This window comes from Ailuropoda melanoleuca, chromosome 2, assembly GCF_002007445.2.
Source record: "Ailuropoda melanoleuca isolate Jingjing chromosome 2, ASM200744v2, whole genome shotgun sequence".
In the NCBI taxonomy this organism is placed as follows: Eukaryota; Metazoa; Chordata; class Mammalia; order Carnivora; family Ursidae; genus Ailuropoda; species Ailuropoda melanoleuca.
The window spans coordinates 91,489,053-91,551,820 of record NC_048219.1 but is presented as its reverse complement, the minus strand read 5'-3'; the positions used below and the strand labels follow the sequence as shown (position 1 = coordinate 91,551,820).

At 41.6% G+C, this 62,768-nt stretch overlaps 1 non-coding gene across 1 annotated transcript; it reads right to left on the bottom strand.

Annotated features, from left to right (window-relative positions):
- Positions 1 to 19,713: 19,713 nt before the first annotated feature.
- LOC117801197 lies at positions 19,714 to 19,818 on the bottom strand. The gene has a single exon (XR_004623729.1). It is a non-coding gene; the product is annotated as a U6 spliceosomal RNA (small nuclear RNA).
- Positions 19,819 to 62,768: the final 42,950 nt, after the last annotated feature.

The following is a 62,768-nucleotide window of genomic DNA, read 5'->3' as shown; positions in this document are numbered from 1 at the left end:
TTTATTTATTTATTTGACAGAGATAGAGACAGCCAGCGAGAGAGGGAACACAAGCAGGGGGAGTGGGAGAGGAAGAAGCAGGCTCATAGCAGAGGAGCCAGATGTGGGGCTCGATCCCATAACGCCGGGATCACGCCCTGAGCCGAAGGCAGACGCTTAACCGCTGTGCCACCCAGGCGCCCCTATCAGATATGTCTTTTGAAAATGTTTTCTCCTAGTCTATGGACTGACTTTTCCTTTTTTAAAACGGTGTTTTTCAAAAACAGATTTTAATTTTGAGGAAACCTAACTGATCAATTTTTTTGTTTGTGGGCTGAAATTTTTAAGTCTTGTTTAAAACATTTTTACCGAATCCAAGGACCCAAATATTTTTCTCCTGTGTTTTCTCTTTATGAGTTTTAGTTTTTGGTTTTATACTTTGTTTTATGTTTCATTTCAGTTGTTTTTTGTGTGCATATGGTGCAAGAGTCATAATGCATTTTAAAAATGAGGGTATCCGGTTGTTCCAGTGTCACTTGTTGGAAAGACTGTCCTTTACTTGCATGCTGGTTGCAGATCAATTGATGATGTATGTGCAGGTCTATTTCTGAACTCCCAATCCTCTTGTATTGCTCTCTGCTGTCCATCCTTATGACAAGACCACGTGGTGTTGATTAGTGTAGCTTTATAGTAAGTATTTAGGTCAGGTGTGAGATTCCTCCAAATTTCTTCTCTTTTTTCCCCAAAACTGTCGTGGTTATTCTAAGATCTGCTTTTCAATAAAAAATTTTAGAATGAGTTGCTAATTTTAGAGGTTCTTAATAAGTTTGCCCTAAATATGGATCAATCTGCGAGAACTGCTATCTTAAACAATGTTGAGGCTTACAATCCGCACGTCGCACTTCTCTGTAGTTTTAGTCTTATTAAATTTCTCTTATCAATTTGGGATTTTTTTTGCATACATTTTTCACATATTTTGTTAGATTTATCCCTAAGTATGTGATGTTTATAATGCTGCAATAAATGATTTTTTAAAAAATATACATTTTTAAATTTCCAATTGTTTCCTACTAGTTTGTAGAAGTGCAGTTGAATTTTCCCTCAACTTCTATTGCTTTCCTCTCTCAAGGCAGACTCTCCCTGGCTCTTTGCGGTGGTGGATAGGAAGCACAGTTCTTACACTATGGGAGAGGGGGGTGGGGATTAGAATACCCTTCTGGTATTGCTGTGTGTTAGCTATCTTTTTTTCTTTCAAAATTCTCTTTTAAAGGCTTTGATGATGCCTTGCTTACAGTGGCTAGATGTGAAGAAAAGGCAGGCCCCCCCCCCGTGTCACCCCTATCCTTGTTCAGCTCCTTCCCACCCTGGATGGGGTCATAGTGTCAACTTCTAGACTCAGTTCCACTGATGCACAGTGCCAGAGGGAGGGACAAACAGCTGCAGTGATAGCATCAGCTCACCACGAACTCAAGCCTGAACCCGGAGAGCTTTCTGAAGACACTGAGGAGGAGTACATTGAGTTGTTGACCGAACTGATTTATTTTACTTGGTTTGGGACTAAAGGAAATTCTATTTTGAGACTTATTTTTAGGTGAGTTTATTATGGAGACAAAGGTATTCTGAGATTTGCAATAACATGCAGCATCTGCAGGAATAAATAATAGACAAAACACTTACATAAATGGTGACCCTGAAAAGAAGGCTTTTTGATGGCAAAGCCTCTTCATCAAAAGCAAAATCCCTTTCTTGTGCCTGTGTTCCACCTTTGGTTTTGCACCGCTGTCTATGGTGAGCCTCAGACAGGAAGAGCTCATCTACAGACTGTTTCTGCTGCTTGGTATACATGTCTGCTGTCATTCTTCCAAGGTGAAAGACCATCTTCTGATCCTTCTCAGCTTGACTCAGAAATTTCTCCTCTGCATCTTGGTGGGTCCAGTGGGCAGAATGAAGTGGCTCTCCTCTCTGTTCCTGGATTTCCCTGTGATCAGTACTCTGTCAGAAGAGGCTCACATATCTGTCTCTCTCCTTGGAAGAAGCACTGGCCTCCATCATCTCAGGGTTTCTGCTGCTTCCATAGTGATGGGCATGAGTCATGTTCACTAGATATAAAGAGGACATTAAAAGGCCAAGCATATTGGATACTTGGTTGAACTGGATTTCCAGACTCTGAACACCTTCCTGTGACAAGTATTCTTTTGGACCTTCCAAACACTGGACGGATAAGCACTAGTGTGACAGCTTTGGAGTTTTCAGGGACAGCTAGATCAGTAGAGGTCAGAAGAAGATGGGGTTGCAGAGAACTCATGCAAATGGAGCATAAGATGCAGCACAAGTGTGGCCAGGAGGACCTGTCCTCTTTCTGGTGCCCCTTACAGGTTCCCAGGCTCTGTCACTGCTAGTCTATCTGATCTTCCACCAGCCCTGACATATTATAGGCAGCCCCAGTCAAAGTAAAGAAATTGGAATTCACATCACACAGCTACAAATTAGTTCAGTGGGAGTGAAACCCAGGTCTCTAGGCCTATTGTTCAGTGTTCTTTCTAGCAGCAAGCAGGGGCTAGAGATGGGGCAATGTGGCAGAGTGAACAGTCTCCTTGGTTAACAAATATAGATGCAGCCCAACTCAGTCACCTAGCCGAGTGACTGTGGGTGAGTGATCTCACCTCCCTACATCTCAGTTCTCTCCATCTGGATCAGGGGTATAATAATGTCCACCTAATAAGCTCAAATGGGTGTCACTTGGGGGTTTCATGTAGGACATAGTGGGAGATCAATAACATCTGTACTATTTTGTTTCCTCTGGCTGCCATGTTTAAGAAGAGACATTGCCCATGGGTTTAGTGCTACCGAGGGATGCCTGGAATTGTAGCAGGTGGGAAGGCCAGACTCTACTGTGTGCAGCTGCAGAGAGGAGGTGAGGGGGGACACATGCAGATGCACCTGCATCCTTGCAAAGCTCAGAGCCAATTTCAGGAGGCTGGCTTGTGTTCAGGAGCACCCAGAGGGCTGTAGAGTTGGCTTTTGGTAGTGGATATGTTGTGCATGGATGTGTTCAAGTAGAGGTTTCATGAGCACTCACTGGGAATGCTGGGGAGGGAGTTTTTGGGTTTGTGAGTTGACTAAACCCAATAGCCCCTAAAAGCCTTCCCAGACCAAGTATTTTTATTTATTTCTGTGGTAGGCTGAAAAATGGCCCCTGCAGATGTCCACAATGTAATCTCTTGAGCTGTGAATGGGTTATGTTAATGGCAAGGGGGAATTAAGGCTGCTTATCAGTGATCTTTAAGTTAGGGAGATTCCTGGATTATCCGGGTGGGCCCAAGGAGTCACTGGGTTCTTGCAGCAGGAGAGCGAGACAGAAAGAATGAGAGTCAGACAGATGCAATGTGAGGAAGAGTCCACCCACCTTTGTTGTGGACCAGAGACTGTGGGTAGGCTCGAGAAGTGGAAGGGGCAAGGACACAGACTCTATGCTACAGCCTCCAGAAAGGAACACAATCTTGGCAACAACCTGACTTCAGCCAAATAAGGCTCATTTCAGGTTTCTGGTCTCCACAACTATAAGGTGATAAATTCATGTTGTTTTAAGCCACCAAGTTTATGGTAATTTTTTACAGATGCAATAGGAGACAAATACAATTTCATTTCCTCTTTAGTGAGAATTTTGGTTATAATAGGAAAATAGCAACTCCTTCAAAATCTACAGCTGTGATAGGCATTTCCAGATGGTTGGGCAAGTACAAATCAGTAATTGTAATCTGACAAGAAACAAGGGCCATGGCTCGGGCAGGAAGGTCTGCGGAAGGCAGCCGTATCATGGTAGGTCTAAGGCAATTCAAAGTGCTCTATTGCTCAGCTTTGCAAATGGTTTAGCAAATAATACAATAACAAAAGCCATGTATTGGTTCTTGTGTATAGGATGATGGATAGTTCATGAGCCAGCACTGGCAGCTCATAACAAGGTCCCTGGAATGGGGCATTTCAGACAACTGCTTGAATGCCAGATCTGCCATGTCCTTGTGGGGCACCTTGAGCAAGTCACAAAACCTCAGGGCCTGGTAATGTTAACCACTCCCTCCTGTGGTCTGTGCAGACATATACATGGTATATTGTGTCTGGAGTAATTTATCAGGGCCTGGGTCATACAGCAAGAGCAGTAATTGTGTGGTCTCTAATGTAATCTTCCCAGAGGACTTGTGGGGTAACTGTTACAATCACAGCTTTAACATCAGGGGTCAGGGACCCAGGACCTGAGGGCCAGGTCATGCTGGCACTGAATCTGGTCAATGGGTACACCTTCAGTTATCTGTCCATTTCCCCATGCCCCTGTGCACTGTTTCTCAAAAATATCTGGTGGGATGTAAAGCAATTGGTGGAGAGTTTGGGGTCTGAGTCTCTGTGACCCAGAGACCTTAGTGCTGAGATGTCTGATACCATGGCCATGCTCTCCTGCCCTGTGCAACTGCTAAAGGAAAAGGGAAACCCATAACACTTACTGAGGACATTATGGCAGTCTTTATTAAAGGTGGGGGCCAGATGATGGGTGTAGGGACCACTACCATAGAGTGTTGCGGTGGGGACAGAGATTGGACTCAGTCCTGAATACAGTCTGGGCAAGTGGGAATGTATAGCCAAGGAGCAGAGTGTGGGGCAGCGGATGTAAAATTACTAAGAAGCAGCATCGGGGTGGGGGTGCGGTGGGATGGGGTGGGGGTTCTGGCTAAACTAACCTAACAGGACTCTCACTGAAGGCAGGCCAGGGTGATTCGATCTCACCTGGGGACTGTGGGGGATGAGGAAGCTGATTAGGTGTCGAGGGTGGTCAGATACTGAGGGTGGGGATTCTGGTTAAGCTGAACTAGTAGGATTCTTGCTAAAACTGGACAATGCAGAGAGGAACGTGGAAGTAGGCCTAGCTGAAAAGGTCAGAGGGGTCTGCTCAGAGTTTGGCCTAGGACAGAGTCTGTGTCACAGGCAAAGCTATTCCCCGTGCCAGCTGGGTGGGCAGGTCACCTGTAATGCTGGCCAGGGATTGACAGACACCCTGTGCAGCCTGGAACAAGAGGCTGGGCCTGGAAAAGAGCTTCCCTGACCTGGGTCCATGTCGGAGCCAGGAGGACCCCAGACCTGTACTCCCCACTGAACAACGGACAACCTGGCCAGAATGTCTCAGCTGTATTCAGTGCCAATGATGTTTCTTTCACTGTCCTGGTGAGTAAATGCAGTTGTGTCATCACACAAAGTCTGCTACTCCCCAGGATCTAAATGCCCAACGGTGACAGGAAGCCCAAGACTCATCCACACCTTGCCATGTGTCCAGCTATGTGGAAAGCGCTGGTGCCTGTGTAAAATGGTGACATTTTCCCAAGACATTCTGGGGACAGAGAAAATCTCTCTTCTGTCTCTCTGTCTCCCTCTGTCTCTCTGCTTTATGGAGTTTACTAAGGTTTGTAAAGGCTAACATTGAGTCACCGCTGAACTTGAAAAGTCCTTGGTAAATGGCATGGGGCACAGGTTCAGGAGAAATGGGGCCTCTCCCTGCTTGAGCTGTCACATCAGAAGGCAGCCCTGGGCCAGGTAACTACTCTTCTGTGTCCTTCTCCTCTGCTCACGGGGCCTGCAGGGCCTGCCCCATCTCATGCACAGAACCCCTATGAGTCATGTGTCACCTTGGGAAAATGCCAAGGAGTCAGAAAGGGGAAGGGGGAGAAACTAGGAAGGGAATTATGTGATTTTTTAGGGTCAGAGTCAGAGCTCATGAAAAGTCTTCTATTTACATAAGGCCTCTGAATGCCTGGTGCTTTCTATAGGCTACCATGTTCAATTCTTACCACTTTTCCTGTGACCTAGAGCACATTACTCCATTCCTAGGTGAGACTTAGAGAGTGGCAGAGGCTTGCCCTAGAACACACAGCAAGTGAATGGCAAAGCTGGGAATTCAAGCCCAGGCTGATCTCAGTCTCAGACTCATGCTCATGACCTCTCTGCCCCACGCCATCTAGGTGGGCTTTACTTGAAGTGGGAGTTCTCTCCAAGCATCTTTGAAAAGCCTGTGCCAGTTCGAGGCGTGAACTGCAGAATCTGTGTAGTGGGAAGGAGACTCTCAGCTCCTCCCACAATTTTTAAGCTTCCCTTAGCGGCAGATGCTGCACTTGGTGCTGGGGACACAGACTTGTAGGCCCTGATCCCTGTCTAAGGAGCTGCCAGCATGCTGGGGTGAAGGGACACAGTCAGGAAATTGCTGCAAGAAGGGATGGCATTGGACATTGAGAGTATCGGGTAGGGGTGCTGTTCCCACAGAGGGCCTAACAGGACAAGACTTGAGTAGGAGGGGGCCATAGCAGGGAAGTAGTGAGGAGGGTAAAGGCCCCAGAGAGAAGCAGAATGCCCTGGGAGGGAAACACAGGCTGTCAAGGATCACCTGGGTCCCACATTCTAGGCTGGAAAGCTGAGTCTTGAGGCTGCAGGTGGAGGCAGGACCAGAGGGCTTTGGATGCTCGGGCTTTCTAGAGTGGGCAGAGAATCAGAATCTCCTGGGGACTTTCAAAATGACAAGTGTATAGGTTGCCTCCTAGATCACCTGGGTGGGAATCTCTGGAGCAACCATGAAGTGCCTGGGAAGGCCTTGAGTAGTGGTGGACACATCTGCATTAAGTGAGAGATGACACGGGGAGATTGGCTTTAGAGGGGTCTTCTGGCAAGTGGGAGCCTAACCTAGGGAGTCATGTGGTTAAAGACAGGAAGAGAAATAAGGGCCCGGCCCCCCAGTCTACCTGGGTGTAGACAAAGCCAGAACTGGGGATGCTGCCCTAAGAATTGGTGATGGGATGTTCGGAGGAAACATGTACAAGCATGGACCCAGATTTGGAGACCAATATCACCTCTGCTATTTCTTCACTCATGAATTAATTTACATTACCTTCTAAATCTCAGTGTCCTCAATTGTAAAATGGGGATACAAATGTCTCTTTGATGGGACTTTGTGAAGACTGAATGAGGAAAATGTGTTTAAAGGGTGCAGCATGGTGCCTGGCATTCAGGAGCTGTTCAGCAGATGGTGGCTTATGTTAGTATATTGATTAAACTTAGGACTTTATCAGATTTCATCATGGAGGTGTTGGTCCATGCACGGGAGGTTTTTCTCACTGGAATGCAGATGATAAATACAGGATGCATACACCACCGCTCTCCCTCTCACCTGCCAGATGTTGTTAACCATTAAATGCCCTATCTCCTGCTGAGGCCAGGCCTGGACAGAAACCTCCCTGAAGCATCCTGGAAAGCCACGGTCAGTCAATCAGACCTGAGATCTGCAACCAGGAACATTTGCCAACCTAGTACTAGACCTTTGGTAGACCTGTGTACTCGATACTTGTCTCTGGTTCCTGGACCCATCCATCTCCATCCTTTTATGCTCTCCTCTGTGCCATGGGGTTGGGGGCTGGAAGCCTGTAAGCTACATTTCTCAGATGACTTCTTGGCTGCCTTCTAGTTCAGTCCTGCTGATGGGAGGCCCTGGCAGGAGACAGGAGGGCAGAGGAAGAGAGAAACCATCTTTTTTCCCCCTTTATCTACCACTGCCTCTGGTAGCTGTGATAAGTTCCTTGTTTACCCCTGCCCTTGTGGCTGACCTGCTGACTGACTCCAGCGGCAGGAGGAGTGTTCAGTGCTCCAGCAGCCTCGGCTGCACGTCCCTTATGGGCTCTGGCTTACACACTGTCCACATGAGTGAGGGGGCCTCATTCACTGTGAAGTAGTGGGGATGGTGGTTCCAACAGCACCAGCAGGGGCAGCAAGTGCCCTGAGCCTGGGAGGCTTGGTAATCATCATCACAGTGCTGGCGACACTGTTTCTTTTTTTCCTTCTCTAGTTCTAGGGGTGTAAACAACTCCCCATGGTTACTAGCATCTGGGTAACCTCAGCTTCTCCCACCTAATTCTCCCTCCCTCCCGCCACACTGTCGTGACTGGTGTTCCATATTACATTCCTGCTCTGTGCATCGGACTGGACACTGAGTGGTATAACCCGTATAAACCACAGGCTTACAAGTCAGGCAGTATTGCGGGTAGTTTGGACTCTGCTCCTCACTGGAGGTAACACCCAGAAGCTAAATGCTCAAAGGAGCTAGAGGTCATTTTTGTCTGCCATAACTGACCGAGTTCCAGGCCTGCAGACATCTCTGCTCCATATGCTAATTCAGTGACCCAGGTTCCTTCCATTTTTTTCTCCCCATCTCCTCAGGCATTGTTCTCATTTGCATAATGAAGACTGGGTTAAACCCTTCCAGGCTCAGGTTAGTAGGAAGAGGGACTGGATTGTGGAGGCAAGCACCCAGTTATAAAGGCTCTGATCTATATGTGACCCTACTCCTCTCAGATTGGGCCCTCCCTGGCTGTAAGGGAGGCTGATGTGTGGTATCACTGTGCAGCCGTGTGGCAGGATGCAGCTCTGTTACTGAAGAGGAAAGGGAGAATGAATTTTGGTGGATCCATAGCCACCTCTGCAATATAAGCTTTGTGATGTGCACAACTCGCTTATGATATTTTCCTTGTAGGGTCATGACCATGAGTAAATGAGAATATGCGTAAGGTTCTTACTACAGTGCCTGGTCCCGAGGAACCCTCATCCAAGGTCATATGCTCAATGCCTACAGCGGCTCTGGGCCCGCTGTGGCAGGTGAACGTCAGCTCCAGGGGGGAAGACTGAGATGTGCTGCATCTGGTGTCACAGATAGTCACAGGATCAGTGTTCACTGTGAGCCAAGAGGCGGTGTGTCCTTTTGTCTATTTATGCACGAGCCTTTGTTCGCAGCTCTTTGGGTTTATAGCTATAGTCTGCTTTCAAACTGCAGTTCAGGACAGGAAATTACATCCTATGATGGAGCAGGTGGTGGGTGAGGGTGGAGGCGTTCCCCATCCATTACTGTGGATGGACCAGGGCTTAAAAGATGGGATCTGTCATTCCTTTTAAAGGGCTCCTGTTCCCAGGCAGGCTGGAAATTGGGGGAACCTGGGCTCTGGAGCACTTACAGTAAGTTGCCACTTCCCAGGATGGCTTAGGAGTGGTTGCCATGACAGTAGATTTGTGCTACTTTCTTGCTTTCAAAGGAAGCTGGGCTGCTCAAGAAAATGAGGGCGCCTTCTTCTTGGAAGGTTGGGGGCCTTTGTTCCCTGCTTCCCCTCCCCCTCCAAGAATGCATAGGGCCTCATTATGTTGCTTCTGCCTTTCAGGGTATAATCTGGATAACAAAAGAGAGGCACAAGATGGATGGGAGCCATTTCATTTCTTGGCACCATGGCCTGAGCATGAACTTGCTTCTCAGACTCTGATTAATTTGCTCAAGTGCAGGCTCACAAAGTCAAGTTTGATTCTACTCCTGTGGGTCAAATGGCTCTCTTTGGTCTCATTTTTGCAACCAACTAACTAACTGGCTAACTTTTTCCCTGTCCCCCCCCCTTTGTCCCTTCTTTCCTCCCCTACCCCTTCTGTTCCCCCGAACTTCTTTCCTCTCTCCCTCCTTCTTTCCCTCCCTCCCTCCTTCCTTCCCCCCTCTCTCCTTCCCTTCCTTCTTCCTCCCTCCCTTCCTCCCTCTCTCCCTCCCTCCTTCCCTTCCTTCTATAAATGTCCACTGAACACTTTCATGCTGAGCCCTACTATGGCTGAGGTTACTGAGGTATGTAAATAAGACCATAGGGCTCAATCTGAAACTGTTCACCACCTGCATGTGACACAGACATGAAAAGATGCGCTTAGGATAAGAATCTCTAAGTGCTATGAGGGAGGCAGGTATTTGCCTGGCTACTGTGGAAACCCAAAGTAAGAAGGGTCAAGGACTCCCTGAGGCAAGCTCAGAATGAGCTGAGTCTGTCTCCAGTGGACTGAGAGGGAGAGTCTTTGGGGAAGCACGGAGTGCCCAAGATCTGGGGAGTGGGGGCTTTAGGAGGTCAGGTTGGGAGGGTATAGAGTAAGGCTGGGTAGTCTGGCAGGCTCTGATTGCCACAGGCCTGACAGTTCAGCATAAGGCATCTGGGTGCTATCTTCTGGTGCTTGGGAGCCACTGAAGGAGTTTGAGCAGAGGAGAGCTGTGATTAGATATAGTGGCCATTTGGAAGAGAGACTTAGAAGGCCCAGACTGGGAACCCAGGGGTGAGCTGGATGGGCCAAAGGTCCAGGGAGGATATGACAAGGAGGGCAGGGGTGGCTGGGCACCAGGTGGGATGGAGTGTGTCCCCTTTCTCCCTCTGCTCCTGTATCCAAGAAACACCAAGCTTCTGTTCTGTGTAAGGCCTGCACTGGACCCTTTACTCTAAAAGCATACCATTTAATCCTTTCAATACCTGAGAGGAGGTGAAGATGCCTGTCCTCATTTTAAAGGTGAAGAAACTGAGCCTTGCAGAGACAGAAAAATGATCACACAACCCCTGAATGGCAGAATAACAATGAAAATTTAGGTAAGCTTTTTCCCCCTCAAAGTCCATGGGATGCATGGAAACTGGAATTTTCCATGGTACAGCATCCCATTCTCAGTAAGTGTTTGCTGGAGAGCTGGAATGAGCAAATGAATGCCTCCTCTCCTGCTGAAGCCAAGGCCACTGAACCACAGAGGCCACTGGCTGCTCAGCCCCAGTCTCTGAGCTGGGCGTACCTGGGGACACTTCATTTCAGCAGTGCCTTTGGGAAGTCGTGGGATTCATCAAATGTGGAAACAGCTGGAACATTTGTTTCTATTCCCAAGGGTTAAAATGCCTGTGGCTCCAGAAGTCTCTTAAAGAATAAAGTTAACACAGGATTGCATACCTTGTGAGGGGCTAGATGTGGGTAACATGGAACAGGTGGGTCTTCTGTCTCTGTCTGCTTTTCTACTCATTGTATGGTGTTGATATGGGTAACATTATGCTGAATCTTACCACAGTAAACCCTATTTTACAGATGAAGAAACTGAGGTAAAGAGAGATGATGTGTAGCCAGCATCACCAGCTATTAAATGATGGTGCTGGGATTCAGTCTGCTCATAATGGGTCAATCGAACCTCCCCATGCTTAGTGCTGGTGCTGACCCTGATATCACTGTGGGATCCACTGAATTGTTTCCTCAGAGCCTCTGTAGTTGGAGGTCAACTCTAGCACCTAGTTCCACTGCAGGTGGATAACTTTTATAGGTTTTTCTCTGTCATGTTTGGAGCCCCTCTCCACACCTCAGAGGCCATCTCCATGAGCACAAGGCTCAGGCTTACTTCCTCCTCTTTGTCTCCTATAGGGCCTGGTCAATTCCCAACCTTGTACATCACTTGGGGCTGGAGATGTCCAGCATAACAGTGGACAGCTATTCTCTCGTCACTCAACTGAGTGGGCAAGATGGACTCTGAGACCCCAAAACCTGCCTTAACCTGTATTTTTAAGGCTCCATGCTCTGAACAGCCATCCAGGGGTGAGCTCTTGCACCCCACCTCCAAACATAACTACATATTCTCTTTCAGGGGGTAGGATTTGCTTTTTCTGATTTCCAGAGCAGCTCAAACAAGAGCAAAGGCAGCCCTCGAATTTAAAACCCACAGACAAGTTAAGAAAGATGTTTTACGGAAAACTTAAGCACTGTTTTTGATAAATAGATCTAGCATGATAGGACTGCTATTCTTGTCAAAAAAGAATTGGTACCTGTCTCAATGTCTGGGGCTGCAGTCCCCTCCCTCAGTATTCCTTGGAGGGACCTATGCATTTTTAAGAATCTGACTTTAGCAATTTCCTGGTGGACATGGTCTACTGAAACCAACCTACATTTCAGAACACACTTGGTGATTTGAAAAATCCTAACTTTTATCACTTTCATTGAGAGTAATTTAATGAAATGCTTATATGCTTGAATCAAATTTCTCTTTATTCTACTTCTATAGACACATCTTTGGAGATTTTCTTTGGCCAGAGACAAGTTCTGGTTCTGTTGAGAGTAGCCCTTGTCTGTCCTATACCCACCATGATATTGAAGGGGACAGTGCAGAGAAAGAAGTTGCAAATCAAGGCAGAACTGCTTCTCTTCTGAGACCCCACCTCCATTCTTAACTCCTCAAAACCCCTGTTTTCCATTTCTGTAATTTTGTCATTTCAAGAATGCTAAACATTTCTCTGGGATAAATGTCCACATGTGCAATTGCTGGTTTGCTTGGTAGTTGTATGTTCGTTTTTAAATAAATTGTCAAACTGTTTTCTAGAGTTGCCATCCCATTTATATTCCTACCATAATATATGTTTTGATTGACTTTCTATGCATTCTCATGAGCTTTTGGTGTTGTTACTATTTTTTAATTTTGGCATTTTGATAGCTGTGTGGTTATAGCTCATTGTGGTTTTGTTTTGCATTTGCCCAATGGTTGGTGACACTGAGCATCTTCTCATGTGGTTCCTTGTCATCTCTATATCCTCTTCAGTAAAATGGCTGCTCAGATCCTTGCCCATATTCTAAAAGGATTGTTTCATTTTTTACTGTTGTGTTTTGGAGAATTCTTTACATATTCTAGATACTAGTCTCTGTCAGGTACGTTGGTTGCAAATATTTTCCACTGGTCTATAACTTGTCTTTTTATTCCCTTAACAAGATCTTTTGCAGAGCAAAATTTTTTTTTTAAAAAAGAATTTAATTATTTATTTGAGACAGAGAGAGTCAGAGAAAGGGAGAGAGAGAGCATGAACTGGGGGGGGGTGCAGAGGAAGAGGGAGAAGCAGACTCCCCACTGAGCAGAGTGCCAACATGGGGCCTGATCCCAGGACCCTGAGATCATGACCTAAGCCTAAGGCAGGTGCTCAACCAATTGAGCCACCCAGGCACCCCTGTTGTTGTTGTTGTTGTTGTTGTTGTTTTTAGAGAGAGAAAGAGATGAGCGGGAGTGAGGGTAGGGCAGAGGGAGAGGGAGAGAGAGAATCTTAAGCAGACTCCATACCCAATGTGGAGCCTGATGTGGGGCTTGATCTCACGACCCTGAGATCATCACCTGAGCTGAAATCAAAAGTTGGATGCTTAACCCACTGAGCCACTCAGGAGAGCAAAAGTTTTTCATTTTTATTTTAATTTTCTTCTTTTTTGGCTCATGCTTTTGGTACCAAGTCTAACTACTTTTGCCTAGCCCTACATCCCTAAGATTTTCTTTTTTTGGGGGGAGGGGTATGTTTTATAATTTTATGTTTTACATGCTAAAGTCCCTGCTGTAGTTTGTGTTAATTATTGCTCAAGGTGTGAGTCTTAGGTCAAGTTTTTTTGTTTTGTTTTATTTTGGCTTATGTCTAATTGTTTACTGAAAAAGCTTCCTTGATCACATTGCTTTTGCTCCTTTGTAAAAAAATTCAGTTGGACACATTTATGTCTGTCTGTTTCTGGATTCTCTATTCTGTTCTGTTGTTATGGGTCTGTTCCCCCACCAGTGTCATGCAGTCTTGATTACTGAGGTTATATAATAAGTTTTGAAATTAGATAGACTGAAAACTCCCAACTTTATTCTCTTTCTTTTTTCAAAAATGTTTAACTCTCTTGTTCCTTTCTATTTTAATATACATTTATCCATAAAAAATCTGTAAAAACCATACTGGGATTTTGATAGGAATTTACCAAATATGTATAACAGTGTAGGGAGTGTTGACATCTTTACTTACATTAAGATTTCTAGTATATGAAAATGTCATATCTCTCCATTTATTTAGATCTTTGATTTCATCAGTATTTTTTATTTTTTAGAATACAACATCTGTACACGTTTTGTTAGATTTACACCTAAGCATTTCGTTTTTGAGTCATTTAACATTGTATTTTAAAATTTTGTTTTTCAAGTGTTCATTGTTAGACTATAGAAGTATGGCTGATTTTTATATGTTGATGTTCATTCCTGTGACCTTACTAAGCTCATTTATTAGTTCTAAGATTTTATTTTTGCAGATTCCTCAGGAATTTCTGCAGAGATCATAATGTCACCTGCACATAGTGACAGTTTTAGTCCTTCCTTTTTGTTCTGTGTTCCTTTTCTTTCTTACCATATTGCAGTGGACAGGACTTCCAGCACTATGTTGAGTAAAGAGTGGTGACAGGTTGTATTTGCTTTGTTTCCAGTCTTAGGAAGAAAGCCTCATTCTTCACAATCAAGTACAATCATAGTTGTAGGTTTTTTTGGTAGGTGCTCTTTATCATGTTGAGGAAGTTATCTTCTATTCCTAGATGTCCAAGAATTACTGTAATGAATTGAGGTTAAATTTTTTTGAATGAGTTTTCTGCACCAATTAAAATGCTAATGTGATTTTTCTTCTTTACTCTGTTAATATGATGGATGATGTTGATTGATTTTCAATATTTGAACTACCCTTGCGTTCCTGGAATATATTCTACTTGTATATGCTATATTTCATACATTGTTGTATTCTATTTGCTAATATTTTGTTAATTATTTTTGTCCATATTCAGTCTTTAGTTTTTCTTTATTGTACTGTTTTTTTTATTTTTACTTTTAGTATTGAGGTAACACTAACCTTATAAAATTAATTGGGAAGTGTTCCTTCCTCTTCTGTTTTCAGAAAATATTGTATAGAATTAATGTTCTTTAAATATTTGGTAGAATTCTCCAATGAAATTATATTGGCCTAAAGATTTTTTAGGGATAGACCTTAACTATGAATTAAATTTCTTTAGTAGTTATAGGCCTTTCAAATTATCTATTTCATACTTCATGAGTTATGGTAGTTTATACTTTTTGAAGAATTGACCCATTTCATCAAATTGTCAAATTTATATAGAGAGAGTTGTTTGTAATCTCATTATCTTTTAATGTCTGCCAGATCTTTAGTGACATTTCCTGTCATTTCTTATATGGGTAATTTGTGTCTTTTCTTTTTTTTCTTGCTACAGGTTTGTCAATTTTAGTGAACTTTTCATAAATTTTTGTGGTATTTTGTTATGGTAGCCCAAGCAGACTCACTTCTTTAGCTCTATCCCACAAATTTTGATACGTTGTATTTTTATTTTCTTCAGCTCAATGTGTTTTTAAATTTTTTTTAAGTTAGATTTAAAAAATTTTTTTTTATTATATTATGTTAGTCACTATACAGTACATCCCTGGTTTCTGATGTAAAGTTCGATGATTCATTAGTTGTGTATAACACCCAGTGCACCATGCAATACATGCTCTCCTTACTGCCCATCACCAGTCTTTAAAATTTCTGTTGAGATTTCTATTTTACCCATAACTTCTTTAGGTGTTGCTTAGTTTCCAAGTGTTTGGGGACTTTTCTGTTATCTTTATGTTCTTTTATTTCTGTTCTTTTGATACTATTATAGTCAGAGAACGCATAATATAGGATTTTAATCTTTGAGGTTTGTTTTATGACTCAAGATATGGTTTAGCTTGAAAAGAATGGGTGCTTGAAAAGAATGTGTATTCTGTTTTTGCTGGTTGAAGGTTTTGGTAAATTTTGATTAGATCGTTTTGGTTGATGGTTTTGTCATGTTCTATTCCTTGCTGGTTTTGTCTCTTGCTCTATCCATTGTTGAGAGATGGGTGTTAAAAATCCCAACTTCAAAAATAAAGATTTGACTATTTTTTTAAAATTCTATCAATTTTGCCCCACATTTTTGTAGCTCTGTTGCTTGATGAGGATGCATTTAGGATTCCTATGCCTTCTTGGTGGATTGAAACTTTTATCATTATGTTATGTCACTGTCTGTCTTTGCTGATTTTCTTTGCTCTGAAGTTTACTTTATCTGGCTAACATAGTCACTCATGCTTTCTTTTGATTAATATCTGTGTGGTATATCTTTTTATATCCTTTTAATATCAACCTCCCTGTACCATTATTATTGGAGTGAATTACTGTTTGGCAGCATAAAGTTGGGTTATTTTTTTATCCCCTCTGAATTTAGAATATATACATTTAATGTAATTATTGACCAGTTAGGGTTTACGTCTGTTGTCTTAATTTTTGTTTTCTGTTTGTTCTGTTTTTCATGTCTGTGTTCTTTTTATTTTTTTCCTTGTGGGTTACTTAGTTTTTACAATTTTAATTTATCTATAGTGTTTTTATTGTTTATTATTGAAGTACAGTTGACATGCAATTGTTATAATAGTTACGCTAATTCTATACATTACTCGATGCTCACCACAATGAGTGTACTCACCATCTGTCACCATAACACACTACTACAATATCGTTGACTATATTCCCTATGCTGTACTTTCATCTCCATGACTTATTTATTTTAAAACTGGAAGTTTGTACCTCTTAATCTCCTTCACTTATTTCACCCATCCCCCCACCCAGCTTTCCTTTGGCAACCACCAGTTTGTTCTCAGTATTTGAATCTGTTTGTTTATTTGTTTTGTTTTTTTCAGATTCCACTTATAGTGAAATCATATGGTATTTGTCTTTGTCTGACTTATTTCACTTAGCATAATGCCCTCTAGGTCCATTCATGTTGTCACAAATGGCATGATCATTCATTTCTACGGCTGAGTAGTATTCCTCTGTGTGTGTGTGTGTGTGTGTGTGTGTGTGTGTGTGTGTGTGTGTATTACTTCTTTTTTTATCCATTCACCTACTGATGGACACTTGGGTTGGTTTCATATCTTGGCTATTGTAAATTATGCTGCAGTAAACATAGGGCTGCATATATCTTTTGAATTAATGTTTTCATTTTCTTTGGCTAAATGCCCAGGAGTAGAAGTACTGGATCATATGATAGTTGTTTTATTAATTTTTTGAGGGAGCCTCATACTGTTTTGCATAGCAGGTGCAATTAACTTGTATTCCCACCAACAGTGCATGAGAGTTCCCTTTTTCTTCACATATATAGTATTTTTAAGTATATATTTTGGATAGATATTTTTGTGGTATCTCTATGTATTAAATTATATATACGTAACAAATCAGAAGCTACAGTTGTCCACACTTTACCAGATTGAGTGAAGTATAGAAACCTTCTCCCTTTAAGTTCTTTTACCTTCCCAAATTTGTATTATAATTGCTTTACATATTTCCTCCACACACATTTAGGACCACATACAACAGTGTTATAATTTTGGCTCAACTTTCAAACATAATTTATTTTATTTTATTTTTTTAAAGATTTTATTTATTTATTTGACAGAGATAGAGACAGCCAGCGAGAGAGGGAACACAAGCAGGGGGAGTGGGAGAGGAAGAAGCAGGATCATAGCAGAGGAGCCTGACGTGGGGCTTGATCCCATAACGCCGGGATCACACCCTGAGCCGAAGGCAGACGCTTAACTGCTGTGCCACCCAGGCGCCCCTCAAACATAATTTAGAACATTCAGAAGGAGAAGGAAAATGTATTTACCCATGTTTTGATTTTTTTAAAAAGATTTTATTTATTTATTTGAGAGAGAGAGAGCACACGGAGAGTGGGGAATGGAGGGGCAGAGGGAGAGGGAGAAACAGACTCCCCACTGAGCAGGGAGCCTGATGTGGGGCTCCATCCCAGGACTTTGAGATCATGACCTGAGCCAAAGGCAGATGTTTAACTGACTGAACCACCCAGGTGCCCCTAAGGGGATTTGTGTTTTTTTTTTTTAATTATTTATTCTTTTCTTTGATTCTTTGCTTCTTCCCACTCTAATCTTGTGGGAACCCTTCTTTCAGCATTTTCATTCTGTTCAGAAAACTCCTTTTAGCCGTTTCTTTCAGGTGGGCTATTGGTAACAAATTTTCTTAGTTTTCCTTTGTCTGAGAATGTCTTGACTTCCCTTTAATTCTGAAGGATATTTTCTCTGCATGTATAATTTTGGGTTTTTTATTTCAGCACTTGAAAAATAATGTGCTACTTCCTCCCTAGTTTGTAATGACAAATATGCCGTCATTTGAATTGTTTTCTCTTATAGGTAAGGTATAATTGCTCCCTTGCTGCTTTCAATATTTTTTGTTTGTCTTTACTCTTCAGAAATTTGACTATATTGCATTTTAAAATAAATTTCTTTGGGTTTATCCTGTTTGGAATTCTCTAAGCTTTTTGAATCTTGTTTTTTGCCAAATTTGGGGAAATTCCAGTCATTATTTATTCAAATGCTTTTTCATTCTCATTCTCTTTCTTTTTTTCTTTTAGGCTCCAATGATATGAGTATTCAATCATTTGTTATAATCTTGTATATCTCTGGGGCTCTGTTCATTTTTTTCAGTCTATTTTTTCTCTATTGTTCTAACTGCATAATTACTATTATTTTACCTTCAAGTTTACTGATTCTTTTCTCTGTTCCCTCCATTCTGCTGTGAGCCCAGCCATCAATTGATTTTATTATTTGGGATATTATATTTTTTTCCAATAATTTCTTTTTGGTTCTTCTTTGTATCTTTTATATCTCTGCTGAGACTTTTCCTGTTTTTCATTTGTTTCAAGCATGTTTATAATTATTTATTGAAGCATTGTTATGATGACTGCTTTAAAATTTTTATAAGGTAATTTGAACACCTCTGTCATCTCAGTTTTGCTTCTATTGCTGTCTCTTTTCATTCAAGTTGACATTTACTGGTTCTTGTTATGACAAGTGATTTCCAACTGAAACCTGGAAGTTTTTGGTTTGGTACTTTGGTCACTAGACCTTTGTTGATACTACTGTGGCTGGGAGGGTAGGAATGACTCATTACTATTCCCTATTTGGCCTCCACTGAGGCCAGGGGTTTTGGTCTCCTTACCATTGGGCAGTGGTAAAAGTCATGACTCTCCACTAGGCTGCCTCTGATTCCACCCTTGGACAGGGGCAAGGGTACCTCCTTTCTGTCAGTGGAGAGTGGAAGTCCAGACTCCCACATGGTCTCTGCAGTGTGCCCTGCATTGCTCAGGGTAATGAAAGTCAGACTCAGCCTTCTCTGACAGCTCTCTGATGGGTGTTAGGTTAAAGTCCAGGCTCTCCACTGGCCTTTGCTAGTGTGAGTGTAGTAGGACCACAGTTTTTCTGTGCTGTTTGGCTAGGGTTGTGTGGTTTTTGTCTAAAAATTCTCTGTCTTGCTAGACAGCCCCTTTGCTGGTATTTTATTAATTTCAAACTCCCCAAAAAAGTAGGCATTTATTGGGAGTGTGAAAAATCTGTGCTTGTTTGTGGCTTTTTTAGTTATCTTCTACAAGTCTGGGATATATGAGGCAAAAATAGAACCCAAGAGATACAGCACTGTTTTCCCATGGGTCCTTCAGTCAGTAGCTCACCTTGTATTTTCTCCTCACTGTTCAGTCTTCTGATGTCTGTTTTATATACAATGTCCAGGAGCTTTAGTTGTACTTAGCAGGTAAACACCTGGAGAATAGAGAAACATTATTTGTTTCATCTTCCCAGAAGTGGAGCACCTGAAGCTTGTGTGTATGGTCTTCAAGCTAATGATGGTTTTTACATTTTATAAAAATTCAGAACAAAATATAACAGATAACAATAACAACAAAAAACAAAGAATATGTGTCAGAGACCATATGCGGTTCACAGAGCATAAAATATTTACTGTTTGATTCATCACAGAAAAATTTTATTGACCCTTTTTAGACATAAGTTAACTTTTAGAGCAGAATTAGTATTATGGCATTTCACTTGTCATTGGCAGTGCTTTCATTTCTTTACACAGATCCAGGCTTTTGTATCATGTTTCTTCTATCTGAAGAACTTCCTTCTACATTTCTTTTAGAGCAGGTACACTGGAAATCGATTTTTTCATTTTGCTTGATGAACATATTTTCATTTCTCCTTAATTTTATTTTATTTATTTATTTTTTTAAAATATGGAACATGTCACAGATTTGCTTGCCATCCTCATGCAGGGGCTATGCTAATCTTCTCTGTGTCTTTCCAATTTTAGTGTATGTACTGCTGAAACAGACACTTTTCTTTTTTTTAATGATTTTTTTATTATATTATGTTAGTCACCATACAGTACATCCCCGGTTTCTGATGTAAAGTTCGATGATTCATTACTTGCATATAACACCCAGTGCACGATGCAATACGTGCCCTCCTTACTACCCATCACTGGCAAACAGACACTCTTCTTAACTTTAAAAAGGTGTTTTATTGAACATGTAATTGATCGTTTTGTTCCATTCATCCCTTTAAATATGTCACTGTATTGTCTTCAGGCTTGTCTAATTTCTGATGAAAGTCTTCTGTAATTCTCATATTTGTTTCTTTCTATGTAGTGTCTTCCCCTTCCCTGTGGCTGCCTTCAAGATTTTATCTTTATCTTTGGTTTTCAAGAGTTTAAATATAATATGTTTATATATTTTTTAAGGAGTGGGTGTATTTATTCTATTTGGTACTCTTTGAGGGTTTGGGTCTGTGTTTTGGTGTCTGTCATTAATTTTTGGCCATTATCTGTTCAAATATGTTTTTCTGCCCTGTTCCTCTTCTTTCCTCCTGGGATTTCACATGAATGTATATTAGACTATTTTATATTATACAACAGCTTTTGGGTGCTCTGTTTTCTTTTTCCCCCACTAATTTTTCTTTTTGTGTTTTAGTTTACAGAACTTATATTGAACTATCTTTCAGCTTAGTGATTATTTCCTCAACTGTATTGATTCTATTTTTGAGGCCATTAAAGCATTTTCTTTTAAAAAATTATTATTATTGGGGCGCCTGGGTGGCTCAGTCATTAAGCGTCTGCCTTCAGCTCAGGGCGTGATCCTGGAGTCCTGGGATAGAGCCCCGCATCAGGCTCCTCTGCTAGGAGCCTGCTTCTTCCTCTCCCACTCCCCCTGCCTGTGTTCCCTCTCTCACTGGCTGTCTCTCTCTCTGTCAAATGAATAAATAAAATCTTTAAAAATATTATTATTATTATTAAAGATTTTATTTATTTATTTGTCAGAAAGATAGCACAAGCAGGGGGAGTGGCAGACAGAGGGAGAAGCGGGCTCCCATACCCTGAGATATTGACCTGCTTAACTGACTGAACCACCCAGGCATCCCCATTAAAGCATTTTCAACTCTTTTATTATACTTTTCATTTTTAGCATTCCCATTGACTTCTTCCTCATGTTTTTTTATGTCTCTGCTGAAGTTCCCCATCTGATCATGCGTGCAGAATACTTTTTCCACTTTTTAAAACATGTTAATTAAAGTTATTTTAAATTTCCTGTCTGATAGTTTCAACATTTGTGTTATATTGAAATCTGTTCTTGTTGATCATATTTTTTTTTCTTTTCTTCCCACCTCCCTTGCTTATATGTATGTTTTATGCTTTTTATTTTTAAGATGACATCTTCTATAGGACAGTGAAAGCTAATGTAACTAGTGTTATTGCCTGGGAATGGATATACTTCTCTTCATTTTCCTGAGTTAGTATGGGAATTTGAGCCTATTTAAGTTGAGCTGTGTTTGGGTTTTCTTATTGCTGTGGTCACTCTCATTGTAATAGGAGCTTTAAATTCTTGTTGTGTTATGTTCGTTTTAGAGTGAGGTTGTCATATTAGTCTGTGCTCAACATTTAGCAATTCTTTAAAAATTTTGAATAGTGTCCATTGTCCTCTGCAAATAAACAGGTGCTTGTGTCCTATCTCTCCTTAGAGGTATCTGTTATTCTTTAAGTTTTGGGTTAGTTGTTTTGTTCTGCAATCTCAGATATCTTATTTACTCAAGAAAAATTGTGATTTCACAAATGACTCCGAAATTTTTGTTGTCAGGTGAGAGCAATGTCCTTTCCAGATTTTTACAAACCAATCAGAAACTTAAAATCTCATGAAGGCCATTTTGAGTCTTTGATTCTCATTTATGGTCTGTCCAATCTCATTCAAATTATGAAATTTCTATGACTCATAGTTTTCTGATCTATTAAAGGCAAATAGCAATACTTACCTCCTAGGTTGTTGCTTAGGATTAAGTTAAAGATAAAAAATACTTATGGCCACAGTGCCTGTCATGAATCAGTACATTTTATTTTTTTAAATTTTTTATTATGTTATGTTAGTCACCATACAGTATACATTAGTTTTTGATGTAGTGTTCCATGATTCATTGCTTGTGTTTAACACCCAGTACTCCATGCAATACATGCCCTCCTTAATACCCATCACTGGCCTATCCCAATTTCCCAACCCTCCCCTCTTAAGGCCCTCAGTTTGTTTCCCAGAGTCCATAGTCTCTCGTGGTTCATTCCCCCTTCTGTTTACCCCCCCTTCATTCTTCCCTTCCTTCTCCTACCAATCTCCCTGCTATTTCTTATGTCCCATTAATGAGTGAAACTATATGATAATTGTCTTTCTCTGCTTGACTTATTTCACTTAGGATACTCTCCTCCAGTCCCATCCATGTTGCTGCAAATGTTGGGTAATCATTCTTTCAGATGGCTGAGTAATATTCCATTGTATATATGGACCACATCTTCCATTTGCCTGTTGAAGGGCATCTCGACTCCTTCCACAGTTAAGCTATTGTGGACAATGCTGCTATGAACGTTGGGGTATATATGGCCTTTCTCTTCACTATGTCTGTATCGTTGGGGTAAATACCCAGTAGTGCAATTGCTGGATCTATTTTTAACTTTTTGAGGGACCTCCACACTGTTTTCCAAAGTGGCTATACTAACTTGCATTCCCACCAACAGTGTAAGAGGGTTCCCCTTTCTCCACATCCTCTCCAATATTTGTTGTTTCTTGCTTTGTTCATTCTTGCCACTCTAACTGGCATAAGGTGATATCTTAAGGTGGTTTTGATTTGAATTTCCATGATGGCTAATGATGTTGAACATTTTTTCATGTGTCTGTTAGCCATTTGTAGGTCTTCATTGGAAAAGTGTCTGTTCATATCTTCTGCCCATTTTATGATTTGATCATTCGTTTTTCGTGTATTGAGTTTGAGAAGTTCTTTATAGATCTTGGATACCAGCCTTTTATCTGTACTGTCATTTGCAAAAATCTTCTCCCATTCTGTGGGTTGCCTCTGAGTTTCGTTGACTGTGTCCTTTGCTATGCAGAAGCTTTTTATCTTGATGAAGTCCCACAAGTTCATTTTTTCTTTTGTTTCTCTTGCCTTTGGAGATGTGTCATGAAAGAAGTTGCTGTGGCCGATGTCAAAGAGGTTGCAGCCTATGTTGTCCTCTAGGATTTTGATGGATTCCTGTCTCACATCAAGGATTTTCATCCATTTGGAGTTTATCTTTGAATATGGTGTGAGAGAGTGGTCACGTTTCATTCTTTTGCATATAGCTGTCCAATTTTCCCAGCACCATTTATTGAAGAGACTTTTTTCCACTGGATGTTTTTTCTTGCTTTCTCAAAGATTAGTTGCCCAAAGAAACGAGGATCCATTTCTGGGCTCTCTATTCTGTTCCATTGGTCTATGTGTCTGTTTTTGTGCCAGTACCATGCTGTCTTTGTGATCACAGCTTTGTAGTATAGCTTGATGCCCCCAGCTTTGTTTTCCCTTTTCAACAATTCCTTGGTGATTCGGGTGTTTTCTGATTCCACACAAATTTAAGGGCTCTTTGTTCCAGCTCTTTGAAAAATGTCATTGGTATTTTGATTGTGATGGCATTGAAAGTGTAGATTGCTCTGGGTAGCATAGACATTTTAACTATGTTTATTCTTCTGATCCATGAGCATGGAATATTTTTCCATCATTTTGTGTCTTCTTCAATGTCTTTCAAGAGTGCTCTNTTGCTTTCTCAAAGATTAGTTGCTCAAAGAAACGAGGATCCATTTCTGGGCTCTCTATTCTGTTCCATTGGTCTATGTGTCTGTTTTTGTGCCAGTACCATGCTGTCTTTGTGATCACAGCTTTGTAGTATAGCTTGATGCCCCCAGCTTTGTTTTCCCTTTTCAACAATTCCTTGGTGATTCGGGTGTTTTCTGATTCCACACAAATTTAAGGGCTCTTTGTTCCAGCTCTTTGAAAAATGTCATTGGTATTTTGATTGTGATGGCATTGAAAGTGTAGATTGCTCTGGGTAGCATAGACATTTTAACTATGTTTATTCTTCTGATCCATGAGCATGGAATATTTTTCCATCATTTTGTGTCTTCTTCAATGTCTTTCAAGAGTGCTCTGTAGTTTCTAGAATATAGATCCTTTACGTCTCTGGTTGAGGTAATTCTGGGATATCATATGATTTTTGGTGCTATTGTAAATGGAATGGTTTCCCTAATTTCTCTTTTTTTCAGTCTCATTGTTAATGTATAGAAATGCAACTGATTTCGGAGCATTGATTTTGTATCCTGCCACATTAGTGAATTGTTTTATGAGTTCTAGTAATTTGGGTGTGGAGTCTCTTGGATATTCCATATAGAGTATCATGTCATCTTCAAAGAGAGACAGTTTGGCTTCTTCTTTGCCAATTTGAATACAATTTATTCCTCTTTGTTGTCTGATTGCTGTTGCAAGGACTCCTTATATTATGTTGAACAATAATGGCGAGAGTGGGCATCCTTGTCATGTTCCTGATCTTAAAGGAAATGCTTTCAGCTTTTCCCCATTGAGAATGATATTCGCTATAGGCTTTTCATAGATGGTTTTTATGAAATTGAGGAATTTACCCTCTATCCTACACTCTGAAGGGTTTTAATCAGGAAAGTTTGCTGTATTTTGTCAAATGCTTTTTCTGCATCAATGAAAGAATCATATGGTTCTTGACTCTTTTCGTTTTGATGTGATCTATCACGCTGATCAATTTGCAAATGTTGAACCACCCTTGCATCCCAGGGATGAATCTCACTTGGTCGTGATGGATATCCTTTTAATGTGCTGTTGGATCCTATTAGCTAGGATCTTGTTGAGAATTTTGGCATCTATACTCATCAGGGATATCAGTCTGTAATTCTCCTTTTTGATGGGGTCTTTGTGTGGTTTGGGGATCAAGGTAATACTGTCCTCATAGAATGAGTTTGGTAGTTTTCCTTCTGTTTCTATTTTTGGAAAAAGCTTCAAAAGAATAGGTATTGTTTCTTCTTTGAATATTTGGTAGAATTCCCCAGGGAATCCGTCAGGCCCTGTACTCTTGTTTTTGATCATTGCTTCAAATCTTCATAATTAACTGGTCTGTTTCAATAGTCAATTTCTTCCTGTTTATAGTAGTTTATGGTAGTTTATAGATTTCCAGGAAGGCATCCATTTCTTCCAGGTTGTTTGATTTATTGGCATAAAGCTGTTGATAAAAGTTTCTAGTGATCCTTCCTATTTCATTGGTGTTGGTTGTGATCTCTCCCCGTTCATTCATAATTTTATTAATTTGGGTCCTTTCTCTCTTCTTTTGAATAAGTCTGGCCAGTGGTTTATCGATCTTATTTATTTTTTCAAAGAACCAGCTTCTCATTCTGTTGATCTGCTCTACCGTGCTCCTGGTTTCTAATTCATTGATCTCTGCTCTAATCTTGATCAACTGCCTTCTTGTGCATGGGTTAGACCTGTTCTTCTATTCCAGCTCCATCTTCTTGAGGTGAGAGTATAAAAACTGCATTTTAGATTTTTCTATTCTTTTTGAGTGAGGCTTGGATGGCTATGTATTTTCCCCTCAGGACAGCCTTTGTAGTGTCCCATAAGTTTTGGACTGATGTGTTTTTGTTCTCATTGGTTTCCGTAAATTGCTTAAGCTCTTCTTTAATTCCCTGGTTTACCCAATCATTCTTAAGTAGGATGGTTCTTAGTTTCCAAGTGTTTGAGTTTCTTCCAAATTTTTCCTTGTGATTGAGTTTCAGTTTCGAAGCATTGTGGTCTGAGAATATGCAGGGAATAATCTCAGTCGTTTGGAACCTATTGAGACCTGTTTTGTGACCCAGTATATGATCTATTCTGGAGACAGTTCCCTGTGCATTAGAAAAGAATGGGTATTCTGTTGTTCTGGGGTGTAGTGTTCTGTGTATATCTATGAGGTCCACCTGGTCCAGTATGTCATTCAAAGCTCTTATTTCTTTTTTGATTTTCTGCTTCGGTGATCTGTCTATTGCTGAAAGCAGAGTGTTGAGGTCCCCTACTATTAATGTATTATTATCTATATGTCTCTTTATTCTGGTTAAGTGTTGGCTTGTGTATCTAGCTTCTCCCCTGTTGGGGGCATAGATAGTTATAATTGTCATATCCACTTGTTGGATACATCCTTTAAGAATAATATAATGTCCTTCTGTATCTCTAACTGCAGTCTTTAGTTTAAAATCTCATCTTTCTCATATGAGAATTGCTTCCCCAGCTTTCATTTGAGGTCCGTTGGCATGGAAAATTGTTCTCAATCCCTTCACTTTCAGTTTGGATGTATCTTTAGGTTCAAAATGAGTCTCTTATAGAGAGCAAATGGATGGGTCATGTCTTTTTATCCAATCTGCAACACCAAGGCATTTTGTGAGGAGCATTTAGGCCTTTCACATTGAGAGTGATTATTGAGACATATGATTTTAATGATGTCATGTTGCCTGTGAAGTCTTTGTTTCTATAGATTATAAATTTCTGTTTTGTATCAGTCTTGGGGTCTTTTTTCTTTTATAGAACCCACTTAATATTTCTTGTAGAGCTGGCTTAGTGGTCACATATTCTTTCAGTTTCTGCTGGTCTTGGAAGGTCCTTGTCTCTCCACCCATTCTGAATGACAGCTTTGCTGGATAAAGGATCCTTGGCTGCATGTTCTTCTCACTTAGTTCTCTGAATATGTCTTGCCAGCTTTTTCTGGCTTGCCAGGTCTCTGTAGACAGGTCTGACGTTATTCTGATGTTCCTCCCTCTGTAGGTGAGGATTCTCTTCCCCGTGGCCATTTTTAAGATTATATCCTTGGATCTAAGATTTGTGAATTGTATTGTTATGTGACATAGTGTTGGTCTATTCTCATTGATCTTGGGAGAGGTCCTTTCTGCCTCTTGGACATGAATGCTTGCTTCCTTTGCCAGATTAAGGAAGTTCTTAGCTACAATTTGTTCAAATATCTCTTCTAGACCTCTCTCCACGCCCTTGGGGATGCCAATGATTCTGACATTGGAACGTTTCATTGAGTCAGTAATCTTCTGTAATCTACATTCTTGAGATTGGATTTTTTTGAGCCTAGTTCCCATTTTTTCCTTCTTTTCTATCATCCCATCTTCCAACTCACTAATTCGTTCTTCTGCCTCATTTACCTTGGCTGTCAGAGCATCCAGTTTAGACTGCATTTGATTCATAGCATTTTTAATTTCTTCCAGATTCACTCTCATTTCTGCCCTTAGAGCTTCTATATTCTCGTTAATATTTTTGTTAATATTTTTTTCAAGCCTACACATCATCTTGACCATTGTTACTCTGAACTCCATTTCTGACAATTTGGTTATATCCATATCCATTAGCTCTGTGGCAGAGGCCACAGTCTCTGTTTCTTTCCTTTGTTGGAGGTTCCTCCTCCTTGTCATTCTGATGAGGAGTGGTTGTGGGGATGTACAGAGCCCAAATTATTGACCAGGTCCCAGGCAGTGTGCACCTGTTTTATAGGGACCTTAGGGATGTGGGCTTCTTGTTTTTTCAGTCTGCCTTCTGCGGGAGAGGCCTGCCACACTGCTACTCAGGCAACCCTGTTTGGGTAGAGTGCCCTGTCCCCTGTGAAAGGGGGTGGGGATGGGCACAATGTGAACCGGTATTTCCAGGCTTTTGTTCTCTGGTAGCTTTCTGCGACTCTTCTGAGAATCAGAGCAGCAGTGGCTGTATCCTTGTCTCTGTCTCAGAACAGAGAGATCACAGTCTGCTCTTTACAGAGCTCTCTTGACCACTTTAACTCTTTTTCTGTTGGTGCTGCTAAAAACCCTGTAGCATCCCAGGTTGTGTGCCCCACAGCCAGTCTCCCAGTCTTCTCTCCCAGGGCCAGCTCATCTCTGTCCTTTGTTCTTCTAACACTTCCAGCCACCCATGGTTCCCACGTGCTCTCCCAAGCTCCCTGTTTCAGTGTGGTTTGTGCGCATTCTGGAGCTCCGGTTTGCAATCTGGTCGCGGGTGTGCTCCTGAGCTCCCGGTCTCAGTCAGCTTTCTCAGTGGCTACCGGTCTGAGAATCTGGCCCGCTCCCCAGTGCAGGTGGCTACTGCTTCCTGGCACCCGAGTGCAGCGGTTCCCTCCCCCTTCCGTTTATCTTCCGATATCTGTGCATGGATTCAGGGCTCCCTACTTTGTACCTCAATACCCAGCACCAGAGATGTTCTTTTGTAGAAATCCAGATGTATCTTCCTACGTCTCGGGCTGATTTCGTGGGTGTCCAGGATGATCTGGTAGATATCCAGCTCGATTCAGGGGACCAGCTGAAAAAAGGTCCCCTTACTCCTCCACCATCTTTTTTTCTCCCCCAATCAGTACATTTTCAATGTCCTTTGTCACCTAATGAAATATATTAAGGATATTTTACAAATAGAAATGCTTTTAAATGACACTTGCGTCAACCTGCAGTATAAACAACATAGCCTGATTTGCCTGTTTTAATCAAGGAATGAACATCATTGTTATAAATTTGGAGAGAATTTTTCAGAATACTGAAATCTGTGGTTGGAGTTGGAAGTAAATGGTTGCTTTCCTGGCCATCCCCCTTTGTTTCTCTCTGTAGCATCTCCTGAAAGATTGTCTTTGCTGGTGAACATGCTGTCTACTGAGATAGCTCTTCTCTTTCAAGCAGGTCTGCGGGGTCCTAGGATTTCTTTCTTTGAGCTGAAGTTCTGTCTCCTCTGGCTTCCACTCTTGGTCCTGATGCTAGTCCTAAATCTTTATTGCCATTGTGTCCCTCCTTTATGTGAAAATTGCTCTTCCATCCTCTCTGAATCTTTTTGCCTTCAGGAGAAACCCCCCCAGTTTTTAACTTTTATTCATGTGACAGCATGTCCTGACTCATAGTCACATGCCACCAAGTTTCTTCTGCTCAATTCCCTCTACAGGTGGGACTCTAAGAACTGAGCCTCGTACTCCAGGGGAGCACTGACCCAAGCTGAGTTGACCAAGATTCTACCTCTGTTGTTCCAGGCACTAACTATTGTGCAGCCAAAGTTTGTGCTAATCATTGCAGAGTCAATATTTCTGCTGACTCTTTGAGTTAAGACCCAAAGTGTCAAACATGCTGCTTATAGCTGTTGGATTTTACCCCAGGGACATCTCATATTTATCTTTGTTTACTGCTATCCTAATTGGATTTAACCTATTTCTCCAGCATATCACAGTCATTTTGGTTATTCATCCTGTTCTTCATCGCATGCTTTCCTCCCTATGGCTTCTTTACATCTGTGGGCGTGATGAGATTAACTGACTTATCCATCCTCTAGTATAGGCCAGATCCAGAGGCAGCTTGGGTTCCTTCAACCGCTCGCTGTACTGGCCACTTCAAGGCTTCAGGGAACCCTGCCCCACCCCAGCTTTTTGATAGCCTGACAGGCTCATGGACATAGCCAGCACTTTTGGTTCATGCTCTTGACAATTTACTTGCCTTGTGCTCCTTATTAATGCTCCTTGTGTTTTTCTATCAGTGTCTGCTTCTCCCCAGCAACTCCTAGCATAACTTTTCTTGATGTTCTCCTCCAGTTGTCCACTCCCACAGTGGTAGAGAGACTTGGTTAAAGGGGGTCTACCACTGGGACTGTCCTGAGTTGTCTCATTATTCCCTGCACCAGTCCAGCTGACTTTGAGATCATCTGTCCTTCAGAGTTCCAAGTTCTAGTCTAGTAGTACCTTTTTTTTAATGTATGGCTATTACCCTCCCCCCTCAGTCCTGGCACACCCTAAACTCCAGCCCTGACTCATGTGCCACTTCATTCCTCACATATTTCTTGAAAGCAGCTTTCACATGACTTTATACAAGCCAGTGATGATTCAGTGCCTAAGAGGACAACATAAAAAATGGGGTCTGAAGACACTTGTCAGAAACCTCCCCCAGGCAGTCCTATGGGTTACCTATTATAAAAGGTGACTGAGGCAGGTCACAACTGTCTTAGGTCTCCTGACTCATTTAGGTTATCCTTCTAACCCTTTACTTCTGAGATCATTTTCCAGAAATGACAAGACATAAGTATAATAGGAACTGGGGAATCTTGCTTTCCTCATTTCATCAATTTTATGTCATCAGCCCAACTTTAGTTCTGGCTCTCCTCAACTTCTTGCTGTGAAAAAATACTACTTCCCCGGTACCTACACTTATAGTTTAGACATTTGAGCTTGTTTGATACCTGCTTGGCTTGAGGTTCTTTTTTTCCCTTTTCTGGTCTGAGGACCATTCCTTGTGTCTGAGCAAGATAGAACAAAATTAGAAGTCATAAATTAGTATAAGAATTTTCTAACAAGGGAAAGAGACCTGAGACCAGTTTCTTGTAGAAAAGGCTAAAGCGTATTCATTTATTTCACAACTAGGAGGGAGTGAGGGGGAAGGAAGTTCTCTGAGGTAGCTGAGGGGTCAGAGAACATAGGGCAGGGGAGGGTTAGGAGACTGTCAAGGTGAAACTTCTTTCTCTGACATTCAGTGCTTTGCTGGGGTCCTTTCTTCCTAGCTCCATTTGGCTCCTTCTCCTTAAATTGTGCATGTGTCTGAAACCAGAGCACCCTTCTTTCAGTTCATTTAGGAGAAATGCACAGGTGGAAGCTATAACAGTGCACTTTAAAGCTATTTAAAATTATTTATAGAACACCAACTATGTGCCAGGCCCTTGTAAAGTTCTGGGGGTTGTGGAGATGAGTAACATAGTCCCATCTTCAAGAAGCTTGGGGTCCTGTGGGGACAATGAGCCAACGGACACAACCCAGCAATTGTGTGATGTGGTAAGTGGTATGGGCATAGTGTAGCGGGAGCAGGAGAGGGTCAGCTGGGATGGGTCAGGGAGGTTTCCATGCACAGTGAGCAAGCCTAAGATCAGATCACCATGCCAAGTGGGAAGAGAAACTGGATCCTTGCATTGACCTACAGACCATTCTTCAGGGACACATGTCTCCTCTGAAGCTCCTTCCCCAGCCTCTGTCTTCTCATCTCCCACCCAACATACACTTCTTGTTTCTCGCTATTTAATTTCTTAACAGAAGCCCTTTAAGTGGTGATCCAGACATCTCAGATCTCCCCACTGGCAAGTGTGGAAGGGGATGGGGGCAGAGGGGCTTCACACTGCTGGCACAGTATAAGTTCGCATACTATCTGGTGAAGCCTGTAAGGGCATAGATGCCTGCAGCCCTGGCATCCCACCCATAGGTCTCTGCCCTGGAGAAACACCAATGAGGGCCCCAGATGGCACAGGACTGTTCTTTACAGCATTACTGCAGGGTCCTGCACACCAGCAATAAACAGAGGGATAAATGGGGGCAAGTGCATACAGTAGGATCTTGCAGAGAAGTTAAAATAGATGTGTACTTACCCACCTCAGCAAGTCTTATAATCATCATGTGGAGAAAAGGAGCATGTTCTGGAGAGATTAAGGCAGTGTGATACCAGTTATATACAGATGAAAACCCATCAAAATGATACTTTAAAATGTTTCTGGATGAATAAGTATGTAGTAAAAACATCAAAACATGCATGACAATAATAAAGAGTAAGTTCCCAATAGACTTTGGTGAGGGAGGAAGGAGTGGAGATTGAGGAGAGGTCTGCAGGAGACTTTGAATGTGTCTATAATGTCTAAATTCTTAAAATTAAAAGAAAGTCTCCACTCCACACATCACTAGCTACTGACCTTTCTCTCCTCCCCTTTATAGCTGAATTTCTCCAAAGAATAGTCTAGACATTCTGTCTCCTTGTTCTCAAATCTCACACATTCCTTCATCTACCCTCATCTGGTGTCTGGCCCCCACAAGACATGGGAACAGCTGTTGCCAAGACCCCCAGTGACCTCCAGGTCACTTAATCTGACAGGGAGCAGCAAAATGTTGTACACATGCACACACACACACACACACACACACACGCACACACCGTTTCAAGCATAGAAAGCCAGCAAATGTGTCATCCAGTTTTAGCAAATCTTAACATTGTTGCTTATCTGCTTCAGATTGTCTTCTAAAATCTTCCCTCTGCCACCCACAGCCTCATCTCATGGGTTTCCCTCTTCAAGCTCCTGAGTCTAGTGCTTCTCCTTCATCCCACCCCACCTTCACTCAGGCTGTAGAGGTTGCATGGTGGCACAGCCACCCCAAGATGTGGTTCCATCCAGGCCCCACCACTGACCAGTCCTGTGACCTCAACAGGTTCTAAATAGTCTGTGCCTCAGTTTCCTCATCCCAGGTTTATTGGGGATTAAATGACCTAACACACGTGAAACTCATGGAACAGAGCAGACCACAGAGGTGAGGATGCATTGTGGCACGCTGAGGGTCTGTGCACTCTCCTTCTGGCTGCAGAGTCAGCATCTGAGAGTGCACACATCCATCCTCCCTCCTCCAGCATGTCTTATCCTGAGGGCAGAGACAGGCTTCCAAAACTCAAACCTGCCTAGGTCACCACTCCAGCTTAATATACTTCGGTCTTCTCTCCACTGTTTTCAGAATGAACGACCAGCTGTCCCTGCCCACCTCATCAACACCACCCTCAATTCATCTGCTATTTTTCAACAAAACTCCCCTCCCTGCAGGGCCTTTGGATGTGCTGTTCCACTCTCTTGGCCTGAAGGTTTTTCTTCACCTCCACCTTGTTGCCTTGTCAGGCTTGAGGCCTTTTAGACCCATGAGGAGAGGGTCTGTTTGTGTGGTTTGTTTTGTTCACAGTATTTTCACAGTGTGTAATGGTGCAGTTGTTCATTTATTCAACAGTAAGTTTCTGAGCACTTACTGTGCCAGGAAATATGCATGATGCTGGGGCACAGTAGGGATCACAGAGGCCAAGGCCCCACATCAAGGAGCCTTTGGTCCCTTAGGAAGAACACTAAGCGGACATCTGGGAGCACAATGAGGCCTGCAGAGGAGATATGCACACATCACAGGAGTGTACAATGAGGGCCTGACCTAATCAGGAGCATCTTAAAGTCTTCTCTAAAATAATCTGAAGAATGAGTCATTGCTACTTAGGAAGAAGGGTGAAGAAAAGTCCAGGCAGAGGGAATAGCATGTTCAAAGTTTCTACAGGAAAGGACATGACACTTTTGAAGAATTTTGACTTAAAGGACAATTCAGGGAGACAAGGTCCTGAGGGATGCTGGAAGGAGAGAGCATCACAGAAGAAAGGAGACCTAAGCATCTCCATTGGACCAGGAAGTCAAGAGAATCATGCCGGTGAACCCTGCTTTAGACACAGGTTTCAGGAGAGCAATGAGAGTGACTGTGTGAGGGCTTGTCATCTACTAGGGAGGAATGCCCTCCCTTTCCTTTTGCTATCTGTGTGGCCTCTGATCTCATGCACATTGCCTCATGATCATAAGATGGCTGCTGCTGTAGCCAAATTGTGGAAGGAACCAAGACGCCCTTCAACAGATGAATGAATAAAGAAGATGTGGTTCATGAATACAATGGAATATTACTCAGCCATCAGAAAGAACGATTACCCACCATTTGCATGGACATGGATGGAACTGGAGGGGATTATGCTAAGTGAAAAAAGTCAAGCAGAGAAAGACAATTATCATATGGTTTTACTCATATACGGAACATAAGGAATAGCATGGAGGACCACAGGGGAAGGGAGTGAAAACTGAATGGGAAGGAATCAGAAAGGGAGAAAAACCATGAGAGACCCTGCACTCCAGGAAAAAGCTGAGGGTTTCAGAACGGAGGGGGGTGGGGGGATGGGGTAACTGGGTGATTGGCATTAAGGAGGGCACGTGATCTGATGAGCACTGGTTGTTATATGCAACTAACGAATCAGTGAACACTACATCAAAAACTAATGATGTACTTACTATATGTTGGCTAACGGAACATAAAAAACAAAATAAAACAAAACAAAAAGATGGCTGCTGCTCCTCCAGGTTTTGCCTCTGAGTTCCAGAAAGGAAGAGAGAGGAAGAAGATAAAAAGGGCTTTTTCATAGGGAGGTTTTACTGTTATTGTTGTTGTTGTTTAATTGAGGAAGGTTGCCTACCCCTGAGACTTTTGTCTACTTCTTACTGGCTATCAAGACAGCATCATCCCAATGGGCTGGGATGTTATTTTTAGTTGGGTACATTACTACCTCTAAAAAGACATGTTTTTGTTTTAGGAGGAATTGTCTACCCCAGAAGAAGTAAGCTGAGAACAGATGGCGAGCCTCCTAGAATTCTAGGTGGTCTTTGGGAAAGGGGTCAGAGCCAATCATCAGAATTAGAGTCTTCAGTCCTGGCCCATTTAAAGAAGGAGTGCCCATCAGTGGCACGTGGATTCCAATGAACAGGAATATCCTCAAGACTGCTCATCATTGCTCTCTCTGCTGCACAAGAATTCTGGGACAGTCATATACCTGCAGGGTTCAAGTTAAAGCTTTTTTACTTAAACAATATTTATTCTTTCTATTTTTTTTAAAGCTCATGTATTTATTTTTGAGTAATCTCTAAACCCAATGTGGGGCTCAAACTCATAATCCTGGATCAAGAGTCAAATGCTCCTCTGACTGAGCCAGCCAGGTGCAAATAGTTACTCTTTTTAGAAATCATCAAACCAACCTGACCAAATTGTGGCAGGCAAAAAGTGGATCATGACCATTGACAGGTGGGCCATTAATCTCTGAAAATGAGAGCGTGGCCGGTGGGGGGCGGGGTATCCTTCCACCAGCAGAACCTGCTTGCTTTTCAGAAGTGCAGGGCTGGATAAAGTGTCCAAGGTTGGATCCATTGTGGGCAGTGGCCCCAAGAGGGAGGGGAGCACCCTCCCATCCTCAGACAGAGGGGTGTGCAGTGAGCTGGACAGTGGGAAGGGTGGGGTGTTCACCCACAGAGGAGGACCCCCTTCTCTTTTCTTATCCACACACATGAAGAAAATGAAAGGACAACTTGCCTGAGGACACAAACCTGGCTTCAATTTAAGAACACAGTGTAGGCAAGGAGTCACCCCTGAAGTACCCTTTCTTTTTTTTTTTTTAAGATTTTTAAATTTCTTTATTCAACAGAGATAGAGATAGCCAGCGAGAGAGGGAACACAAGCAGGGGGAGTGGGAGAGGAAGAAGCAGGCTCTCAGCAGAGGAGCCTGATGTGGGGCTCGATCCCATAACGCTGGGATCATGCCCTGAGCCGAAGGCAGACGCTTAACCGCCGTGCCACCCAGACGCCCCTGAAGTACCCTTTCTGTCCCCTCTTACAGCTGAAGTCTCCTCTCTCTGGGAGCTCTCCTGGACTACTGGGGCCCACACTGTTCTCTTTTTCCCAGCTATCACCTGAGCCTCTGTCTGTGCCCAAACCGGCTCATTCCTGGGGGTGAATGTCTCTATTTTAATGAGACTGATGAAAACAAGTGAAACCAGCCCATTTTTCCTTTTCTCAGGGCAGAGTACGGATATGGTGCCAGCAGGGTCAGGGAGGGATGCTTCTGCTCTGAACACCAGTGGACATGCCTACAAGCTTAACACTAGCCTGCCTTGCCTAAGTGCTTTCGGCAAATGTCCACTGGGGACAGTGCTTCCTTCTTCCTCCAGGGCCTTTGCAGATTGTATTAGGTTCTCCAGAGAAACAGAACTAATAGGATGTATATGTATATGTGTGTGTATGTGGGTGTGTATTTATTTATTTAGTAATTATAGGAATTGACTCATGTGGTTATGGAACACAGATATCCTGCAATCTGCCCTCTGTAAGTTAGAGAGCCAGGAGAGCTGGTGGTATAATTCAGTCCAAGTCTGGGGGCTGATGGTTTCAGTCCTGGTCTGCATCCAGCTACCTGAGAACCAGGAGCACTGATGTCTGAGGGCAGGAGAAGATGGAGGTCTCAGCTCAAGCAGAGAGAAAACAAGTTTGCCCTTCACCTTTTTGTTTCCTTCAGGCCCTAACAGAGTGGAAGGTGTCCACTCACACTGGGAAGACCATCTGCTCAGACCACCAATTCAAATGCTAATCTTTTCTGGAAACCCTGTCACAGAAGTAATGTTTTAGCAGCATCTGGGAATCCCTTAGTTCCATCACGTTGACACGTAAAATTAATCGTGACACAGATGGTGGTCCTGGGGGTGCTGACACTGGGGCAAGTGGGCCCAATTTCAGTAGTCCCTGGTTAAGTTACTTCCCTCCCAGATGGAGAAGTGGCTGAGCAGCAGAATCTGCCAGCCTGTGGGTTGAGGGAAAGGGCCTAAAGGGTGGAGACACCAGAAGACACTGCCTAGTTCCCTAGAGCAGCCCTGTGGGTGGGAGGTCTGGCCCTTACCTCCTTAACTCCCTAGTCTCATTCTTTCCCTCTCAGCCTGTCCTCTCCTTTCCTCGGTCCAGGTTATGAATCCTGGCCACCCGTCAAGGAACTTGGCAAGATGAATGGGCTTCAGAGCTGCAGATGCCCTAACACTGGTGTTTTTTCCAAGCCCTCATGGAGACTCCAGTGCTCAGCCAGAATCAAGAGCCTTAGTTGTTTCATTAACCCATGTGCAGTTTCCTGCATCCTCCCTCAAGTCTGGTTTGGATGGCTACCACATATGCCAGGTGGCAGTGATATGGAGGTCCCCCTCCTCCACCTTCTGTTAACGCCTCCTACCCCCACCCTTTATCTACTCTTCTCCATCTTCTTCCATCCACTTCGGAGCAGTTATTAAGAACTTCCTGCATGGCAGTCCCTGATTAAGACCCTGGGAATGGGGTTATGAGTAAAACAGTACAGCCGCTGAAGCCATGAAGCCTGTATTCTGGTAGAGTGAGATTGGCAGGAGCAAATAAATGAATAAACGTGAAATACAGCAGGTGGGGATGGTGCTGTAAGAAAAGAAAACATGGAAGGGAGACAGTCATGAGGCTGCTGGTGTTATTTTGGATGAGCTGAGCAGGATAGAGAGGTCAGAAGGCATTGACAGAGGCCCGGGGCCTGGGGGAGGCCTCCATACAGCTTCAGAAGAGAGCACTCCTGGCACAGGGACAGCACATACACAGACTCTGAGGCAGGACCAGGCATGGCAGCAGCACCTGCTCTTTCTGTTCCTTTCACTTCTGTTCTCACTGCAGTGTCAGGAAGCTGGGCCTTCTCTAAGGGCCCTGTGGAGCAGCGATGAGTATGGGATGAGCAAAGGTGGGTGTTCAGTTTTGTGGATCACCCTGGCTGCAGTGTGGAGAATGGATTCCAGGGATGGGTAAAGTAATCTTGGGAGAGAAGGCTGTGGAGGGACTGGCGGGCATCAGGGAGGTGCTGGTTCGAAAGATTCATGTTTAGGAGGCAGAAGAGACGGAGTGACTCCAGGTTTCTGATCAGGTCTGCTGATTGAGGCTCACATGATTTTGAGCTGCCTTTGGGATGCCCAGATGAAGCTGCCAAAGAGGCTGGTGGAGGCCTGGGTCTGAGGACCAGAGAGTTCGTTCCAAAAGTAAGAACATGGAGCGGGGTGTAGATGTGATTGCTTGGAGTGAGTACTGTAGGTGAGGCTACCAGAGACCTGCCTTGAAACCTGAAGGGTATTATTGGAAACAGCCTTTCTTTTTTTTTTTTAATATTTATTTATTTATTTAACAGAGAGAGAGAGAGAGACAGCAAGAGAGGAAACACAAGCAGGGGGAGTGGGAGAGGAAGAAGCAGGCTCCCAGTGGAGGAGCCCGATGTGGGGCTTGATCCCGGAATGCCAGGATCACACCCTGAGCTGAAGGCAGAAGCTTAACGACTGTGCCAACCAAGCACCCCTGGAAAAAGCCTTTCAGTGAATTAACTAATCCAAAAACCTCTCAAAACAAAGGCTGTGATATGGTTCTGAGACAATAGATGCACCTCTCCATATTCCTCTTGTAAGTATAGCTAAACCCCCTGGATATTATGTGTAAAACAAACAAAAGTTTCTGAAGGTGGAGAGAAAGCAGACTGATAGGGTCCTTGAAAAGCAACATGGTAGTGAGTTCCTGGGTATCTTTTTTCTCATATGTCCTGGAGTGGGGACTGGGTGCCAGAGAAACTAGCAGCCCAGAAATACCAATGGATACAGACAAAAAGCTCCAAGAAAAGCCTACTGTTCTAGCTAAAGGACCAGAAATGAGCAACCTAGCAAGAAAAAAAACTTTAGACATTAACTCTCTATTCCAGTGAAACAGCACACAAAAACCAAAAAACAAAAAAACTATGTCCCCTTTCCCCAGCAGAGACCACATGGGAGCCTTAACTTCTGCACAGTAGCTACAAAATGCCCCTCTTGTCCTCCCAACCCTGGGGTGTTAGTACAGGAACTGGGGACCTGGACTTCCACCTCCACCTGGTGGTAATGAGGTAGTATTCCTATCTTAACCACAGGTGCAATGCAGAGGAGACCTATTAAACAAAATTTAATAACTTCCAGAGTCTCATAGCAAAACTTCCAAATATGCAAGACACAATTTAAAAACTCCCTTCATACCAAGAATCAGAAACATCTCAGCTTGAATGAGAAAAGACAATCAACAGATGCCATTGATGAGATGACAAAAATGTTGGAATTATTGGACAATAATTTTTAAGGCAGTCATTATAAAATTCTTGACAAATAATTACAAACATGCTTGAAGCAAATAAAAAAAATAAGAAAGTCTCAGCAAAGAAACAGAACCAAAATTATATTTTGGAATTGAAAAATACAATAAGTGAAATAAAAACCTCAGAGGATGGACTCAATAGAATAATAGAATCTACAAAGGCAGGGATTAGTAAACTTAAAGACAGAACAGTAGAAAGTGGTTGGCTTGAACAATAGAAAAAAAGTGAAAATATGAACAACTTGAACAAATGATCTAACACGTGTCATCAGCGTTTCAGAAAGAAAGAAAAAGATAGCAGGGCTTAAAAAGTATTTGAAGAAATTAGTAGCTGAAAAATCCCCACAGTTGGCAAAAGACATAAGCATAGAGATTTTGAAAAGTTGGGCAAAGGTCAAACAAGACTGCGATGCTTAATTTTATGTGTCAATTTGACTGGGCTAAGGGATGACCAAGGGTTGCTGAAACATTATTTTTAGGTGAGTTTGTGAGAACATTTCTGGCAAAGATTAGTATTTGAATTGTTAGGCTGAGTAAGGAAGACCACCCACCCCAGTACATGTGGGCATCAACCAATTCTTTGAGGGAAAAAAAATAGAAGAAACAGGTGGAAGAAGGGACGATTTTTTCTCTGCTTGAGCTAGGAGGACATTGACCTTCCTCTGCTTCAGATATCAGCTTTCTTGGCTTTTGGGCTTTCGGGTTTGGTCTGGGACTTTTTTTTTTTAAGATTTTAGTTTATTTGAGAGAGAGACTGAGAGAAAGAGAATGAGTGGGGGGAGGGACAGAGGGAGAGGGAAAAGCAAACTCCCTGCTGAGCAAGGAGGTGGACATGGGGCTTGATCCCAGGACCCTGGGATCATGACCTGAGGTGAAGGCAGACCCTTCACCAACTGAGCAACCCAGACGCCCCTGGTCTGGGGCTTTCACCATCAGTTTCACCCCTGGTTCTCAGGCTTTCAGGCTTGGACTGGGACTATATCATCAGTTTTCCTAGGCCTCCAGCTTGCAAAAGACAGACTGACTGAGGGACTTCTTAGCTCCCATAATTGTATGAGACAATCTCTTATAATAATTCTCGTTCCATATATTTAATATATATTTATATATCTATAGATTGGTTTCATTTCTTTGTAGAAACCTAATAAACCTAAACTCAAATAAATTCATGCCACAATACATTATAATCAAACTCTTAAAAATTAAAGACAAAGAAAAAATCTATAAAGCAGCAAGAGAGAAATGACACCTTGTTTGTAGGAGAAAAACAATTAAAACAATGCTGTATTTCTCATAAGAAACCATGAAGACCAGAAGAAAATGGCATGGCATCTTTTAAATGCTGAAAAAAAAGGAACTGTTAATCCAAAACTCTATACCCAGTGAAAATGACCTTCAGGAATGAAAGGGAAATCAAAACATTCTCAGATGAAAGAAAAACTAAGAGAGTCCATCACCAGCACACTTACTCTAAAAGAATGGCTAAAACGAGTTATCTAAACGGAAATAAAATGATAGAGGAAGGACTCAAAAACATCAGGAAGAAAGGACAACTGGAAGAGCAAAAATACTGGTAAATATAATAGACTTTTCTTTATTTTTCAGTTTCTAAATTATATTTGATGGTTGAAATAAAATTACAATACTATCTGATGTAATTCTCAAGTATACAGAGGGAATATTTAAGACAATTCTATTACAAATGGGGGAAGGTATTTCTTTTTCAACATTCCCTTGGTGATTCAGGGTCTTTTCTGGTTCCATACAAATTTTAAGATTGTATGTTCCAACTCTTTGAAAAATGCCAATGGTGTTTTAATAGGGATGGCATTGGAAGTGTGGATTTCTCTGGGCAGCATAGACATATTAACAATGTTTATTCTTCTGATCCATGAGCATGGAATGTTTTTCCATCTTTTTGTATCTTCCTCAATTTCTTTCCTAAGTGTTCTGCAGTTTTTAGAGTACAGATACTTTACCTCTTTGGTTAGGTTTATTCCTAGTTATCTTAAGGTTTTTGGTGCTATTGTAAATGGAATCAATTCCCTAATTTCTCTTTCTACATTCACATTGCTAGTGTATAGAAAAGCAACTGATTTCTGTGCATTGATTTTGTATCCTGCCACATTACTGAATTGCTATATGAGTTCTAGTAATTTGGGGGTGGAGTCTCTTGGGTTTTCCACATAAAGTATCATGTCATCTGTGAAGAGAGAGGGTTTGACTTCTTCTTTGCCAATTTGAATGCATTTTATTTCTTTTTGTTGTCTGATTGCTGTTCCAAGGACTTCTAGTACTATGTTGAACAATAGTGGTGAGAGTGGGCATCCCTGACATGTTCCTGATCAAGGGAAACACTTTCAGCTTTTCTCCATTGAGAATGATATTCTCTGTGCTTTTCATAGATGGTTTTTATGAAATTGAGGAATATTCCCTCTATCCCTACACTCTGAAGAGTTTTAATCAGGAAAAGATGCTGTATTTTGTCAAATGCATTTTCTGCATCAATTGAGAGGATAATATGGTTCTTGTCTTTTCTTTTATTAATGTGCTCTATCATGTTGATTGATTTGCGAATGTTGAACCACCCTTGGATCCCAGGAATAAATCCCAGCTGGTCGTGATGGCTAATCCTTTTAATGTACTATTGTATCCTATTGGCTATGATCTTGTTGAGTATTTTGGCATCCATGTTCATCAGGGATATTTGTCTGTAATTCTTCTTTTTGATGGGGTCTATGCCTGGTTTTGGGATCAGGGTAATGCTGGCCTCAGGGAATGAGTTTGGAAGTTTTCCTTCTCTATTTTTTGAATCAGATTCAGAAGAATAGGTATTATTTCTTCTTCAAGTGTTTGGTAGAATTCTCCTGGGAAGACATCTGGCTCTGGACTCTTGTTTTTGGGGAAGTTTTTGATTACTACTTCAATTTTGTTACTGGTTATTGGTCTATTCAGATTGTCTATTTCTTCCTGTAGTAGTGTTGGTAGTTTATAGCTTTCCAGGAAGGCATCCATTTCTTCCATGTTGCTTAATTTGTTGGCATATAGTTGCTGATAATAACTTCTAATAATAGTTTCTATTTCCTTGGTGTTAGTTGTGATTTTTCCCCATTCATTCACGATTTTATTAATTTGGGTGCTTTGTCTTTTCTTTTGGATAAGTAGGCCAGTGGTTTATTGATCTTATTAATTTTTTTCAAAGAACCAGGTTCTAGTTTTGTTAATCTGCTTTATTGTATTTCTGGTTTTTATTTCATTGATCTCTGCTCTAATCTGTATTATTTCTCTTCTCCTGCTTGATTTAGGTTTTATTTGCTGTTCTTTCTTCAGCTCCTTTAGGTGTAAGGTTAACTTGTGCATTTGTGATTTTTCTACTTTTCTGAATGAGGCTTGGATTGCTATGTATTTCCCCCTTAGGACCATCTTTGTAGTATCTCATAGGTTTGGACTGATGTGTTTTTGTTCTTATTGGTTTCCATGAATTGTTTAAGTTCTTCTTGAATTTCCTGGTTGACCCAAACATTCTTTAGCAGGATGTGCTTTAACTTTTAAGTGTTTGAATTCCTTCCAAATTTTTTCTTGCGATTGAGTTCCAGTTTCAAAGCATTGTAGTCTAAAAATATGCAGGGAATAATCTCAATCTTTTGGTATTGGTTGAGAGCTGATTTGTGACCCAGTATGTGGTCTAATCTGGAGAAAGTTCCATGTGCATTTGAGAAGAAAAGCTGGGAGCATCATGTTACCTGACTTGATGCTATATTACAAAGCTGTGATCACCAAGACAACATGGTATTGGCACAAAAACAGACACAAATCAATGGAACAGAATAGAGTCTCCAGAAATGAACACTCATTCTATGGTCAACTAGTCTTCAACAAATCAGGAAAAAATATTCAACAGAAAAAAAGACAGTGTCTTCAATAAATGGTGCTGGGAAAATTGGACAGCTACATACAGAAGAATGAAACTTGACCACTCTCATACACAAAGATAAACTCAAAATGGATGAAAGACCTCAATGTGAGGCAGGAATCCATCAAAATCCTAGAGGAGAACATAGGCAGCAACCTCTTTGACATTGGAGACGGCAACTTCTTTCATGACACATCTCCAAAGGCAAGGGAAGCAAATGTAAAAATGAACTTGTGGGACTTCATCAAGATAAAAAGCTTCTACACAGCCAAGGAAATGGTGAACAAAACTAAGAGGCAACCCACAGAATGGGAGAAGATTTTTGCAAATGACACTACAGATAAAAGGTTGGTATCCAAGATCTATAAAGAACTTCTCAAACTCAATTCACGAAAAACAAATAATCAAATCAAAAAATGGGCAGAAGATATGAACAGACATTTTTCCAATGAAGACCTACAAATGGCTAACAGACACATGAAAAAATGTTCAACATCATTAACCATCAGGGAAATTCAAATCAAAACCACACTGAGATACCACCTTGCACCAGTTAGAATGGCAAAAATGGACAAAGGAAGAAACAACAAGTGTTGGAGAGGATGTGGAGAAAGGGGAACCCTCTTACATTGTTGGTGGGAATGCAAGTTAGTATAGCCACTTTGGAAAACAGTGTGGAATCCCTCAAAAAGTTAAAAATAGAGCTACCCTATGACCCAGCAATTGTGCTACTGGGTATTTACCCCAACGATAAGGATGTAATGAAAGGAAGGGCCACATGCACCCCAATGTTCATAGCAGCAATGTCCCCAATAGCCAAACTGTGGAAGGAGCCAGGATACCCTTCAACAGATGAATGGATAAAAAAGTTGTGGCACATATGTACAATGGAATATTACTCAGCCATCAGAAACGATGGATACCCACCATTTGCATCAACATGGATGGAACTGGAGGGGAGTACGTTAAGTGAAATAAGTCAAGCAGAGAAACATAATTATCATATGGTTTCACTCATATGTGGAACATAGGGAATAGCATGGAGAACATTAGAGGAAGGAAGGGAAAACTGAAAGGGGCAAATCAGAGGGGGGAGATGAACCATGAGAGACTCTGGACTCTGGGAAACAATCTGAACATTTCACAGGGGATCGGGGTTTGGGATGGGGTAGCCAGGTGATCAGTATTAAGGAGGGCACGTGTTGTAATGAGCACTGGGTGTTATATGCAAATAATGAATCACTGAACACTACACCAAAAACTAATGATGTACTCTGTGGCTAACATAAAAATAAAAAAGAATTAATCAAGGAAGGTAAAGGGATTTAAATGGAGGTAAAATTTCTACATTTTATTTGGATTTGGTAAAATATTGATCCTTAGGCTGATAAGTTATGTATGTATAATTTAATACATAGGGCAGCCATTAGAATCTATCCAAATACACACACTCTAAACGCTACACAGATATATCAAAATAGAATTCTAAAAAAGATATGAATATCCCACAAGAAAACCATAAAGGAAACATGAAATGAAATAAAAAGCAAAACAACAGAAAACAAAGATCAAAATGCTGGATTTAAGTTATAGTTAAAGTAACAACTACACTAAATGCAAATGGTCTAAATATGCCATTTAAGAGACAGAGACTGAGAGAGTGGCTTTAAAAATGACCTAAATAATGTGGTCTATAAGAAACTCACTTAAAATTTAATATAGGTAGGTTGAAAGTAAAAGAATGGAAAAAAGATAAACCGTGCAAACATCAATCTAAAGAAAGTATGATCGGCTACATTAATATATTTGCAGCAACAATAGACGTGACTGGAGGAGATTATGCTAAGTGAAATAAGTCAAGCAGAGAAAGACAATTATCATATGGTTTCACTCATTTATGGAACATAAGAAATAGGAAGATTGGTAGGAGAAGGAAGGGAAGAATGAAGGGGGTAAACAGAAGGGGGAATAAACCACGAGAGACTATGGACTCTGGGAAACAAACTGAGGGCTTCAGAGGGGAGGGGTTTGGGGGATTGGGATAGGCGGGCAATGGGTACTAAGAAGCGCACATATTGCATGGTGCACTGGGTGTTATATGCAAATAATGAATCATGGAACATTGCATCAAAAACTGGGGATGTATTGTATGGTGACTAATATAACAAAATAAAAATTATTTAAAAAATAAAAAAAATATATAAGATAAAGTCAACATTAAAGCATAGACCAATGGAACAGAATAGAGAACCCAGAAATGGACCCTCGGCTCTTTGGGCAACTAATATTTGATAAAGCAGGAAAAAACATCTGGTGGAAAAAAGACAATCTCTTCAATAAATGCTGCTGGGAAAATTGGACAGCTACATGCAAAAGAATGAAACTTGACCACTCTCTCACACCATACACAAAAATAAACTCCAAATGGATGACAGACCTCAATGTGAGACAGGAATCCATCAAAATCCTAGAGGAGAACATAGGCAGCAACCTCTACAACATCAGCCACAGCAAAATTTTTCATGACACATCTCCAAAGGCAAGAGAAAGAAAAGAAAAAATGAACTTGTGGGACTTCATCAAGATAAAAAGCTTCTGCACAGCCAAGGAAAGAGTCAAAAAAACTAAGAGGCAGCCCACGGAATGGGAGAAGATATTTGCAAATGCCACTACAGATAAACGACTGGTATCCAAGATCTATAAAGAACTTCTCAAACTCAATTCACGAAAAACAAATAATCAAATCATAAAAAGGGCAGAAGATATGAACAGACACTTTTCCAATGAAGACATACAAATGGCTAACAGACACATGAAGATGTTCAAAATCATTAGCCATCAGGGAAATTCAAATCAAAATCACACTGAGATACCACCTTATGCCAGTTAGAATGGCAAAAATTGACAAGGCAAGAAACAACAGTTGTTGAAGAGGATGTGGAGAAAGGGGATCCCTCCTACATTGTTGGTGGGAATACAATTTGGTACAGCCACTCTGGAAAACAGTGTGGAGGTCCCTTAAAAAGTTAAAAATTGAGCTACCATATGACCCAGCCATTGCACTCCTGGGTATTTACCCCAAAGATACAGACATAGTGAAGAAAAGGGCCATATGCACCCCAATGTTCATAGCAGCATTGTCCACAATAGCTAAATTGTGGAAGGAGCCGAGATGCCCTTCAACAGATGACTGGATTAAGAAGCTGTGGTCCATATATACAATGGAATATTACTCAGCTATCAAAAAGATTTCTCAACATTTGTTGGAACATGGATGGCACTGGAGGAAATAATGCTAAGTGAAATAAGTCAAGCAGAGAAAGACAATTATCATATGATTTCACTCATCTATGGAACATAAGAACTAGGAATTTTGGTAGGAGAAGAAAGGGATAAAGAAGAGGGGTAGTCAGAAGGGGGAATGAAGCATGAGAAACTGTGGACTCTGAGAAACAAACTGAGGGCTTCAGAGGGGAGGCAGTGGGGGAATGGGATAGGCTGGTGATGAGTAGTAAGGCGGGCATGTATTTCATTGTGCACTGGGTGTTATACGCAACTAATGAATCATGGAACTTTACATCAAAAAATAAATAAATAAATAAATAAATAAAGCAAAGAATAATTACCAGAGAGACATTACATTACATAATGATAAAAAGGTCAATCCATCACGAAAATATAGCAATCCTAAGTGTGTATACATGAAACTACAAAGGTAAAATATATGTGAAGCAAAAGTTATAGAACTGAGAAGAAAAATCCTCAGTTATGGTGGTGACTTCAACACTCCTCTCTCAACAATTGATAGGATATCTAGACAGAAAATCAGTCTGGAAGCTTTTGGTAACACCATCAATCAAGAATATCAAATTGACATTTATGGAATATTTTTGTCTAACGACAGCAATATATACATTTTCTTCATGTGCTTATGGAAGATTTACAGGATAAGCATAAAGAAACTTAAATTCCAAACAAATTATACAGAGTGTGTTATCTGACCACATGGGATCAAACTAGAATTGATTTACCGAAAGATAACAGGAAAATATCTAAACACTTGGAAACGAAAAAATACACTTACAAATAAATCATGGATTAAAGGCAAATAAAAATACATTGAACTAAGTGAAATAAAAGCACACCCTTTCAGAATTCATGATGCAATGCTAAAGTAGTGCTGAGAGAAAAATGTATTGCAGTAAATATTTACATTAGAAAAAATGAAATATCTCAACTTAATATTCTAAGTTCCCACCTTAAGAAACTAGGAAGAAAAATATCAAAATAAACCCAAAGTAAGTATAAAGAGGTAAATAATAAAGATGAGAGCAGGAATGTACACAATTGAAAACAACTGAGAAAATCAAAGGAATAAAAAGCTGGATCTTTTAAAAATTCAAAAAAAATAGACAAACCTCTGACAATAATGAAAAGGAAAAAAGAGAGAAGACCCAAATTATCAGTACCATGAATGCAACAGAGGATATCTTTACAAATCATCGAGATATCAAAATGATATGAGAATACTGCAAACATCTCTGCAGACATAGATTTGAGAACTGAGATGACATGGACCAATTTCTCAAAGCACAAACTCCCACAACTCATCCAATATTGAGTAATAATTTGACTAACTATATAATTATTAAAGAATTGAATTTTTAATTATAAAATACGCTCCCAGAAAGTCTCCATAACCAGATGACTTCACTGGACAATTCTATCAAACATTTAAAAAAGAATTAACACCAATTCCTCACAATCTGTTCCAGAAGATAGGAGAAAGGGAAACAGGTCCCAATTCACTGTATGAGGTTAATTTATTCTGATGCCCAAACTAGACAAAAACAGTAAAAAAAAAAAAAAAAGGAAAGGAAAAGAAAAAGAAAAAAAAGAAAACTAAAGTTAAATACCCCTCATGAGTATAAATACAAAAAAAATTAACAAAACATCAGCAAGTAAAGTTCAGCAATGTATAAAAAAAAGTATGCATCATACTGAGCGGGGCATATTCCAAAGATATAAGGTTGGTCAATATTTGAAAATGAGATCCATCATATTAACAGACTAAAGAAAAAAATCATAGAATTATATCAATTAATGCATAAAAGACATCTGACACATATTAATGGTAAAAACTATCAGAAAGCCAGGAATAGCGTTGGGCTTCCTAAACTTGATAAAGAGCATCTACAAAAAATCTATAGCTAATATCATTCCTTTTTTTTAAAAAATAGATTTTATTTATTTATTTGACAGAGGGAGAGACAACCAGCGAGAGAGGGAACACAAGTAGGGGGAGTGGGAGAGGAAGAAGCAGGCTTCCAGCAGAGGAGCCTGATCCTGGAATGCTGGGATCACGCCCTGAGCAGAAGGCAGACACTTAATGGCTGAGCCACCCGGGCGCCCCGCTAATATCATTCCTAATAGTAAAATACTGAATGCTTTCCTCTTGAGATTGGGATCAAAGCATGGATACGCAACTTCATTCCTTTTATTCAGCATAGTACTGGAAATGTTTGCTAGTGCAATATGGTAAAAAAAAAGACAAAGTCTATTAATCAGAAAGGAAGAAATACAATTACTACTATATGCAGGTGATATGATGGTCTACACAGAAAAATCCCCAAGGAATTTACCAAAAACTCCTAGGACTAATAAATAAGTGCAGCGAGTTTGCAGGATATGAAGTCAATATACAAAAATAATATATTTATATAAACTAGCAATAGACATATGTAAATTAAAATTAAAAATATAACACCATTTACAATTGCTTAAAAAAATGAAATGCTGAGGTATAAGAAAACATGTAGAGAACTTGTATACTGAAAACTGTAAAAATACTGAGGAAAGAAACCAAAGAAGACAGAAGTGAATGGAGAGACATACCATTTTCACAGACTGGAAAATTCACCATTGTTAAAGATACCAATTCCATCCAAAATCATATACATATTTATCAAAATTCATACCAAAATTCCAAGGAAATATTTTTGTAAATATAAATAAGATTATTCGAAAATTTATATGAAAAAAAACCAGAATAAATAATTTTTAAAAAGAAGAAGAAAGTAAGAGCAATCAGCCTACCTGATTTTAGTATTTCCTATGCTATAGTAATCAAGACAATGTGTTATTGGTGTGAGGATAAACGTGTATCAACAGAACAAAATAGAGAACCCAGAAATAGCTCCACACAAGTATAGCAAAAGTGATTTTTGATAAAGGTGCCTAAGGTATTCAAAAGTACAAGGATAATCTTTTCAACAAATAGTGCTGAAGAAATTGGATATCTATAGACAGAAAAAAAAACTCTCTGCCAAAATTACTCTAAATGGATCATAGGATAAATGTAAAATGTAGAAGTATAAGTCTTGTCAAAGAAGATAACTGTAGAAAATCTTGGGGACTTTGTCCTTGGTAAGGAGTTCTTAGACATGACCCCAAAAGCATAATTCATAAAAGAAAAAAATTGATAACTTGGACCATATCAAAATTTAAAAAAATTGTTCTGTGACAAATCATATTAAGGAAGGTGAAAGGGGAAGCTGTAGACTGAGAAAAAAAATCACAAACCACATATCTGACAAAGGACTCGTGTCTAGGAACTTAAAGAATTCTCAAAACTCAACATTAAACAAACAATCCAACCAGAAAATGGGGAAAGGACATGAAGAGACATTTCACTAAAGAGAATATAGAGATTGCAAAGAAGCATATGGAACAACGTTTAGCATCATCGGCCAGTAGGAAAACACGAATCACCACACCATGATGAGATCTAATTTCTAATCTATGTTCTACTATTGGAACAGCTAAAATAAAAAAGTAACGACAATACTAAATGCTGATGAGGATGTAAAGAATTGGATCTTGCATGATTACTAGTGGGGATGTGAATGGCTTAGACACTCTGGAAAATAATTTGGCAGTTTCTTAAAAAACCACACATCTCTTACCCAGCAATAATTTTAGGCATTTAGTCAGATAAAGAAACATTTATATTCACACAAAAATCTGCAGAGAATGTTCATAACAGCTTTATATATGATAGACAAAAACTGAGGACAACCCAAATGTCCTTCCATAGGTGAAGAGTTAAATGAGGTACATTCATCCTAGGAAGTAATTCTCAGCCGTAGTAAGCAACAAATTACTGATATACTCAACAACTTTGATTGGATATTTGACTGATATTTGGATATTTGACTGAATATTTGGATACTCAGGATATTTGAATGACGCGAGCCAATCTCAAAATGTTGCACAGTGTGTGACTCATTTATAGAACATTCTCAAAATGACAAAGTTATAGAGATTGAAATCAGATTCTTCATTGCCAGTTAGGGATTTGGGAGAGTGTGTGTGTGACTATAAAGGTTATATCACGAAGGAGATCTTTGTGGTGATGGAACAATTCTGTATCTCAGTTGTGGCAGTTGTCATCTGAATCTACACATGAAAATGAGAGGGCATGGAACTATATTCACACTTTATGACAGGGTCAGCTTTCTGGTTTTTATATTGTACTATTTGTGTGGAAAATGTAGCCTATAGAAGACCCTTATGGAAGGGTACAGGAGAGCTCTCTCTACTATTTTTGAAACTTCCTGTGAATCTGTAATTATTTTAAACATAAAAAGTTGAAATAAAAACAAATAAACCCAAAGGCTCTAAGTAAATCAACTGGGATTTCTCCCCAACATCATGTTAATTAAGGCTGGAGAAAGTCATACAAATTACCAGGTGTTTTCTTTTAATTGGAAGGGTCTTGAAAATCACAAAAGGATGACGTAAACACAGTAATAAGGATGTCCAAGCAAGGGTAGGAAAAAAGTCCTGGAGCTTGGACATGAACCAAGAAAACAACCAAGGAGCAGATGGGAAGGGTGAAATCCAAAGAAGACTGACACCTTAGAGATAAATATAGCATAAGCTTGCCCTGGGAGATGAAAGTATGCTGGCAGTCCGTAGAAGATGCAGGGGAGCCCAGAGGCCACAGGCAGGTTGTGCTTCAGCAGTGGAAGCCTCCTGGGAGCTGCTGGCCAGAACAGGCACCTCCTATTGCCCAGGACCTGGCTTGTGCTGTGTGCTAGGAGGGGTCTGCAGCTCACTCCCCCTGAACCCTCTCCCATGAGAGGGAAACAAGAGGCAGGACAGACCCAATTGGTGAAAGTTCTGCACAATAAGCTATAATTAGTATGCTTCATTTTGCCCTTTGGAGGACACAAGTTACATAAACGACCTAAAGAGACCTACAGAACCACCAAACGATGGGGAGGAGAAAAGCCTGGGTAAGGAGTAGACTTAATTTAATAAAAGGGTGTGACAGTTTCTAAAAAATACATCTAATACTACCAGGTAAATAGAAATTTCTAAGAAAAGACTTAACAGACATAAACTGGTTGACTTGTCCCATTTCTTTCCTGTGTATCTCTTAATATGCTCGGAAAAATGAAACATATTGAAACATATTAGTGTTGAAATACAACTGAATGAGGATACGGTTTTTAAGGTGCCTCACAAACAAAATTTTGTAAAATTTCATATTATATCATTCACCCTGTGTATTGGCCACCATCACAACTCAACCCAAACAGTATTTGTGGTGCTCGTACCAATTATTTTCATCTACGCCATCATCAGGAGAGTAGGGGGTGAGGAGGACTCCTTTCTGGGGGGGGGGGAAACTGCCTGGGACCCTGTGGTCGGTACTATCTGACAAGGCCCCCAGCGTCCCACCTCCTCCTGGTAGTTACCTCCTGCTGGCAAGTAGGTTGGACCCAATGTCTCAATTTTGACCCCTCGGAGAAAAGAAATGATGGCATGTTGGGTTTTTGACCTGGTATTCTCTCCCTATTGCCTTCTAGGCCTTTACACTGTGAAGCAAGCTACCCCATCAGAAAGGCCCACATGGGAAGGAGTTGAGGGTGGTCTCCATCCAGCAGCCGGCAGGAAACTGAGGTAGCTCAACAGGCAGTGAGGACCAAGCCCTTTGAGTGAGCTTGGAGGCAGCCTTTCCCGTCCAGCCTTGGGAGGACTGCTGCCCTTGACTGGAGCCTGTGAGTGACCCTGAGGCACCCAGCCGAGCTGTGCACTGACTCCTGACCCACAGGAGCCACAAGATAATAAATGTGTGTCATCTTAAGTCACTGTTAGGGTATAATTCACCAGAAAGCAATAGACACCTAATACAGATTTTAAGACTTTTATATGCTATAACTGAAAAGTATACCTATGGTCAAGTGGCCAGGTGCAAACAATGACAAGAACCATGTCTGTCCAGTTCCACCTGGGTACTCACTGCTGTTTCCCAGCCCTGTTTATGCTCTTCCTGTCCTAGGGTGACACCTTATGTGGTGAGTGATAGATATATCATCTATGTACCCTTGATATATTCCTCTTCACATTGCTCTCTACAATGACACAGATATTCCTTCCCTTGGATCTGGTGGGCTTGTGGCCATGGCGGAAATGATGGTATTTAATTTCCTTGGCTGGGTCATACAAGTCATACAGGACATAGACTTTGCCTTGTCTTGTTGAAGTGCTCACTGGGGACCCAGCCACTACCTTGTGAGGAAGCCAAGCAGTCACACAGAAGGCCACACTCAGTGCTCCAGTCCCAGTCCCTGGTTGGCAGTCAACAGCCATCTCCATAAAGGGGATGCAGGAGGACTTTGGGGATTCCCGGCGAGACTTCAAGGCCAAAGGCTGATACGAGGTAGTGCAGAGATAAGCTGTCCTTATGGGCAGATGTCATTATTGTTTTAATTCACTAAGTTTTGCAATGGTTTGTTATGCAGCAACAGATAATCTTAACTCGTGTGTGTGTGTGTGTGTGTGTGTGTGTGTGTCTGCATGACTGTAGAGGGAAGGCTGGCCACCCGATTTCTGCAGATTTTGAAAGACCAGGACCCAGGCAGCAGATGTGCTGAGTCCATGGCAGAACAAGCCACAAGGGGGTGAATAGCCTGGCTCCCTTCCCTGGAGGCTGTCCCTGCCTTCTAGGGCTGCATCCATTCCCTTGCAGGACTCCAACTGAGACCAGGACATGGGGGCATCCAAGGATCCTCTGTGGGGCAAGGGCAGAGGAGAGCACGGCTGGGACGGGCTCAGCTCTCCTTGGCAGTCATCAGTGTCTGCTCTGACCCCAGGATGCAAACTCTGCTCAGCAGAACAGGCCTGCGGTGGCCTGTAGTGAACATCCCCTCTCTAGACTTGGATGGGTGTCCCCCTGAGATAGGTCCTGGAGATGTCGTTTCCTTGTCTCACATCTCTGGGGATTCCTTTGTACCTCATCCATCCATATCCGTGGCAACCTGCTCCTTCTTCTGGCCCTGGGTTAAAGTCTTGCCAAAATTCTGCAAATGTGCACTGGAACACTGGAATGTTTCAAACAGGATGCAGTGGTGATGAGTCACCTGTGAGCAGTGAACAGAGAGAACGTAACACTTATTTCACTAAAGCGTCAGGGCATGATTTGGGCTTAACAGTGGTAATTGAAGGAGTGGGATGATGGAGCATGAGATTGCTCACAGAAGGGTGGTAATGAAATTCAAGGTAACAGATCTGAGGGGGAACATAACAAAACCTACCTTTCAGATTACAGGGATGTGGGAAGGAGGGTCAAAGTGCAGAGGAAGCCGTGGGTGTGTGGTCAGGGCAATAGCAACATGCAGACTGATATATGAGAGCAAGCTTTTTTAAGGAAAGAAATCGGAGCACAATATTATCAACCATCCATTCAATCAATCATTCATTCACTCATTCACACACAGTTACTGAGTGCTGCTGTGTGTCCAAAACCACTCCAGATACTGGGATACAAGAGTAAACATAAGCAGCCTGATTCCTGCCATCCTCAACATGTCACTCTTCTGGGGACCAGACACAGAACAAAGATCTTAACAAATAGTTAAATTCAAATTTTGAAAATTGTTATGAAGGGAAAAAGTTGGGGCTTGGCTTCTGTTGGGATTGGGGAAGGCTTCCATGAGGGAGTGGCACTGAGGCAGAAGGTGGAGGGAGGGACCTCTCAGCACCATTTCAGCCTTTCCTCCCTCTCAAGGCTTTGGGCATTAGGCTCTTTCCTCTGGCTTGCCCTCCAGACAGCATGTGGCCTGTGGCTTCAAAATGCAGAAACACACTTTCAGAAAGCTTTTGTAGCTGTGTCAGCCACGGATCTTGATTGTGGGCAAAAGAAACAGACTGGCTGTTTCAGGAAGGAAAGAGATTTATTTCAAAGACATGGGGAACTCACAAAATCACCAGGAGGACCGAGAACCAGATTTAGCAGATGGGCTGGAATGAGGGAGGCTGGGCAGCAGGACACCCGCGGAGCAGCTCAGAGAGGACCCTCTGACGCGGCTGCTGCCCCTGAACCTGGACGCCACAGTGGGCCCCGCATTCACACCGGGACCCAGGAATCATCCTGAGTCTTTCCCTCCTGGGAAGCTGAATGCCTGCTGACCCTGCAGTCCTCGCACACCGGAATGGCCTGAAGTCACTGGCTCTCTGCTGTAAGTCCGCGCTTGGGATTCTGATTGGCTGAGGCAGCCTTGTTTTCCCAGAGCGAGATGAATCCCTGGATCTCTGATTCTGTACCCATCCCCAAACGGCACATTTCCACTCCAGGTGAATCCATGGCTGGCAGAGGAGGGAGTCCTATGTGTGTGGCTCTGGGCCCGTTTGCTGCTTCTGTTGTCCCACAGAGCTCTTCGGTGGCAATGCGCTCCGCGGTGTGCGCAGCGGGGCTACACGTCTAATTCTGCATTGTAAAGTATACACATTGCATATATTTGAATGCAGAATTGGCTCACCTATCAAATTAAAGAAGCTTTCAAAACACTCTAGTTATCTATTGATTATGTGTTGAGAAAAGCACTCTCGCACTGTGAGAGCGAATAAATTGATCCCACATTTCTGGAGGGCAGTTTGACATGATGTATGCAAAGCCTTATGAATAAAGCCCTTGACTTAGTTCCATGCCTGCAAATGTAGCCTAAGGAAATAATTAAGGATGAGGACACAGACTTATACTGATAACGCAGGATCCAACATCCACGTGTTGAAAAGATTGTATGAGCTAGAATTCATACATTTGGCAGAAAACGCAACCCAATTATTAGCATAGGCAGGAAAACCGCATGTCTGGGGGTAGGCTAGTCTTCAGGAATGGCTCCATGCAGGGGTCCTCCGAAGTTATCAGAATCTGTTTCTATGTTTACATCTCTCAGTGTCATTTCTTGTGTTTTGACCAGGCAGGATTTCTTATGGTTGAGAGCATCCCCAGGGCTCAAGTGTAGCCGCCAAGAGGGAAAATCATCTTCCCCGCATTCCAAGAACAAGGCCTGACGCTCTCACTGATTGGGCAGGCTGAGGTCACATGACCACCCTGAGCCAGAAGGGGGCGGTCCTCCGCCTGCTGGATTCCGCTGTGGTTCCTCTTCCAGCCTGGTGGAGCGAGCCCCACTCACATGGGAGCCCAGCTGGGGAGGAGCATCTCCTAATAAAAATTGGGACTGCTTGTTGGGGAAAGGGGGCGAGAATTGTGGGGACCAAATTGAAACCTAAAAAGAGAAGGAGAAAATGCATTTAAGTATTTATGGTAGTAACTTCTTGAAATGGGGTTGATTGACTTTAATTTTTTGCTTGGTATTTTTCAGTATAATCAGAAAAATGAATATATCTTTTTAAAATCATGGAAAATCAGTGAAGAGAGGGCGTGGTGGACATGGTGGTTGTCTTCCTATAACTCTGCCCATCTCTGGGGGTAAAACAGCACCCGTGTCCCTCCGTCCCATGCCTGAGCCCATCCTTACACAGTGTTCCCCTGTCTGCAGTTCTGAACAATCAGGGTCAGGATTAGGACTTGAGTTTGGTGGCAAAGGGAGGGACTATTCTGTGGCTTTGCGTGCTGGTGGCCCCAAGGACACAGTGTACATAGAGAAGTGGGGAAATGAAGGCAAAGGGACCCTGCCGTAATCGTACAGAAAGCCATTGTGAAAACGACTCCTCTGTTGACACTTTCATTGCAAGAGGCTGTACATCTTTTATTGTTTCAGCCGGTTCCAATTGCATTTTCTCTTAAGTGAAACTGGTATAAATACTCATTTATTTTGGGTCTATAATCACCCTATTTGAGTACAAAATTGGTTTGTACTGACGTTTAAAGAGACAAAAGAGAATCTTTTGCTGGCCTCCTAACTTTAAGGAGAATGTGAAGAAGAGGGGAGGCCTGACTTGTCCAGAAAGCCTTCCCACGTTCTCTCTGCAAGGAGCTTTTTGGGAAGAGGCAGCCTGACCAGGGACAGGAGGGAGCAGGAGACTGGGGTCAGCAACCATGTGCCCAGGACATGACACTAGCTTGTTCTGGGACTGCTACAAGGACTTTAGCCTCTTTTTTGCCTCAGGTTTTTCATTTGTAGGATGAAAAAGTAAAAAAAAGAATATAAATCCAATATGATGTGAAAGATAGTATGGTTTTGCTTGGTGAGGACCAAACTAAATCAACCTAGCAGGAGTTTGAAAGCCAAAACAAAAATACTAATTCAAAGGGATACGTGAACCCCCGTGTTTATAGTAGCATTATCAACAACAGCCCAATTAATGGAAGCAGCCCAAGTGTCCATGGACTGATGAATGGTTAAAGAAGTGGTTTCTGTCTATCTATCTAGATATATAATGGAATATCATTCAGCCATAAAAAAGAATGAAATCTTGCCATTCGCAACAACATGGATGGAGCTAGAGAGTATAATGCTAAGTGAAATACGTTAGAAAGAGAAAGACAAATACCATATGATCTCACTCATGTGGAATTTAAGAAACAAAACAAATGAACAAAGGGAAAACAGAAGAGAGAGGCAAACCATAAAACAGACTCAACTATAGTGAACAAACTGGTGATTATCAGAGGGGATGGGGGGGCAGTGAGAGGATGAGCGCTGAGTAATGTACAGAATTGCTGAATCACTCTATTGTACACCTGAAACGAAGACAACACTGTATGCTAACTAACTGGAATTGAAATAAAAATTTTAAAAAATGCCTTAGAAAGAAAAAAAAAAAGAAAAAAAGAAAGCCAAAGCTGTATGGACCCTCCTCTGACAGCAGACAGGTTCAGATGGGCCTCCTCTGGCTTCATCTCTGAAGGCCAAGCCCATCTTGGGGAGGAGGATAGTTTTTGCTCTTGCAAAATCAAGTCAAGGAAAGTGGTTAAAGGCCTGTCCAGTAAAGTGCTATCTAAGACAGAGCTACACAGAAGTAGCCACTAGAGGGGTTGTAAAAATCTGGACAGTGCTGGAAAAGTGGGGATCCCTGGTGATTCATGATTGGGGTGGATCTCCTACCTGCACTCAGCTCCACAGCATGCTTTTTATATATTTACTGTCTTGGTTGCCTCCTTGATCAGACCCTCACCCCGCAGAGGGCATGTTGTCTGCTGCAACCCTATCTCTCACAGAGTGCCTGGGGTAGAAAATGTCTGCTGAATGAGGGCATAGAGCTGAGTGATGTAGACGCCGTGCCTGGGTTCCTTCCCCTGCACATGAGGCAGGCCAGGTGGGTGGTCAAATAAGGCAAAGGTTTATCCCTGCAGGCCTGGTTGCTCCAACAAGGCAGTGTTTGACTTCCTCCATGATCGTACGCTATAAGCAATATCTCCTCTGGACCTAGAGAGTCCTGCCAGGGTGGATTGGGGTTATATTTCAATCTGACCATAAAACCGCACATTAGGAAAGGTATCTGATCAATTAGTTCTAATTAATTATGAACAAAATGTGTCTCCAGCTGTGGGATGTGGTTTGTTTCCCATTTGCTATAATTAGGAAAGTCTAGTGCCTGTATAAACAGAAAATGTCTATGTGAAAGAGGAAAAAGAGAAGCGGGTGGTTGGAATGCCTATCAAATGGCAATTAGAATGTTGCAACCACTTCCTGGAGATGTGCAGTCAGCCTCCTTGACCCTGAACATAGCTCTGTGATGCTGTTCCAACACAGAACTCCTTCCAGAGCATGTCTGTTGCCCCTCTCAACCATCCTTCCACTGCTTTAGGTCTTATGTTTAGTATTAAGTTAAAGAAACACTCCAGGAAGGGACGTGCGTGGAGGATGGGCTAGATGGGTGACAGGTATTAAGAACGGCACGTGCTGTGATGAGCACTGGGTATTGTATATAAGTGATGAATCACTGAATTCTACCCCAGAAACCAATATTGTATCATATGTTAACTAATTAAAAAAATAAATAAATAAAAGTAGCCCTCTAGGTGTTGCTACCTCCCAACCTGTGTTCCTGGGGGTACTTATTAGTAAGTGGTGTTAACAATGATGGAGAGAGTATTTTCCAATCATACAAGCCTGGGAAGATTCCTAATGATCCATGGCTAGTAAAGCCTCAGAAAGATCCTGTTTAACGTGGCTAAACCTGGTATATCCCTGAGATCCAGGCAGAGCCTCCCCTTCCCCCCAGGGCACCACACCAGTCCTCAGCACCAGACGCAGGCTACCCTGCATGCAGGCAAGCAGCTTCCTGCCAGCAGAGGAAGGAGGATGCATCTAATGGCCTGGTGTCTGTGGTTGTCTGATTCTTGGCCAGAGCTGACTGATTGCAGGTCAGTGACACGTAGTGTGGAAACTGAGTCTCTGGTGGAGGTAAGGAGTTCTCTTCATTATGATATTGGCCATGCAGCATGCAGACCATCCATGTTTGGCCTGATAATCTCTATTTTATGACTGCTCTGTGTGGCCCTGGTGTGTGTCCTGGCCCTTTAGCATGAGTTATAAGTTCATGACTGATAATGACAGAGTTCAGCATCTATGATGTGCTAGCTACTTTTATGCTTGTTTTTTTATTTCATTGTCACAACTACATAGCAAAGTACTTCTTATATTCATCATTTTTTTCAGATGGGAAAACTGACTCTCAAAGAAGTGAGGTGACTCCTTAAAGATTCTATCACAATCCCATGGGATCCCAGAGGCTTGGGCTAGAACTTTCCCTCCTCATTCTCTCTCCCATGATCTTCATTGGCTGTTTGAGGCTTCTGTGTTAGAAGCATTGTAACAGCAGACTTGGCTTTAAGCCAAAGGGAAAGTAAGTCTTTTATGGTGGACAGGTGCAGGACTGGCTCGTGGGTAAAAAGTCTGGACAATAGGTTCTTGGCTCCAGGAAATCTCATTTCATATAGATAAGAACCTGTGAAATTATATACATTAGTTAGAAGTTCTGTCCTTCATCTGGTCTTGCCTGTTTTATTTATTTATTTATTTATTTATTTATTTATTTATTTTTCCAAATATTCATTTATTTGAGAGAGAAAAGAGAGCGAGAAAAGATGAAAGAGAGAAAGAGAGAGTGAATGGGAGGGGCAGAGGGAGAGGAAGAGAGAATCTTCAGCAGACTCAACACTAAGCCCAACATGGGGCTCAGTCTCACAACCCTGAGATCATGACCTGAACCTAAACCAAGAGTCGGGCACTCAACCGACTACGCCACCCACGTGCCCCTTGGCTGTTTTAGTACTGAAAAATAATTGAGAGAAAAAAGAAGGGTTTGCTTTTTTGGGGAGATGGGGAGATCTTGGTCCTCCTTTTATTTAAATAAGTTATTTACACTTATAATGGTTTTAGATTTATAGAAAAGTCACAAAAATAGTCGAGAAAATTCCCATATACACCACACCCAGGTTTTAAGAACTTAATATGGTACATTTGTCACAATTAATGAACCAGTGTTATCACATTAATATTAATTGAAGTTCATGTGTCACTTCAATTTTCTTGGTTTTTCCTTAACACCTCTTTTCTGTTCCAGGATCCCACATTACATTTAGCCGTCAAGTCTCCTTGGGCTCCTCTTCACTATGAAAGTTTTTCAGACTTTCCCTATTTGTGATGACCTTGTCAGTGTTGAGGCATAATGGTCAGATATTTTGTATAATGTCCCTCACTTGGAATGTGTCTGATGCTTTTATTATGATTAGACTGGAGTTGTGGGTTTTAGGGAGGAAGACCACAGAGGTAAGTGCCATTCTCACCACATCACATCAAGAGTAGATACTGTCAACATAATATATCACTGTTAAGGTTAACCTTTATCACTGGACTGGGGTCATGTTTGTGAGGTTTCTTCAGTGTAAGGAGACTCTTGTTTTTTCTCCCTTTCTTTTGTACTTTTTGCAAAGAAGTTGCTTTGCACAGCTTATACTGAAGGAGTGAAGATTATGTTCCACACCCTTAAGGGTGGAGTATTCACATAAATTATTTGTAATTCTTCTTCAAGGGGACTTATGTTTTGTTTGTTTGTTTATTTGTTTATTTACTTGCATTAGTATGGACTCATGGATTCACTTTGCGTTATAATCCAGTATTTATTTACTTATTTGCTCAAAATTTTCCAACTTTGGCTATTAGGAGCTCCTTCAGTTGGCTTCTGTGTCCCTTTGACATAGCCCATCGTTGTGTGTGTACTTATGTGTGTGTATTTTAGCACTTTATTGCTTTCTGGCACTATAAGATTCTCCAGGCTTACCTTTTTTTTTAAACATTTTATTTATTTATTTCAGAGAGAGTGAGCGAGTGAGAGAGAGAGCAAGCACAAGTTGGGGGGGCAGAGGAAGAGGGAGAAGCAGAATCCCTGCTGAACTGGGAGCCCAATACGGCACTCGATCCCAGGACCCTGGGATCATGACCTGAGCTGAGGGCAGATGCTTAAGGGACTGAGCCACCCAGGCACCCCTCCAGGCTTATCTTGTATGTTTCCTGCCCTACTTCTAGAATCATCATTTCTTCAGGGATCTCTGGTTCCTTTTATTGGAGGATAGTATTAGAAACCAAGATCCATTGCTACTGGGATATCGTTGCTTCTAGGCTTTCTCAGCTGATGGTACAAGGAAATCCATGTGTGTATCTTAACTCCTGTATATATGCATATGTCTATATTTTTATATATGTATCTATCTGAATCTGTATTAAGCTAAACATGAGTTCATATTGATGTCTCCAACTTTAATGCATTATCATATGGATCATTCTAGCTGCCTCCCCTTGCTTCTTGGTAACCTCCCATTCTAAAAGTGAGAAACCTGGCTCCAGACATCCACCATCCATTTACTTAATTTTTAGTAAAACAACTACATCAGGTAGAGTATGGTGCTTATGCACAGTTCTTTGCCTTTAGTCTTATAGACTCCACTCATTTCCACAGTTACTTAGAACAGCACTCTCCCATCATGAAGGAGAAACAACTTTCATGAGGTAGTTTTATATATTTGTATTACAACTGGATTCTTTGTCAGAGTCTGCATTTCATCCTGTGCCCTGACCTCCTACATGATTTTTTTTTTTTTACAAATTTGCAGTCATTATGGTTTACTCTCCATATTTAAAGTTCTGTGGGTTTGGATGAATGCACAGTGTCATGTATCTACCATTACATTATACATAAGAGTTTCATTGTTGTGAAAAATCCCCTGTTCTTCACCTACTCACCCTCGACCCCACCTTAATGAACTCCTGGCAACCACTTATCTGTTTACTGTCTATTAGTTTTATCTTTTGCAGAATGTTATATAAACAGAACCATATAGAATGTACCATTTTTAGATTAGCTTCTTTCAGTTAGTAAAATTTAAGATTCACTCATATCTTTGCACACCTTTAATTTCTAATGGGTTCATTGCATGACTGAAGATAACTAGGCCCTTTCACCCTCAAAAATACTGTTCAGGGGCACCTGGGTGGCACAGCAGTTAAGCATCTGCCTTCGGCTCAGGGCGTGATCCCGGCGTTACGGGATCGAGTCCCACATCAGGCTCCTCTGCTATGAGCCTGCTTCGTCCTCTCCCACTCCCCCTGCCTGTGTTCCCTCTCTCGCTGGCTGTCTCTATCTCTGTCAAATAAATAAATAAAATCTTAAAAAATATACTGTTCAAATAAGCATAAGAGTTGCAAAAGCTGTCCACTTCAGTGAAAGCCTCAGTCTTTACACTTCCACCTTGAGGTATAGGTGGCTTAGCAGCCTCACCACTCATCATCTTGGTCCAGGGTAGAGCTACAAGCATGCCTGTCTCTACCACTAACACTCTGCTTCAGGCTTTTCTAAGGAGAGGTGTGGGCTGACATTCACCTTCCCTGGCATGCTGAGGCAGAGCTCAGAGAGCTCAAGGAAGACTCTGGCCACCACTGACTGTGTTAGCCAGATGAAAGGGGAGACTTTTCTGCCAACCAGGTTAAGACTATCCTCCTCACACTATGCCTTCACCTGGGTGAGTTCCTCCTTCTAATAGTTTCATCCATCTTTTCACTCAGTTATTTGTGCATCAAGTGTTCATTATCTGCCATATACAGGCCACCAGAAGGTGCATACATGACCACATAGACCCTGCTCCTAGAAGGCAGGCACTAGACTTTTTCATAACTGCAGTAAAGAGTGATAAAGCTTTGCGGACTGGCATAGGAACAAATAACGTTGTCCAGGGGCCCAGGAAAACTTTTTTATCTGCTGACGTTTTTGAAGGATGAGAAGGGGCCGGCTTCATGAAGGGGGGGAAAATATCTTTAAATTTTTAAAAAATTTATAATAAAAATAAAACAAGCCAAACAAAAAAATAAAGTGGTTGAGAAAAAAGGAAAAAATATCCTATGCATAGAGAAAAGATGTGTAATGGACAGAAGGTAGGAGACAGCTTGGATCTTTGAAGTAGCTGAAAGATATTTGGCAAGATTGGGGCACAGAATGAGTGAGAGAGAAGTAAGAAGGAGGTCAGAGGGGCCAGTCCAGGCCAGAGAATTCAGGGTTTACTTAAACCTTCCTAGTGATTTAGAGATTTTATTTTAAGGTTGAACAGAAGCTTCTGAAGAATTTAAGTAGAGTTGAAGCCTGCTTAGATTGTGTTTCTGAAGGATCACATCACTATGGGGACTGAGTTGCAAGGTGGGAACCAGGGAAGCCAGCTAGGAAGAGCTTGTTGGTGATGAAAGTTGTTCAGGGGGGATGAGGAGGGTGTGGAGTCAAGAGATGCTCATCACAGGGAACTCTTCCTTAAGTTTCCTGATAGAGCATTCCTCATTCAGGTCTGCAGAAAGGGCCCTTCTTGGTGACGCTTTACTCCCCTTATCCTGCTTTATGTTGTCTCCTAGCACTAGGCACTGCCTGACATCCTGTCATCTCAATCAGTTCATATCACTCACATTATATTTTCAGCAACACTGGTTTACTCAATTGTGTATAGTTGCTGGATTAAAACTAGGGAAGGGTTTCATTCTCTTCTCCCAGACCCCAGACACATCCCTTTTCCCTTCTCACCACTCACTTGCTTCTCACATTCTATAACCTTCTCATGACTTTCAAGGGGGAAAACATTTAGCTAGTTTAAGTTGACATTGTGATCACACAGTTAACTTGAAACTTCAATTCTTTTTTTTTTTTAAATTTTATTTTATTATTAT